This window comes from Tinamus guttatus, unplaced genomic scaffold (genome assembly GCF_059628265.1).
Source record: "Tinamus guttatus ecotype Peru unplaced genomic scaffold, ASM5962826v1 Tinamus_guttatus_pri_ptg000080l, whole genome shotgun sequence".
NCBI classification, from domain to species: domain Eukaryota; kingdom Metazoa; phylum Chordata; class Aves; order Tinamiformes; family Tinamidae; genus Tinamus; species Tinamus guttatus.
Window position 1 is genome coordinate 815853 of NW_028288614.1, and position 69093 is coordinate 884945.

General features: G+C 47.7%; 5 protein-coding genes across 5 annotated transcripts; 4 read left to right on the forward strand and 1 right to left on the reverse strand.

Annotated features, from left to right (window-relative positions):
- Positions 1 to 2794: 2794 nt before the first annotated feature.
- Positions 2795 to 10520, forward strand: SLC25A27 (solute carrier family 25 member 27). Its single transcript, XM_010215085.2, has 9 exons — positions 2795 to 2894; positions 4107 to 4280; positions 5024 to 5108; positions 6617 to 6739; positions 7876 to 7988; positions 8475 to 8559; positions 9571 to 9663; positions 10013 to 10115; positions 10445 to 10520. The coding sequence occupies exons 1-9, from the start codon at positions 2795 to 2797 to the stop codon at positions 10514 to 10516; spliced, it is 948 nt and encodes a 315-aa protein (XP_010213387.2). The 3' UTR covers positions 10517 to 10520.
- A 5423-nt stretch (positions 10521 to 15943) lies between these two features.
- TDRD6 (tudor domain containing 6) lies at positions 15944 to 27046 on the forward strand. The gene is made up of 5 exons (XM_088520125.1): positions 15944 to 22565; positions 23054 to 23172; positions 24373 to 24462; positions 25139 to 25196; positions 26976 to 27046. The coding sequence occupies exons 1-5, from the start codon at positions 15944 to 15946 to the stop codon at positions 27026 to 27028; spliced, it is 6942 nt and encodes a 2313-aa protein (XP_088376251.1). The 3' UTR covers positions 27029 to 27046.
- Positions 27047 to 29144: 2098 nt separating this feature from the next.
- PLA2G7 (phospholipase A2 group VII) lies at positions 29145 to 41293 on the reverse strand. The gene is made up of 11 exons (XM_088520121.1): positions 41239 to 41293; positions 36673 to 36797; positions 34428 to 34578; positions 33656 to 33749; positions 33286 to 33354; positions 32589 to 32736; positions 31149 to 31262; positions 30783 to 30874; positions 30221 to 30394; positions 29700 to 29848; positions 29145 to 29345 (listed from the first exon to the last, which is right to left on the reverse strand). Exons 1-11 carry the CDS (start codon positions 41291 to 41293, stop codon positions 29242 to 29244), a joined length of 1275 nt encoding a protein of 424 aa, XP_088376247.1. The 3' UTR covers positions 29145 to 29241.
- Positions 38011 to 38600, forward strand: IMP3 (IMP U3 small nucleolar ribonucleoprotein 3). The gene has a single exon (XM_010228698.2). The coding sequence runs from the start codon at positions 38020 to 38022 to the stop codon at positions 38575 to 38577; it is 558 nt and encodes a 185-aa protein (XP_010227000.2). The 5' UTR covers positions 38011 to 38019; the 3' UTR covers positions 38578 to 38600.
- Positions 41294 to 47295: 6002 nt separating the features above from the next.
- ANKRD66 (ankyrin repeat domain 66) lies at positions 47296 to 52497 on the forward strand. Its single transcript, XM_010228687.2, has 3 exons — positions 47296 to 47576; positions 48414 to 48642; positions 52317 to 52497. The coding sequence occupies exons 1-3, from the start codon at positions 47438 to 47440 to the stop codon at positions 52495 to 52497; spliced, it is 549 nt and encodes a 182-aa protein (XP_010226989.2). The 5' UTR covers positions 47296 to 47437.
- Positions 52498 to 69093: the final 16596 nt, after the last annotated feature.

The window sequence follows — 69093 nt, forward strand, 5'->3', positions numbered from 1 at the left end:
GTATGTTTTGAGCATGCAGGCTACAAGGTGGCTGAAAAACTGGCTGGATCATTGGCCTCAAAGATCAACAGTTTGAAGTCCAAGTGTTTCCTGGTTACTTTATTCCCTAGGGGCGAATGCTGGAGCCAGTGCAGTTTAACATCTTTGATGAGCATGATAGGATGAAACTTGGCAACGCCGGATGGCAGGGCTACCATTTAGAAGGACCTTGACAAGCTGAAGGAATAGTCTGATAGAAACCTCATGAAATTCTACAAAAACTCCTACACCTGGACTGGGATAACCGCACACATCAGTGCAGGCTGGGTGCTGACTAACTAGGTAGTAGTTCTGCAGAAAAGGACAGGGGAGTCCTGCTGGACAACAGTTTGAACAGGATTAAGCAGTGGGCCTTTGTGGTGATGAATACCAACTGCATCCTGGGCAGTATTAGGAGAAGCGTAGGCAGCAGGTTGAGGGAACTTACTGTACTTCAGCTTATGTCTCTTGTCCTATCTCTGGCCATGACTGAAAAGAATCTGTCCCCATTCACTTGACACATGGTATGCGTCAATATTCTTAAGATATTTGTATACACTGTCAAGATCTCCTCTCAGTCTTCTCCAGGCTAGATAGGCCCAGCTTTCTCAGCCTTTATGCTAAGAGTTGCTCCAGTCCCATAATCATCTTTGTTCCCTACACTGGAGTCTATCCAGTAGTTTCATGTCCCTTTTGTGCTGGGAGTCCAGCACCAGACACAGCACTCCAGCTGCGGCCTCACCAGGGCTGAGTGGAGCAGAAGGATCCCGTCCCTCCACCTGCTGGCAACACTCCTCCTGATGCAGGATCCCATTGGCTTTCTTAGCCACGAGGGTACATTGCTGCCTCATGGTTAACTTGTTGTCCACCACGACTCCTAGATCCTTTTCTGCAAATCTGCTTTCCAGCAGGTCAGCCCCATGCCTATACTGATGCTTTCGGTTATTCCTCCCTAGGTGCAGAACCTGTGAGGTTCCTCTTTTCCCCTCTCTCCAGCCTATCCACATCCCTCCGAATGGCAGCACTGGTGTGTCTGGTATATCAGCCACTCCTCTCAGTTTTATAGCTTCAGCAAAATTGCGGAGGGTGCACTCTGTCCCTTCGTGTACATTCATGAACAAATTGAACAGGATCGGACCCAGTACTGACTGCAAGAGACACCACTAGCTACAGGCGTCCACTTGACTCTGTGCCACTGATGACAACCATTTGAGTGCCTCCATTCAGCCAGTTCTCAATCCACCTCACTGCGCCCTCAAATAGCCCGCACTTCCTGAGCTTGCCTATGAGGATGTTACGGGAGACAGTGTCAAAAGCCTTGCTCAAGATGAGGTAGACGCAGCCATAGCTCTCCCCTCATCTACTCAGCCAGTCATTCCATCATAGACAGCTTTCAGAGTGGTTAAGGTTGATTTCCCCTTGGTGAGTCCATGCTGACTACTACTAATCACTCTCTTGTTCTCTACATGTCCTTCACAACAGCCAGGATGGGCTGTTCCATGACCTTTCCAGGGATGGAGGTGAGGCTGACCGGCCTGTAGTTGCCTGGCTCCTCCCTCTTTTGAAGACTAGTGTGACATTGGCTTTCTTCCACTCCTCAGGCACCTCTGCTGTTCTCCATGACCTTCCAAAAATGATGGGGAGTGGCTTAGCAAGAACATCCTCCAGCTCCTATAGCACTATTGGGTGCACTCCCATCAGGGCCCATGGATTTGGAGGTATAAAGTTTGCCTAAATGATCTCTAACGCAGTCCTCCTTGACCAAGGGAAAGTGTTCCTCTCTCCAGACTTTCTCTCTTGTCTTGAGGGTCTGGGATTCCTAAGGGCAAACGCTGCTGGTGACAAGATAAATTCATCTCACTTTACCATTTTATCTGTAATGCTGCCCTTCATTTGTTGAATCATTGTGACCTTAAATACACACCAAAATATTAGTCAGTCAACTAGGGAGTGGGGGTTTTATGGGCTGAGTTTCTGCGACCTAAAAATCCTCAAATCCTTAACATGAAGATTAGTAATTAATGGTTCATGATTAATTTAGTGGTTCCATTGAATCTTAATGTTAAATGAAAAGCTTCTCAAACAGCAAATGCTTTTTTAATTATGAGGACAAAGTCGTGCCTGAATTAATTCAAGAGAAATTAGGAATGGCACACAATTAATTTAGCTTCAGTATTAAACAATGAAGGACCTCAAACTTTTTACACATGGGGGTTTGCCCAAAAACTAGCTTCTGTCCTCAGGCTTGCATGCTTCGTGCTCAAGGTGTACTAGTCTGCACCTAATCCCCAGGAGACGAGAATTGTTACAAACATTAGCAAGCCATTTCTTCAGTCCAAAGTGTAGCCCTTGCCAATTTTGCCCCTGTTAAGACGTGTTTGGATTAATTCCAGAAGGTGACTACAATGCCTGTGCAGCAGTGGGACAGACATGGTAAGAGCTATGGCTCTGCTGCCAGAGCCAGAGAACACGAGTCCATCATGCGCCTTCACGGCTGCTTTCCTGGCAGGGCGTGCGGTTGGTCACAGACTACATTTCCCAGGAGCCTGCTGTGCAGGAGCCTCTTATGTCACTGAGCGAGGACCCTACTGCTCTTCAGGAGGCATTTGAGCTGCTGCAGTTGCTAGTGCTGGCGCAGTAGAAACATGACGTTCAGAAACGTGTCTCCTCAACAACCCAGAACCTAGTTGAGTTATTGAGTCAGCGTGGCCAGGGCTTCGTTTCTTTCAGGTCCTTTCAGGGTGGCTGGTTAGTCTTGTTTCATGTTACATGTTAAATGTCACCTGCAGAAGAGAAGAGCTTACCTCTTCCAGACAGATGGCCCCGAGCCAGCAAATTCGCTCTGTCAGCCTGTGCAGCGGCTGTGGCAGAACTAGGTACAAATCACCATCATTTTGTTAGAGGGAAGGGGTCAAAATTTACTTATGGGGGAAATGGGAACTTCAGTCACCCTATGATCCTTGATGTTTGCTTTGGCGTTTCTGCTCCAGAAAATTTCTTTGTTCCATTCCATTCACTGTACTTTTCCATAATTGAAGCAAGTATTTTACGCCACCTGGTTTATCTGTTACTGCAGCATGGCATTTTTAAATCTAGATCTTTGCCTCTGAGACTTAAGAGCTGCTGTCATAAAGCTAAACAGGCTGTGTCTAATTTAAGCTTTGTGTTTGCTTTGTTTCTGCAAAAAAAACTAAAGAGGACAATTTGTTACCTAAGTTAGTTGCAAGGTGCTGACTTCTTCAGGAATTTCCATGGTTAGCCAAAGAAAGAAATAATCTTGTGTTTCTGCTTCTAGTAGAAATGTCTGTTAAAAATGGAGTATAATATAAAGCTTGCTGCAATGCAGGAAGAGCCTTGGCATCTGCATGGTGCTGGTTTGTGATCAGTACCTTATTTGATATTTGATTTTTCCGCTGGTGCTGTGTAATTTCTGCAAGCAAACCTGTTGAATTGTTTTTATATTTGTGACTTTTCTATTTTCGATAATTACAATGTGTGACTAGGCTGTAATCTGCTGAGGCTTAATTGCAAACAGAATTAATTGCATTGCCTAGCACCTCTGAGTCCTGTGCACTCAAGCACCCTGTTGTGTCGTGTGTTGCACAAAAACGGAGACGAAGACAGTTCCTGCTCCTGGTACTCACAGCCTAAGACAGGCTGCAACAGCCTGGGAACTGCCATCACCCAGTGAGGCGCTGCTGGTCTGCCCACATCCTTAATGTGAAGTTTGGCTGATCTTTATTCCCCTGCTGCTGCGGGGAACAACTGGAACACAATCCCAAACCTCTTGTAAAGCAGGTGTATTGCACAACTGATTAACTTCTTTAGAAAGAAATAGGGAGAAAGAGCTGGCATTTGAAGGGGATATGTTTTTGTTACTTAGTGCTAAAAGCCACTTTTAGCAAAGCTGAACATAAATTGTCTTTTGTTCTCCACTAATGACCTATACCCTGGTGGAAGAGGTTCCTGCTGCCTGCTTGTCGCCTCCATGCTGTTCACTGTGTTGCAGGTATAATCCGGCCACCATGCAGTAGGTCTCTTCAGGTAGAGCCAAGTGTTCATGTTTGTCCCGTGCTGTCTCTCTTCAGTGACATTCCCCCTGGACCTCACGAAAACTCGGCTGCAGGTCCAAGGCGAAGCTGCCGTTGGTCGCAGCGGAGCCCCTTACCGCGGGATGCTGCGTACCGCAGCGGGCGTCGTGCACGAGGAAGGCTGGCTACAGCTCTGGCAAGGAGCCACCCCTGCTGTCTACAGGCACATAGGTGACTATCTGCTCATGTTGGGAAAAGTTAGCTGCTTTCTGAGGCCAAGCCTTGTGGCTTGATCTTGCTCTATCTCGTATGTCTCTATATCCACTTAGAAATATTTGACTGGCCCAATCCTCTCTCCTCCCTTGCCCAATCTTTCACAGCCTTATTTTGGCTTCAGGAAAAAATAAAATTTTCCTGTCATCTTCGCAGGAAGTTCTTCAGTGCGGACAGGCACTTGGCTTCCTCAGAACAATAACTGTCTTTTATTTGTGGGAAGTAGGGAGAGGCTGGGAAAAACATATAAGCTTGCAAGCAGTAGGATGAAGAAATGCATCAGCAGTTTGTTCAGAGGTAACAGCTTTCTGTGTTTTATTTGCAAATACAATGACAGAAGCAAACTCAAAAGCACTTGCAGGACATTTTGTTGCTGGGAGGCCAGCTAAGAAACCTAGTTTCATATAGTCAAAGTAGGGTCTGCTGAGCAGGCTGGCACAACCCATACTGCCTCTTTGTAGACCTATGGCTTAGCCAAGGAGATTCTCTGATAGTGAAAAGTTCTGGCATTTATTCCAGTCAGTGGCCCTGCACTGTGATCCAGGACTTTCATATCCGTTTTGATCATGCATATGAAACTCAGCAAGCAGCTGACCTAGGCAGAGGCTGTCAGGTTTTACAACTGATCTTTTGATGTTTCCGTGGCAGTGTGACATCCAGAAATGGCACCGAGACCTGTCCCCCACTTTTGTTTTCCACAGTGTACTCTGGAGTGCGGATGGTCGCGTATGAACATCTCCGTGACTCCGTGCTTGGCAGGGCTGAGGATGAAAGCTTTCCCTTCTGGTAATCCTGCATTTATGCTGTTGCCTGTTTGGGGATTTTCCTTATTGTAGCAGTTCTGCAAAATTGTCTAGAGAAGGATCTTTTCCTCATGGCTTGTCTGTCATGAAGTTAAATACAAGTTAAGTTAAATATAAAAAAATAGGAGTTTAAACTCTTTTTTTTTTTGGAGCAGTGTATTTTCATTCAGCTCAGAACAGAATTAAGAAATATTGAAATAAATTTCTCAGTGGCTTAACTAAGACCATGCTTACTCTGGTAAAGATGCCCTAATAAAGAGAAATATGCTGGAATAGCTGCTTGGGAAGATGCAACTTGTCCCTGGGCAGAATGTGTCTGGATCAGGGCTGATCCAGGCTGCAGCTTTGCCGTGATTCATAGTCTGCTCTTTTTTCCCTCTTGGGGTCTTCGGTGTAGTTTAGTCGTAGCTGGTCACACAGCTGTGTGTGACGGCTGCTAGAGAAGCTGGCAGCTATTGTACAAATCTATACGTTTCTGCTATTTTACTGCTTGTCATGCTGCTGAGGTAAAGGGAACAGGGGTGAGAAATATTGTCATTAAGCCTTTAGATTATGAGTGTGGAATGTAATGGGAATGGGAAAGCTTGTTTCTGGTGTCATATTGAGCTCCTAGCTTTCCTGGCTACTAAAGAAACAGATTGTGAAGGAAAAAAACACCACTTTGTTCATGTGTCTATGATAGATGTCAGTGTAAATTATCATCATCTTTCCTGAGGAGACAAATAATCCTATACAGAGCAAAAAGAAGATCTTTTCTCTGCTGATTCAATTCAGCAATACTTAAATCTCAGTCAGCTCTTTGTTGGACCCCTGTGGGACACGATGCAGATATTTCTGTAAACTCATTTGCAAAAATCAGTATTTTTTTTAGATTAATTTTTTGCTAAAATTTTGTTCATAGTTTTCTAATCATGTAGAGATTATTATATCATATCCAATGAAATATTTTATTCCAAAATGTATTCACTGATCTTAGAGGCAAAATGCAAATACTTTTAAGATGGGATTTATAAAATGTAATGTAGATAAAATGCTTCTCATGCACATTGCTACAGAAAGAGGAGCTAAGGATAATACTGAAATAAATAAATTGAAATACTGAAATAATCAGTAGCAGAAAATTAGCATGACTGATCTAGTAGCAATGTGGGAGATAAATTTTTGTATATTGGGAGCTAGTTCAGAGTTTCATATTACCCTTCTGTTACTATAATATGAAGAGCAACATCTCTTACTCATGTATCTTCCCATTTTGCCTTTAAATCTTAAGGAACTTAGTCCAGCCAGAAGAGGAACCAAAGCATTTTGTTAACATATAATTAACAACCTACAGCCACAGACAGCAAGTTAACTCTGGCTCTTAGTATAAAAACAAGCATTTAAGTTCCTTTCACCTGGGCAATGCTGTTGTTAGGTTCTTTAGATCAAGCACTGGGATTTGCTGAGGTTTTCAGTGTATTCTGGAGCATGTTTTCTTTCCCACTGCAACAGGAAAGCTGTAGTTGGGGGCATGTCTGCAGGTGCCATCGGTCAATTCTTTGCCAGCCCAGCTGACCTGGTGAAGGTCCAGATGCAGATGGAAGGAAGGAGAAGGTTAGAAGGAAAACCCCTGCGGTCAGTTCCTCTCTAAAGCAGCAGTTCTTCTGTTCATGATTTCTCTTTGGCTGTTGTGCATTTCCTTGTGGGGGGCACAGATTCAGACCACTGTAGCTGCAAAATGAATAAATGTAGTTTGTCCAGGTCATTTCTGCAGCACACCCTGTGAGCTTAGTTAGTCATGCCCCCGTTCAGCTGTTGTGGGAACAACAGTGATTTAATGTTGTATACAAAAAGCCTCCTGGACATCAAATGCTCACATGATTGACATTGATACTGTGTGATGTATGTGAAAAGGGAGTCAGGACTTCTGCCTCCCTTACTGTTGTGACATCTAATCCTCTTTTCAGCTTTTATACTGGTCTGAAAAGTATCACAGTAACAGCAAGGATCACAGTTCTATTAAACCACTTAGTCAGGAGTCAGTCGGTCATGTTTCTTGAGTGGAGGGAAGGAGAGGATGAGTGAAGTTTTCTCTTTCTTCCACCCCCTTTCCCTGGTTGATTTGATCTTTTTTGAGGAAACAGTTGTACGCCTGATGGCTCTAGGCAATGAAGAGGGTGTGGGATTTGAGACTATCTCCTCCTTACTCCCTTTGTACTTGCCTTTCTTCTTCTAACATAGCAGTTCTAGAGACCACAAACCTTCGCCGATCCTACATACACAACAGTTCTACTCCAGCACTTTTCTAGAGAATGGGAAGGACACTTTCCAAAGAAGGGAAACTGAAAGAAGGGATGGAGCAAAGGGCTTGCTCTCACACTGCTGCGCAGGAAGGGCCGTGCTCGCCTGCAAGCTGTGGAGCTGGGAACCTTTCCTGCAGATAACAAAGCACAGTGCTGTTAGCACCCTGCGCTGCTGGAATCATTTGGTTTCTCTTGTGTTTGTTACTGCAGGCCAGAGGGTCACCTATCATTAGTGATCAGATTGGTGCTCACCAGGGAAACTGGTGTGTTTGGAAAGATGTCTCAGGATGAAGGTCAGAGATTAAATGCATCTTGAAGACCAGATCCTCGTGGATACAAATGTTCGTTTTTGCTGACAATGTTGGTGTGCATCAGCTGGGGCTCTGGTTCAGCAAAGCCTTGGAATATGTAGAGCAAAGATTTCTCTACGGCTGAATCCTCTGCTCAGTACTTGAATATTGGTTTCAGATTTCGAGGAGTGCACCATGCATTTATGAAGATCCTGTCTGAAGGAGGCATACGGGGCCTTTGGGCTGGATGGGTGCCAAACGTTCACAGAGCTGCTCTGGTAAACGTGGGAGGTAAATTTAATAAGTTTTTCTGCCGTGCTTAAGTCTGCATCTAAACTTTCAGTACAGAGTTCAGCTGCTCACCTCATCTCAGTCTCTTGATTCTCTATGGTGGGCCACCTGGCTTGCCGTCCTGCAGAAATCAAGGTGCTAACACGAGCAGCAGGCCAGGACACTGCAGATCTGTCCCAGTTCTGCCACTAACTTCCAGGTCACCATCTTCTACTCAGGCTGCCAGACACTGTAACTCACGTCTGCTTTCAGCCACTCCTGACGCAATGCAGCCTCTATTACTGCCTAACATTCCCAACATATTTAATAGCCTTGCAATCCAAAGTGATGAGGTGCAAGCATCATTATTGTGTTGTTTCTGATTTGGGTGAATCAGTTGTTTTACAAAATCTTCCTTTTGCCAAGCCTCCATCTTACATCAGTAATGAACTGCACAAACGCCACCCATTTCTAACACTACTTTTTTCCTAACTATTTTCTTTACAGATCTGACCACTTATGATTCAGTGAAACACTTCTTACTTCTGAACACATCCCTTGTGGACAACAGTGTCACCCACAGTGTTGCCAGGTGCCTAACTCCTTTATCAATCACCCCTCTTTTTTACTACTGTTTCCAGCTTCACTGTCTAAATCTGAATGACTTATCTGTGCTAGCAGAAGCCTTTAGTCCTTGGCCATGCTATTGCTGACAAAATGTGCCTTTATAAGGATAGGTTTTTGTTTTTGTCTGAGAGGGCTTCATTGTACAAAAGACACAAAGGAGGCAGCCAGAGCTACAAAACTCTCCTTGCTACAAGCGATGTATTTCATGGCAGTCCTGTGCTAAAGAAGTGCATCCAGTGCAGTCACAGCCATGGCTATGGACTCATCATGCAGCAGTGTTAATTTCATAATAACAAAATGTTAATATATAACATAGTTAGAAAACTAGACTAGAAATACACCTCTGAGGAAGAGTTTGCTCTGATACTGTTTTCCCCTAAATAGGAGCCATTAGGAAAAAAGATACAGGAAATACCTGTAATTCCATAATTATTTCCATTAAAAAGCACCAAATTTTAACCAGATGAGTTTTAACCAAAATGTCCATGGCCTCTAAGTATGGAGTAGCAAAATCTTTGGCTACTTTAGACCCAGAACAAATAACAGCAGCGTTGCTTCATGAGAGCACATTAATGTTGGACACACTATACACAGATCCCTGCATTTCTTCTCCCTATTCCAGGAATGGTCTTCTTGGACTGTATATCCAGTGGGTATCATATGTGATCAGTTATGTACCGCATTTTTTCTCTTGCTTGTGCTTCTTCATACTATACGATCATGTTAAAGATCTGTTTTCAAGGCACTCCATACCTGTCTCAAAAATATTATATTGTTGCTAACATTTACACATCTTGAAGCTCTTCTGGCTGAGGATAATACCCCCTAAATCAAGTTTGCATTAAGTTGTATTATTCATGATTTTATAATTTTTTTAAATTATCTCTATTCTTAGAATAATGATGCTTAAACTGTAGTAATAAACTTTAGGGTTATCTTTTTTATTGTATCTTTAAGTATCTGTGGTTCTTAATAGTGCATGTTCTGGCCTGGTTGCTGCTGTTCTGGGAACTCCTGCTGACGTAGTGAAAACCAGGATAATGAACCAACCCAGGGACTGCCAGGGAAGGTAAGGACATTTCAGACACTGACTTTTCAGTAGAAAGGTTAAACCCTGAGCCCCATTGATTTGACTGGAAATTAATCCAAATGCTAAGTCTCTAACCTGTTCTTTTTTTTTTGATTATCATTTCATTATTTTAGTTTTGCATATCCAGGAGATTTCTGTTGTAATGATCAGCTAAGCTTGGTAAATTAAGTGGAATTCAGTTCTGATTAAACTTCAGTGACTTCAGTGAAATTACTTCTATGAATTTATCTGTCAAGAGATTATTTTTCCGGTGGGATGGGATTTTTAAGTGTGTATTTGTAGTCCCAACAACATTTTTTTTCTCCTTGCATGTTCTCCTCCATGCTAGAGGTCTGCTGTACACATCTTCCATGGACTGCTTGATTCAAACCGTACAGGGTGAAGGGTTTATGTCTCTATACAAAGGCTTTATACCAATCCTGATGCGAATGGTAAATACCTTTCAACTCGGTTTACAATTAGATAGTTGAACAGCATGACATTAAAATATAAAGAGCTCCTCCTGTGTTGGTATTTCCAAACTACTTGGGTTTCTCTCAGGATATTCTATTTAATTGCAGTTAGTGTATTTGAATGTAGTGGATGAAACAGCTCCTAGAGTGCCACTACCACCTAATATGAAGGTGGAATAGCAAAAACTAATATGAGATTGTGCTGGAGAATATGATTTTTAGGAACAGATAAGTCCAATTTAATATACTGTATTTATGCATTCGGCCCTTCTGTTTCAAGGTTCTAACTTCTGCAATTGCTTTTACAGGCACCTTGGTCACTGGTATTCTGGCTTACGTATGAGCAAGTCAGAAGGATCTGTGGAGTTAGTTCTTTCTAAAGTCTTGAAACCACATCCATATGCACAAAACAAAGAAGAACCAAAAAGCTTAATTCTCATATCACAAAGTCCCACCCTGCAGAGAACTAGCTCATTTTGGAGACTGGCAGTAGTGTGGCATGTATAGGTTGATGCTGCACATCCAGCCCTTACTGGTTAGGACTAGCCATAATCTAATGGCACTCTTTGCTTGGGAGACTGTTACCTGAAATTTAAGTTATCCACAGGATGAAATTATCACAAAAATAATATTTCAACCAGCAGCAAGCATAAGCAGCAGCATTCTGGAAGAATGAACACAGGAAAAAAAAAAAAGAACAAGGAAGTTATAATGCTGGTTTTATTTTTCATAATAGAGATGGTTCCTATAGTTAAGGGCAAGAGTAAGTTGAACAATGCAGCTTTGAACATCTTTTGTGGCTAAGCAGTGAGCACCAGTCCATAAAATCAATTGGGCATTTTTTTGTTAATATTACATTTGTATACATAGAGAACTACCTCTTCTCTAGTTTGATGTTTCAGCAAATCAAGCATGAAGTGCTAAATACTGAAACAATTAAAGCAGTTATCTGATTTCAAGTATGATTTGCTCCGTAACTGGAAAGACCAGCGTTCATCTGAATTCCCAAAGACTGTCTAAGTTCTTCATCCAAGCATTTGAATACTATTCTGTGCATATTCAAGAGTGAAATTCATTCCTGTACCCAGGAATGAAAAGCCTAGTTCACTTTAAATCTGGCTTAAGAAACTGGTAATACACAGGACAAAGCTGAACTACTTGTCTTCCGATGGTCTCGATGCACCACTTTTCAGTGGAAATAACCGCTCTGGCTGCCTATCTGAAATCTAAGTGGAAGCAAAGTGGTAATATTTTCTTTCTAAACATGTTTGAATGCACAAGTGTTTTTGTAAACCTAAAGCTCTCTGGATTTCATAGGCAACAGGGGCTAGCTACTTGTTGTTAGGCCTATCTCTGGCAATCGGGAGGCAAGAATGCAGTGTAATGGCAATGATAAGATAGTGAGCGGAGAACAAAACTGGTCTTGATCTAGCAATACCTTGTAATGACAGAGCTGTACAAGGCTTATCTGCCTAAGTAAAGACTTGACATTACTTCTAGACTAGTTTTACTAGAATCTGAACTAGAATCTTCAATCTGCCAATTTAGTATTAAATAGAGTTTGGGTGTCTCTTCTTGACTGCACTGATTCCCTTTGATTAGAGATACATCTGGTAGATAGATAGGTAGATCTGTTGGGGCTGCATGTGTTTTGGGTATTGTGGTGAAATGTGAATGTGATTCTAGTCTGGAAAAAAAAATGCTGTGTACAAATTCATCCCCTCATTACTAGAAGGTCAAAATGTATGATTTTTTTTTCCTGTTTGTCAGCTTGAGAAAGTAATCTAAGTTCTTTCCCTCTTGCACATTGTCAGCAGCAACTATAAACTGGCAGGCAAGCTGCTGCTTCAGTTACTGAAGCCTGAGTGGTCCTGCCTGCAAACCTGTTACTCAGATAGCCCTGACAATGGATATGTAGAAGTGCCTGATCTAAAAAAAAAAGGCAATTTAAAAAATCTTTTAGTGAAAAGCTGTTTTAGCTGCTGATTAAGCTCTTTTTTTGAGTATAAAACACTAAAGTGATTCATAACAGTGCCAATGTCTAGTATTTTTTATTCAAGAAATAAATAATTTGAATAGCAGATGCTGCCTCTTACTACATTAATTTTTAGTGTTTTATAATTTATTCCCATTTTTTCAAGCAGAAATATCTTCACAGAAAGGCCATATTTATTTGGACTAACTAGTTTTAATTTCAGGGACGAAGAATTCGCTCTAGGATGGCTCCTAAGATTCCTGCACCAGATTATCTGGTGAAATAAGAATGGCTTTTTGAAGTCCCTGGGTTTGCATCTTCCTCATGCCTGCGCTTACTTCAAAAGCCTGCCTGGAAAGAAGGGAAAAAATAAGGGAGAAATCAGAAAATTTCAGGGCATAGTAAAGGAAATGAATGAAAGTGACAGTCAAAGGAAACTGGAGGGGGTACCATGCAGAGCACCCGTGTACACTACTTCATAAAGACTTTTCCAAGCTTAAGATTGGTGCATCCCTGTGAGTAACAAGTCAGGGAAGGAGGGCAGGAGGCCTGCGTGGATGAGCAAGGAGCTCATGGCAAAAGTCAAACAGAAGAAGGCAGTATACTGAATGTGGAAATAAGGACAGGCCCCTTGGGAGGAATATGGAAATGTTGTCAGGGAATGCAGGGATGTGACAAGGAAGGCAAAGGCACTTTGGGAATTAAATCTGGAAAAGGATGTTAAAGATTACAAGAGCTTCTTCAAATATATCAGTGGCAGAAGGAAGATCAGGGAAAACGTGGGTCTGTTGTTCAACAGGTGCCCTGGTTACAAAAGACACAGAAAAAGCAGAGTTACTGATGCCTTCTTTGCTGCGGTGTTTACCAAGGACAGCCCTCTGGAATCCCAGACCCTAGAGACAAGAGAAGAAGCCTGGAGAGAGGAAGACTTGCCCTGGGTAGAGGAAGATTGGGTTAGAGAACACCTAGGTAAACTTGGTATCCACAAATCCATGGGCCCTGATGGGATGCACCCACGAGTGCTGCGTGAGCTGGAGGATGTTGTTGCTAAGCCGCTTCCATCATCTTCAAGAGGTCCTGGAGAACAGGGGAGGTGCTGGTAGACTAGAAGAAAGACCTGTCTTGAAAAATGGCAATAAGGAGGACCCAGGCAACTATAGGTCAGTCAGCCTCCTCTCCATCCCTGGGAGTGATGGAATAGCTCATCCTGGCTGTTGTCTGTAAGCATGTGGAGGACAAGAAAGTGCTCAGGGGTAGTCAGCATGGATTCACCAAGGGGAAATCATGCTCAACTAACCTGATAGCCTTCTATGATGGAATGACTGGCTGAGTAGATGAGGGGAGAGCGGTGGATGTCATCTATCTGGACTTCAGCAAGGCTTTTGACACCGTCCCTCACAACATCCTCCTGGGCAAGCTCTGGAAGTGTGGATTAGATCAGTGGATGGCAGAGCTCAGAGGGTGGTGATCAGCGGTGCAGAGTCTAGTTGGAGGCCTGTAGCTAGCGGGGTCCCCCAGGGGTCAGTCCTTGGTCCAGTCCTGTTCAATTTATTCATCCATGACCTGGATGAAGGCACAGAGTGCTCCCTCAGCAAGTTTGCTGATGATACCAAATTGGGAGGAGTAGCCGATACCCCAGAGGGCTGTGCTGCCATCCAGAGGGACCTGGACAGACTGGACAACTGGATGGTGAAAAACCCCATGCAATTCAACAAGGCCAAGTGCAAGGTCCTGCACCTGGGGAGGAATAACCCCAGACACCAGTACAGGCTGGGGACCGACCTTCTGGAGAGCAGCTCTGCAGAGAAAGACCTGGGTGACCTGGTGGACGACAAGTTGACCATGAGGCAGCAGTGTGCCCTCGTGGCCAAGAAGGCCAATGGGATCCTGGGGTGCATTAAGAAGAGCATCTCCAGCAGGTCGAGGGAGGTGATCCTGCCCCTCTACTCAGCCCTGGTGAGGCCACATCTGGAGTATTGTGTCCAGTTCTGGGCTCCACAGTACAAGGGGGACGTGGAGCTGCTGGAGAGAGTCCAGTTTGCAACTATCTTCTGTGTCCGCATGGTGTAAAAATGTAATGCGTGTGCGTGTTTCCCTGTGTTTTTCTGCACTCCTGCCAGGGCGATCGGAGCTGGTGAGGCTGCTCGTGGATCACGGGGCTCGGCCGTGCCTGAGGAGCGACGCGGGCTGGACGGCGGCTCACTTTGCCGCCGAGGCCGGGCGCCTGGCGGTGCTGCGGACCCTTCACGCCCTGCACGCGCCCATGGACGCGGCCGACCTCTTCGGTGATACCCCCAAGCGCCTTGCGGAGATCTACGGGCACAAGGACTGCCTCAGGTTCTTGGAAATGTGAGTAGCCAACATTGTTTCGGCATCTGCTGAAGCAGCTGAATGTCATAGAACCATAGAATCATTATGGTTGGAAAAGACCTTCAAGCACAGGGCCACAAGGATGATCAGGAGCCTGGAACATCTGCCCTACGAGGAGAGGCTGAGGGAGCTGGGCCTGTTCAGCCTGGAGAAGAGAAGGCTGAGAGGGGACCTGAGCAGTGTCTATAAGTACCTCAAGGGAGGCAGTGAGGAGGATGGTGCTGGCCTCTTTTCAGTGGTGGCCACTGACAGAACTAGAGGAAACAGCCACAAACTGAAGCACCAAAAGTTTCACAGTAACTTGAGGAAAAATTTCTTAACAGTGAGGGTGACAGCCCTGGGAACAGGCTGCCAGGAGTGGTTGTGGAATCTCCTTCTCTGGAGATCTTCTAAACCCACCTGGATGCAACCAGGCCACATGCTGTAGGTCACCCTGCGTGGTCAGGGGGGCTGGACTAGATGATCTCCAGAGGTCCCTTCCAACCTTAACTATTCTATGATTCTGTGACCTTCAAGGTGCTGCCCAGGGCTGTTCTGTCCATACTCGGGAGAGCACAACGCCCTGGTGTCCTTTGGTCAAGTGTCCCCTTTCCCATGCTGAGCGTAGCCAACCAGCCCAGGATCAGCAGAGGTGTCCTGGGACATGGGGAAGCCTTAAATGCAGACGGTGAAAAATGAAAGGCAGCCTGCAGCCTTCACAGCAGGTGCCGTGGCCTGTTCTGTGCTCCCAGGACAAGACAGACATGGAACGACTGTACAGAATCAGCGTAGGGCTATGAAAACAATACAAGGACTGCAGCACCCCCGCTATGAGGAAAAGCTGTGAGAGCTGGGCCTGTCCAGCCTGCAGAGAAGGCTCAGAGGGGATCTTAGCGGTGTACGCAGATATCCTAACGGCTGCTGTATTGAGGATGGGGCCTGACTCTTCCCAGCGACGGCCAGACACAGGAGTAGGAGGCAGCAACCGCCGCCCCTCGGCAACAACGCCGCGCCCCGCCCCGCCCTCACACCGCAGTAGCCAATAGCCGCCTCGTCCACCCCAATACCCCGCCCCCTGGCGCCCGCCCCAGCCAATCGCGGCTAACCCCAGCGCGGACGGCTCCCGCCCCTCGGTCCCCTGCCCGCCCAGGCGGCGTGGAGCGCAACTACCGCAGCAGGAGAGGTGAAACCTGGAGGGGGCTGGAGCGCCGGGGGCCCCGCGTATCCCAGCCTCGCCCGTGCGGCGCCTCCGCGTATTCCCAGCAGGAGGCTCCAACAAAAGCCTCCAGCCAAGCGGCCCGCAGCCCCCTTCTCCCTTCGCGACCCACGCCGTTTCCTTCTCCCCGCCACCCCCCCGCGGCGGTCAACATGGACGCGTCCGGCGCGGCCCGCTCCGCGCGCCCCACCCTTTAGCCGTTTAACGGTCCCTCGCGCGCGCGACGCGCTGCTGGCGGCCTCGTGGTGCGGAGGGCGGCTCGGCGCGATGAGCTCCGCGTCGGGGCTGCCCGCGCCCGGCGCCGCCGTCTCGCTGCGCGTGAGCGCCGCCGAGGCGCACCCGGAGGCGCCCGTCGTGCGCCTCTGGGCGCTGCTGGGCGAGCGGCGCGACGACTACGCGCGTCTGCGTCAGGACGTGCAGGCGGCGGCCGGGCCGCGGCTGGCGGCCGCGCCGGGCCCCGCAGCCTCCGGCGGGGCCGAGCTGCGCGCGGGCGAGCTGTGCCTCGTGGAGCTGGGCGGCCGCTGGCACCGCTGCCGCGTGCTGAACCGCCGCGAGCGCGACTACCGCGTCTTCCTGCTCGACGAGGGCCGCGCCGCCCCCGCCGCCGCCTACTACCTGGCGCGGGGCCCCGAGGAGCTCTTCCGCCTGCCGCCCGAGGTGCTGGACTGTGTCGTGGCCGATGTGGTGCTCGTCGGAGGCGGGGAGCTGCCGGGCGCCGCGTGTGCGGTGAGGGCTGCTGAGTTCCTCACCTGCCTGCATGGCAAGGAGGTGTCAGGCCTGGTGCGGGAGGTGATGGTGCCGCAGCTGCTCGTGGTGCTTGAGCTGCCCCAGCTCGCGGCCCAGATGCACCACCTGGGCCTGGCCAAGCTGGTTGCTTCCAGTTGGTTCTGCCTGCTGCTCAAGCGCTGTTTGGCCCACGTGTGCTTGCAGGGCCAGCTCAAGCCGCAGCCTGTGGCACAGCCGCTCGCAACGCCTGTGGTGCAGCAGCTCCCCCACATCTTCCCTTCGGGTCAGCCCGTGTCACCAGCCATGGATTACTTCTACCCTCAGCTTCAGTTGGGAGTGACCGAGCCAGTGCTAGTGACCCAGGTCTCCGACCCGCACCACATGTATTGCCAGTTGCGGAGCCTGTCGCAGGAGATCCATCGCCTTTCTGATACCATGCACCAGGTTTATGATGGAGCTGCTTGCGAGCAGGGAATACCGCCCAAACTGGGCTCACCCTGTGCTGCCCGTGGCATTAGCGGCCACTGGTACCGAGCCCTCCTGCTGGAGGTTGTTGCGAGGGAGCGGGACCAGCAAGTGGCCCAGGTGATCTTTGTGGATTATGGCAGGAAAGAGTTTGTGACAGCCGCTAACCTGCGCCATTTACCTGCTGAGTGTTTTCGCATGCCAGTAGTGACTTATCCCTGTGCCCTTCGGGGTATCTCGCACGGCGGTCATGGCTGGTCCCCATCGCAGATCAGCGAGCTGAAGGCCTTGTTGTTAGGCAAGCGGGTGAATGCTCACATTGAAACATTTAATTCCTTCGAGCACCTCTATTATGTGACCCTGTATGGTGAGGATGGCATGAACTTGAACAGTCTCTTTGGGGTGCAGGCTCGTTGTCTGGCGAGCAGCCTAAGGCAAATCAGGCAAACTGAGACTCGGGAGCAGATCGGAGTAGAGGGTGATGCGGGCTCATCGTTGGGAGCACCGTGTGCTGCTTTAATGCAGAGACATTTGGCATCTATTCCTATAGTTGGCGTGCATCTAAAGTCAGGCATGTTCTATGATGCTCAGATCTCCCATCTTCGAGATCCATCTGAGTTCTGGCTGCAGCTTCAGGAGCATCGCCAGCTCTTGAGCCAGCTTATGCAGAATATGTGGAATTTTTACTCGCAAGCCACAAACTTGGATAATGTTATGCAGGACTTGCAGCCTGGATCCTTTTGTGTCGCCAGGAAAGATGGTGCCTTTCACCGAGCCGTGATCACCAGGGTGCTGGGCAGTGCTCTAGAAATACATCTGGTGGACAGAGGCAGTGTGGAAACCATGGACTGTGGTGAAGTAAAGGAGCTGCTCCCCAAGTTCAGGGAGCTACCTGCGTTAGCTCTGAAGTGCTGTTTGGCAGGTGCCTCCCCTCTGTGGGGGGGCTGGAGTGAAGAATCTGTGTCTGCCTTCAGAAAGATTGTGCTGAACAAGGTGTTAAAGATCCGTGTTTTAGGCACACACAGTGACAAATATGTGGTTGAAATTCTTGATCAGTCTCAATTAGGAGAGAAAAGTGTAAGTAAAATCATGACCCAGGGAGGATATGCAAAATACCAGAGGTCTGAAATACCTGAGATGCCACAAAAATCATCTGATCAGGCTGCAAGGCAAGGTTCATTTTCAGGATGTGCTGGGGAGGAAAAGCAAATCAATACAGCAGAAAGACTCGGAGGAGAATCTGATCCAAAGAGAAATGATAGAGCATTAAATCCATGTATGACTGTGGTCAAAGGTGGTTCTGTTGCCCTTCACAGTTCAAAAACTAGTGAATCTGTTCCTCCTGAGAAAAACTGTGACGGTGTGCAAACCCCGCCTGCTTGTGTTGCACAGAATTACCTGGAGCTCAAGCCGGGTTCTTATGGAGGGCAATTGGAAGTTGGAAGTACAGTTAATGTAGTTGTATCGTATGTTGAAAGTCCTGGTTATTTTTGGTGTCAGTTAAGTAGAAATTGTCAAGACCTTAAGGCACTAATGACTGAAATTCAGGAGTACTGTAAGAATTCATCTCAGCCACACATCTGGCCAAATCCTGTATGTTTAGCCCAGTACTCAGAGGATGAAAAATGGTACAGAGCTCTAATTGTTAGTGAATTTACTTCTGCAAAACAAGTAGAAGTAATATATGTTGACTACGGCAACAGGGAGTTAGTCTCTAGAGCAAATCTCCGCTCAGTAAATGAAAAGTTTCTTAACTTAAAGGCTCAGGCTTTCAGGTGCAGCCTTTACAACTTAATCCAACCGAATGGTCTGGATCCTTTTGTTTGGGATGAAAAAGCAATTCTGGCATTTCAGGAGTTTATCGATGCCTCATCATGTCACTTGGAGCTCAAGTGTACAATATTTGCCTTGGCTTCTATAAAAAATAAAGAACTGTTTAATATTGTGGACTTAATGACACCTTTTCAGAGTGCTTGCCACTTCTTGATAGAAAAAGGTTTGGCTAGGCCTGTATCACCTCAGAAACCTCTGGCATCCTCTGTTCAGCTCCATTCTTACTATTATTCCATGCATGATATCAAAATTGGGAGCGAGGAAGACATTTATATTACTCATGTGGATGATCCATGGCAATTTTACTGCCAGCTTGCAAGGTGTACAGATGTCTTGGCAAAGCTTTCAGAAAACATCGGTCATCTGAGTAGAGTAGTGACTGCCTCAAAAACCTTGCAAAACCCTGGGAACTTGTGTCTTGCAAGGTACAGTGACAATCACTGGTACAGGGGAGTAGTTAACAAAACAAAACCCAATAGGGAAGTCTTCTTTGTGGATTTTGGGAACACAGAGCTGGTAAAGAAAGATGATCTGCTTCCTATACCCAGTGGTGCTTACGATGTCTTGCTTTTGCCAATGCAGGCCATTAAGTGTTCTTTATCTGATATATCTACTCTTCCAGAAGAAGCTACGTTGTGGTTTAAACAAGCTGTCCTAGAAAGGCGATTAAAAGCAGTAGTGGTAGCAAAAGAGTCTGATGGCAAACTGTTGATTGAGCTGTTTGATGGTAATACTCAAATTAATGCAAAATTGAAGGAGGGGGTAAGATTGGCAAGCAATGCAGAACTGTGTAGGCACATGGAAAATGAAGCTTCAGGTCCTAGAAATAGAGATGGGAAAGAGAGGAATGGAAGAGCAGAGTTGTCATCTTTGTGTTCAGGAAGGCTTCCTGAAAGAAAAAAAGGGAGCCCTGAAGCCCAAGGAGGAGAGGGGAGTAGAAAAATGCCCTTGAAACAAAAAGATAAAATCCTCCTCCAGACTGTTAAGAAGAGGGAACAAGCACCTGAATTAGTGGACTCTGAAAAGAATAGCAGTAATAAAGATGCTTTGTTGCTAAATAAAGTGGAGAAAAGAGACTGTTCTCCTATCAGGAAAGATAAACCATCATGTATTAAATCTGATCCTGAAAGCCTGTGTGTACCATTCAAAAACATATCTGATCTACCTCAGAAGAATATAGCACCAGCTCTTAAAGCGCTTGTATATGTTTCTCATGTGAACGATCCTTCAGATTTTTATGTTCAGTTGGTAAGTGATGAGTCTGAACTTAATGGTATTTCGGAAAGCTTAAATAGTAAGACAAGAGTGGAGAACCCTTGTGGGCAGCTCTTGCGAGCAGGAGACTTAATCAGTGCTGTTTATTCAGAAGATAGCTTATGGTATAGAGCTGTAGTAAAAGATAGGTCTTCTGATAATTCGATTAGTGTACAATATATTGATTATGGTAATACCTCAGTAATTAATGTTGGTCAAGTATGTAGACTCCCTGAAGACTCATCATCTATTCCAGCAATGGGTATTCACTGCTTCCTAGGTGGACTTAAAAATGAAAAACCTACAAATTGGTCAGAGAAAGCAAATCTTGACTTCTCCCGAAGAACAAGTGAAGTTCAGATAACATGTGAATTTGTAGATAAAGTTGAGGATAAATGGGAAGTTATTCTCAGTGACAATGAAGGTATAATAACAGTGGAGTTAGTTAATGAAAATATTCCAAGTGGGGAAGAATCTCATTCTACAGAAGTACTTGACAAAAGAGAAAATGGTGCTGAAATTGTGAATGTGTGTGAGCCTTTGCCTCCTAATGAGCAAAGTGAAATTTCCAGTGTAAGTGGTTCTGAATCATTTACCTGGAGGGTACCACAGGCAGGTCAAACTGTAAAAATTCGTGTCACGGTAGTAAAGGGTCCTGAGTACTTTTGGAGTCAGTGTGCTGATACAGAAAACATAAGATACATAGAAGAAAAAATAAAAGAAGCTGAAAATCTTGGACTAAACTCCATGGATGATTTCAGATCTTGTGTTAAAGCTGGTGATATTTGTATAGCAAAATGCAGTGAAGATGGGAAGCTCTATAGAGCGAAAGTCAGCAATATAAAAGGTGATAATTTAGTTGTTAGATCTGTGGATTATGGAACTGAGGAAACTGTTAACATGGAAATGGTCGGACGGATTCCAAGTGAATTGCTCAAAATACCTAATCAAGCATTTCCGTGCTGTCTGTCTGGATTTAATTCATCTGAGGGCTCCTGGCTTAGTGAAGCAGAAGTTAAGTTCTGTGATATGACTGTGGAACTGTTATTGGAAGCTAAAGTAATAGAAACTCGGGAAGATAAAGCTTCTGAAGTTCCTCTATCTGTTGTCCAGCTGGAAACTGGTGGGAAGAGTATTAATGAAGAGATGGAATGTTTTTGGAAGGCCAGTACAGGGAGTGGTGACACAACTTTCTTAAACCCTGAGACTTCTTCAAAGGAGAGTGTAGAGTCAAGTAATAATATGGATCTTTATCTTGAAAAAGAAACTATGGCTACTTGTAGAGTACTCCAGGAAGAAGGTGAAAGTGAGTGCGTCTTGGATACAACTTCTGTGTGTTCAAATAATGTAAAAGCAAGTGTGAAAGTGGAATGTGAAGAATGTTTTTCTGTGAAAGCTGCTGCTGAATATAAAACAGCTGAGCATCAAAACAGCTTTGATAAAGAGACTTCTGGGTTTGAACAAGAGAGTGATAAAGATGTGTCACTAGAACCAGCAGGATGTGGCTCTGTGTGTGTTTTGGAAAGTGATGTGAAAGCTGCAGAACAAGAGCTGTCGTCTCAGGTACCTCTTGTAGAGGATGCTGAGCTGAAAGCAGAACTGACAGGCGCTGCTTCGGCACTCAGTCCTCTGGAAAATAAACAAGAAGAGCTGCTAGGATGGCCCTTGCTCCAGATGCAGCCTTCCGTGGGGGATGAAACGGGGTCATTACTGGAACTGGAGCAATTACAGGTGGACTCCTCGTACGATGATCTGAAAGAGTTCATGTTGGAGCTAGGGTCGTTTTCAGTGTCGTCCTCACTTGGTGAAAAGACAAAGGAGGCTCTGGGGACGGACTCACCTGCAATGCGGACACCTCCAGGCAGGGAAGCAAAAGAGGAAAGGCTGGAACTGGAATCACTTGAAGTGCCACCCTCGAATGATGAGACAGGGGAATTGGCAACTGTGAAATCTTCAGAAATAACACCACCATCTCATGAGAGAGAAAATTTGGTGCCTCCGGTTAGCAATGGAGGGAAAACTTTAGAATTATTTCCATCCGGTGTACAGCTTTCTTTGGGAGATAAGACACAGGCACTGACATTGGATTTGCCTGTGGTTCACGAAGTGGAAGCTCTGCAAAATGATTGGATCGAAGTAGGTCCTACCCTGATGTTGCCACCTTTCGGTGGTGGAGCTGAGAAACAACTGGAACTAGAGACCCGTGACATCCAGTCAGTGCTCGGTGCTGAAATTAAACAGCTTCTCGAGTTGGTGCTGCCTGATGTGCAGCCTCCTCAGGAGGACGGAGATGAGGACTTGCTAGGGCTGGAACACACTGAGTTACAGACTTGTGCAAAGAGCAGAAGTCAGTTTTCGTTCCTTAAAACTGACCTGATGAATTGGAGACCTGTTTGCACTGCAAAATCATGTGACTGCAAAATGGAGAAATGCAAGGAAGGGCCAAAAAAGCAAGATGACAGTTCAGTGGAAGAATGGATGAAACGAGACTTGTCTGACTCTCTTAAAGAATGTGGAAGTGAATTTCTAAATGAACAGGCTTTCAAATGTAAGCCTGTGGGTGAAGAACTAAGAAAAAAGCAAAATGAAAATTTGGCTGTGTGCCATACAGGTAAAACTTTTTTTTTTTTCTTCTTTGAATAAATAACCAAAATGTAGTATACATTCAAACACCCCACCACCAAAGGGGAAAAATATATATATATATATATATATATATGTGTGTGTGTGTATATATATATATTTCCCCTCCTCATATACATATGTATATACATACATGTATATATATATATTCCCTAATACTTTGTTAGGGCTTCAGTTTAGCCTCAGCATTCATTGAAGGGTTGTGGGGTTGTGGACACTGGGATGTGTGTAGTGTCTCATGGGCAATGTGATGGCCTAATAGGAGATAACTTTACTTTGAGAATTTTACAGTTTTATAAATGGAAAATATTTCTAAACAAGAAATTCCTTTTCAGGAGTATTGAGGCTTAAAAAAAATAGTTTGGGAGAGGGAGTGGGAACAGCGTTTGAGGCAGTTAAGACTTTTATTTTATTTTCCCTACCCACTGTTTTCCTGATATGTCATCAATTTTGTAGAACACAGTGAATATACTTGTAATCTAAAGGGCTTCGCCGTCGGTTCCAAGTGCATGGTGTGGACGTCTCTGAAGTGGTGCGAGGCTCGCATTTTGGAGGTATCTGAAAAAGGTACCAGGGTAAGTATGACTTGAATGCTCTTTGTGCATTCGTAAGAACTGGTTCTTTTTCTGTCTACCTTCAAACTTGAATTATTTTGCAGAAGTTAGCTGCAGAAATGAAAATATTTAGTATTGAAAATGCTGATTCTGGACCTCCAGACTACATAGAAACTGTTGCCTCATACTGTGTGGATACTGTTTGTCACCACTTCATTCATGTCTTGCTCCCTTAAGATGAGTGGAAGAAACCAGAGAGAAACCTCTGTTTTAAGGTGTATTCTTTCCTTGCCACCACTATGTAGTGCTGTTATTTCTGCATTGCAAGTCAGTGTTCTCCTGTGCAGCTTTTTTTTTACTGTTAAAGGTCCATGACATTTGGCATCATTTTACTGACACTTTAAAAAATAGTCTTAGAGCAATAGAAATTTAAGAAGAAACTTACAGTGTAACGTATATTTTCCCCCAAAAAATGTGTATTATTTATATCTTTATTGAATGAACAGCTCTGTAAATCCAAGGTGACTGGAGGGAGTTAACTTTAATGCTAATAAAATGAACTGCCTTTTTCTACTGCTGTTTACTAAGATATGGAATAAATAGGCAAATGAGAAATAAAACTCTCTCCCAGCATCTACAAATTTTATATATAAAAGACATATGTATATCACTTTAGATTTGTAGCCTTAAATTGCCACTTAAAATAATCATGTCATAGAAGGAACATTTTGAAGATGAGTGCCTCAGATCAGAAGCCAACTTTGGGGCTAGTAGAGGTCTTTGAGCAACTAAATCTAGCCCTGGCTACGGTCAATAGATGAGTGTTGGTGCTAACGCTCACGTTAGGCATCAAATAATCATGTGAACAAGGTTTCTGACGGCTCGGATCTTTTAGGTGTTTTCTAGCCCTTGTCTGCTTTAGTGCTTGGGTTAGGATCCTTTTGGTCTAGAGAGAGCCTTGTGCTGGGTGCTTTAGCAGAGACTGCATGTGAAATATTTAAATTTGGGTCTATGGATCAGCTTTAGTAGGGATACTCAGCTTTGCTAACAGTTATTCTTACACGTTTATTCTTCCTTGGAATACCTGAGTTAAAAGCTCTCTCTAACTTAGGGAATCCTCAGTTGTATTTTGTCCACCACTGTGTCTTGCAGAACATGCATTTACAGTGTGCTTTTGGGATTCACAGTTGTGCTAGATGTGAGCCTGCTTTATCTATACAGGTTTTGAATCTTTCCAATGGCAGCGAGGAGATTGTGGATCCTGAGAATGTGTGGAATGGTATTCCTGACTGGGCTTGCAGATCATCTGAGGTATGGTGGGGTAGTAGCTAAGAAATAGGGGAAAGAAAAGGGGAAATGAAAAAGCAGGCTATTTAAAATGAAGGTTATTCTGAATTCAGCAGCCTGAGAATAAATAGGAATACTTTGCCTTTCTAAGAGGTCATGTTGGCTTTTGTTCTTCAAAAGCCTTGTGTAAATCAATAAATCTGTCAGCCATCAGGACTAAGAACACTGAGTTCAGTCTAGGGATATTTCAGTGAACAGTGCTTGAATAAAGAAATTCAGAGTAATGCTGAGGTCCATGAATTCTCATAAATGATGCTAGCAGAGTATATAATTGGTCTGTTTTTAAAAATATTTCATAATTATTTAGCAATAAAAGTCCTTTGAACAGTGGACGTTTTGAACAGTATTGTTCATGAAACACAAACCAATGAAGAATTCCTGTCTATATCTAAAACTCAGCTGAACAGCCATGTTACTTAAGATGATAGCAGAATGAATTTTCAGGTCGTTATTCCTGCGTACCTCTTGCATGGAAGCAAAAACGGGAAAAGGCACCTGGAGTGAGCTACAGCAGGAAAACGGTGCTGAATCCAGCAGTGCTGATGTTACAAGTTAGTCTGGTATTTAGAGGAATGCATCAACAGAAAACAATTTCGGCAATTGTGCCTGCACTTCCTAACAGAATTCCCCCTTTGTTTAGGCAGTTACGAATGCAACAGATAACTTGGAGTCCTTAGTAGAGGAATCAAAACTTCAAGGTAAGACTACCTTAAATCTACCAAAGGGTACTCAGTTCTAGATGCATTTTATCTTTCTGGTATTTTTTTGTTTTAGAAAATTAATTAAAAATGCCTGTTTTTTGTGGGGATTTTTTTGTTGTTGTTGTTTTTTTTTTTTTTTTTCAATCTAATACTCTAATTGCTGTACCTGTAATTTTTAGTGATTTGTTTATACACTGTCACAGCATAACAATGGCAATGAAAAGTGCTGCAGTGTTCTGAGTGGAAGTCAAATGAGCATATATTTATTGAGTGTTTTGCATTGAGCCCTCTGGACAAGCTGAAGAGAGAAGGTCAGAGTAGAGATTCTCGTGGGGGTTTGGGCATGGTTTTTCTTCTCCCTGGTGACCAACTGCTGGGCAGAAATGATAAGGATTGCAGTTCGGAGTTGAATGCCCAAATCCTTTAGTGGATCGTGGTCCCTGGCTCTGCGTGAAATAACTCACCTTAATTATTGCAAAGATTGGGAGTAGTGTGTGTAAATCTTCAATGAAACTTTGGAGTGTTAATGAGGAACCCAAGTATCCTGTGTCCAAGCAAAGTTTGTAGAGGCTTTTTGGCTACGCACTTGCTATTCACAGGATGTGAACCATGAAATGGTTGAGGTTGGAAGGGAACTCTGGAGATCACTTAGTCCAACCCACTACCCCAAGCAGGGTCAGCTAGACGAGGTTGCTCAGAGCCATGTCCAGTCAGATTTTAACTTTGTTCAAGACTGGAGATTCCACCACTTCAGGGCAGCTGTTCCAGTGTTTGAGCAGTGTTTGCCTGACAGAAACTGAGTAATAATAGCAGCATTTTCATTTTCAATGACTGAATTGGTAACTATGTACAGCTGTGTTAAACACAGTCAGTTTATGGATAACAAAATAAAGCCTGCAACTGTTAACTTTTTTTTTCTTGACAGGTAAGATCATAGACGTTGATTTAAAATGTTAAAATGGAGATCATCTGAATCTTCCCTATACTGTTCCAAGGGAACAACTCTGCAAGAAATATATGCAACTTACAAGTACACAGCAAATACCTAGTGGTTAATACACATAGTAGGTAGCCTGCTAACATGTTAGTCCCTGATAAATGTTAATGTGTTTGCTACTCTGATGTAAAAACTGCTGAGACTGCTGGCCAAGCACCAGTTCCACCAGTGAGGTGGAGAAGTATATGCCTTTGTTCCCCCTTAATGCAGGGTGGTTCTTGCTGTTTCTGTTTTCAAATGTATATTTTGTGGCTTTTATACCACTTCAGTATTCTTTAAGTTGCTAACTGTGGCTGTCTAAATTCAACCTCTGTTCTTACATACTCCACTTTTTTTAACCTAATGCACCCTCTCAGCAAGTTTTTCTTAGTAAATGGTAGTTGGAAGTTATATACCCACATTGTATAGAACTGAATTTTGCTGAGCATCTGGGCTACTGACTGTAAACAGTTTAATAGAAGATACTTAGTGCACAGAATGCAAAAAAAAATGCACTAACACTAAGCCTGTTGAAGGATGGAATGGCTTAACTCAAAAATAGTGTCTGGGCACAGTGCTCACTTAATCTGCTGGGCAATTTGATTATTTCAACTGTCCTGCAGTTGGTTTTCATTATACAAGAACTTTTCAGAAATCCAGTCTTTGATATAATGATGAAGATTAGGATGAAGATAAGCCTGAAGTTTTGTAGAGCAATATAGAACTGCTTTTAGATATTAATGCATTTGTATATGCTTCTAGAAACACTTTGATGGGTGGAATCTCTTTATCCTTTCTAGAAAAGCAAACTGGCTGCAGTTCAGATTTAGCTGAAGATCCTTGTGTCCTCTAGTGTTCCTGAAATTGAGTGACACGTCCACCACTATGCTGAACAAGTACCTCTGTACACAAACCCTCCTATAAAAAAAAAAAAAGTTTTCTTAAGAAAACAGTAACATTCTGAATGTTTCTTTTATGTAATTGAACAAATGCCTGTCAAAATGCCTGTCAAAAAATAGTGCTTGTTTGATGGATCATTTTGTTATCGGGTCAGCATCTTAACAAAGCTGTCTTGTCCTTACTTAAATGTGAATGTGCAGCCTCTGACTGGTATTTCTTACAGAATGTTTTTGTGTACTGACTTGTATTGAGCTATTAGTGGGCTTTCCTTGAGCAAAGGTTTCTTGTGAGCTATGATATAGGCTCCTGTGTTGCACACTACTGCTTACTGATGTTCACTTTCTGAAAAGTTGTGTTGTGTTTAATAGAGATTTTCTTTTTAAGAAAAGCTAAGGGTATTTTTTTTTGTCCCTTTGGGAGGGGGGAAAAACGTTATTTTGGTTTGAAGTCTTAAACTTGGTGCTCTCCTTAAGCAATGGAAGGAGCTAGAATAAAGCTTGTGCTGAGATATACTGTCCATTTTTGTTAATGAATCTTCCCCTTTCTGTATGTCTGTGTCCACGTGCTATGTGCTCACAGAGTGTCTTCAGGTGTACTGCAGTTAGCTGTAGCTGTGCATATCTTGCAGTTACTAGTTCTGCTTTGACTCTGAACGGCCCTTTAAAGTAGTGTCACTGTGCTGGCCCCTTTGAAACACCCCACACTTGTGTTTCTAATGACAGGTTCTTAATGGTGCTAACTAAAACCTTTCTTGTAAATGTGAAGCAGGACTAGTAAAACAGTTCTGCTGCATGCATAGTGTGGTAGGGATCCCTTAAAAGATGTGCAACTCTTCATACCTTTTGTTCTCTTCATCCTCAGAGATGGAAAAGGGATTTTGGTAGGATAATGCTGTTTCCTGCTATATACTGCTATATATATATATACTACAGGTTCTTCTGCAACAACTGCAGTCTTAATTCTGGTCTCTCATATGGAAGTCTTCCTTAGTATCACAGATGTCAACTGCTACTGATTATTCCATAAGAAATGCTTGCAAATTTTGGTTTTCTTAGTAGAGACAAGAATTTTAATTAAGAAATTCTGAAAAAAAAACAGACCTTATATGTTCCCACAGTCTCATGTAAGGATCACAGATTATATTAAATATTTCATTACATCAACATAGGGTTAATGTTGCTTGTTCCAGTTCTAATTTTGTCTATAAACTTACTTTGAAGCAAATGGGCTGCAGTTAGATGTAGTCTCCCTTTCGTAAGGCTTATGCATTTAGTAGTCATTCCTCATCCTGGTGCCTTCAAAGAATCTCATTCCAAGAAACAGATCCCTGTTTTGGCTATTAGCCAAACCAACTCCTCCTGTTTCACATATACAGACAGCAATGCTAGTACCTTAACAAGTGAACATCAGGATGATGAAGAAATTTGACTGGGATGTCACATACCCCTTTCAATAGGAACAGAAAAAGTGTGGAGTGTCTCTTCCCTACCACCTACTATCGTATCGCTGACAGTAGATTAACAAGGAGTGCTCTGTGTAAGGCTCTAGCTCTGTGTAAAGAGAATTATGGTAGTTACAACAGGACTGGCCATTTCGGCAGCTTTTGGAAGGGAAAGACTGAATGTAGCAATAAACACAGAACTTGAAAATGGAGGTGGAATAAGTTCATGTGAAAAGTCCTTTCTCCCTCATCATCTTAAACTATGGTCTCTGGCTTTCAGAATTACTTTTATGATGGGAGTTTTAAAGAACTACTTCCACAAGTAGCTTCCTAGCTACAAGGAGTAAAAACTTCTTCCTAGATGAAGTTGTTGCCAGAGCATATCTAAAATAATTTGGGTAGTTTGAAGAGTCTTTTGCTTGTTACTGAACTGCAAAAAAAAAAAGACTTATCTAGATGTACATTGACTTGAACCTTGGCTTTAGGTTAAGCATCAAGGAATTCAACTGTCTTTATGAACTTGGTTTTAATTCAAAATCTGAGTGTTTTAAGTTTAAGTTACTTTTTTACATTTTGACAGTGTAGCCTGATGCATGTGTGTGTGTTGTTTTGCTTTCCACTCCTCAAAAGCTGTATAAGTGACCACCGCTATCCTATATCTCAGTAATATCTGGCCAGCATTAGTGTTGTGATGTTCGTGGCATTTACAAATGTCTTTGCATTAGTTATTCAGGTTGAGCTGGAGACAAATCAATGTTGGTGCCAGGAATAACATTGGGTCCTATGCCATCCACAAGAGAATCCCACTTACTGAAGTCTCTATTCAGACCTGTAAAATAGGGGAGGAAAAAAAAAAGAGTTAAGTAGTCCATTTTTTTTAATAAGGGTACACCTAAATCAGATTATAGGATTTTTTTAAGCTTTTTCAAATCATCTTTGTGAAAGAAACAGCTCAGCAACTTATGGAAACTAATGTTATGTGGGGAAACTGACATTCATGTTCTTATGCATTAAATATTAAAACTAATATGTTCTTCTTCTACATAAACAATCTTTACAAACTTAGGGTGGTGGTTCTTAAACTCTTTTACAGTGCTCATTTTCAATCTTGTTCTAAACAGAGTGATTTTATATAAACTTTCACAATAAGCAAGTATTGAGTCACTCCATACTTCTAACTTACCCAAGTGTTTTTGCAGGAAGGCTAATGAAGCCTGATTGCTAATATCAATAGCTTCGTTTGGATCTATTTCTCCTTTTAGTTTGAAAAATCTTCCAATGAGTTCTCCGCTCACAAAGGTAAAGTCAGGAAAGCTCTGATGTACTGACCCTCTGCAAATAGAAAAGGTTTAACAGCCTCATAAGAATAGAGTCTCCACTAACTTTGCAATGCATGTAATTTTTTTTTCTTCAAAGACAGTCAAGCACCTATACTGTCAGGCAGATAAAATAGAGCAGGTTAATCTTACGAAGACTAGTATGCACGACTAGCAGTAAACTCCGTCCTAACCTCAGAAGGGAGGCAAGTTTGGTATGTGCTCCTGTAAGCCACTAGAACTGCAGCAGTGATAGAAGAATAGGCTTGACAAAAGTTCAAGATGATTGAATTGCCTCTGTTGTGAGGACAGGTGAATCATAGGGGAGTCTGTTTCCTGTGAGCTGTGTATTTTAACCAGGAGATAAGAATGGATTCCTGATACTTACTTGATAGTGATCATTTTCTTGTTTGTATCATTGGAACCAACCTTCTTCATCTTCAAGATATTATCAGCCCACTGGAATTTTTCAGAGTTGATAAAAAGCAGGGGTTGTTGAACACTGTTTTGGTAAATGTCATCACCTACTGGAAGCATCCAAGCATCCAGAGCAATGCCACACCTGCCAAAAAAAAATCTGGCTATTGTCGCAGAGGTCGAAAGCTTCATAGAAAAGCTTGGAATTGCAGAAAACTTGGGGAAAAGAAATGGTGTATCTAGGACACTGAAATTATGCAAAATAAATCCTAAACATTTAGAAATGATTAGAAGGGAGAGCATCATTTCCTGTGTTGGTCTTCACTACCAGATGCAGGGTCCCACAGTATCATGATAAAACATGACGGAGCTACGTTCTAGTTCCCAGGCTTCAAAGAAGCATGAGTTGAGACAATGGTACATAATAAACAAGAGCTAATTTGTAGTTGAGGGATCTTAGGTAAGGCCCTTTTCCCTTCCGCCCCCAACTTCTCAAGTGCCAAATGACCCTTGCCTTTGTTTTACATACTTACCTGAATCTAATTTCTTTGCTGAGACTCTCTATAACTGTAGCACCACCAAAAGAGTGTCCCATCACAGCTATCCTGCTAGTATCAACAGAATCCTGTCAAAAAAATCCAGATGCTATAAGAGACTTTCTTTTCCAATCTTTTATTTGTGGAATATTTTTTTTAAGACAGCAGACCCTACCAAATTTGGGAGACTGTAATTCTAGCTCATAGCAATCTACCTATCCAGCTTGAGGTGACCTGAAAATATGTTTATAAATCTAAAGTGTGATCTTAAGAACAGTATACAGGAATCAGGTTAGAAATGTATTCTGGAAAACCAGAAACATTATTAGACTTAAAAAAATGAAATCACTGCCTTCCACTCACCTTTAGGAGGTTCCAGTCAAAGTCTGAATTAAGAACATTCGTTACTTCTTCTCCTGAATTAATTTCAAGAATTACATTGAGGGCTTTGATACATTCTTGTGTTCTCTGTTGCACCTGGGAGAGGGAGAAGATAGGAGAGAGAGGTGGAATAACCAGGCAACTGCTAAGGCTACAGGTCCTTTGGACACAAGATTAGCCTCATCAGGCTATGGATGTGGCAAGTACTATACTGAAGTGTAGCCTTGATCTGTATAAAGGAACTCGATCTTTGATAAACAGCAAAACTGACTTTTGGTGGTTGAAGATTTTAGGCTGATGTTCTACACAAGGAAGAATTTATATCCATGGTGTACACCAAAGACCTACAACTCCTTCATCCAGTCACTGACAGGTTGTGGGGATGTACAAAGGCATAAATCACACAGTGTGTAATTTAAAGGTGACTTGCAGCTCCCCCTTGTGCTCACTTCGATGAGCAAGTATCATTACATAACGAGCAAATGTCATTATATAACATTGCAAATGTTATTCACAAGTCCAAACTTCATGTATTCAGGCCTAGAAGTAGGATGTTGCACACACACAGGGAAAGTCACTTTTACTGGTGTCTGTATGGCCTAGTGAAGTGAAACTCCCCCTGGCTTTTGCTGGGCTGGAATTTGATGGAAAAATACTCCTTCATTTCAGAGGACAAGTCTATGGAAGAGCTTGTCGGTATAGCCATATCTTATCTAGTATGGAAGCTGCATATAATCAGCAAGTCTGCATTTGTTTACATTGCTATGAACTGGGTTAAAGTGCATTGGCGACGATGATGCGATCATTCCCCTCCGAGCAGAAATGATTCACCCTGCAGTGACCCAACAGTAAACAAAACCAAAGCTAAAGCAAGCCCGAGGCCACACAAACATTTGGATTCAGCTCCATATAATTTAAAGAAGAACACATGTCACACAAAGACCAGCCAGAGCTGACTAAGCATGACACTACAACCCCACAGGAAAGCTGCACTAAGGAAGCCGCTTATGCTATGGAGAAAGCTGTTGTTGGCTTTCACATTTTCAGGACTACAGGGCTTCTGTGCATTTTTATATACCCACTGGGTCACGTTAAAGAAGTATTTGCCTTCAATACAGAGTTCTATGGAAGACCCTCTCTGCCCTAATATTGCAATATTCTCAAGAACGAGCTACGTCATTCACCCAAAATCCACTTCTGTATTTGGCAAACACCCCCTTCCATGAGCAAAAAGAGTAACTCTGTACTCAGGGCTTTTGCCATTACAACTTCAGCAATTAAAAATCATACCCAGCAATGCTTTTGACCCACAGCCATGCTGACTTACAAACATAGCCAAAAGCAGAGAGTGTCCTGGCTTTCATCTCTCCTAAATATAGGCTGTTCCGGCCTCAATCCTAGAGACAGATCTGTGCTGAGTACCTGTTTGTGGCGCAAAGAACGTTCTTCCTCTCCAGACTTCAGTTTCCTGTAGTAGATCCACTCCTTCTCCACGTTTGATGTAGACTTTTCCTGTGACTCAGAAACAGACCTTCTTTTACAGTAATATGTTGCTGAAGCTGATTCATCTCTGTAATGCAGAAAAAAAGGCTATTTCTGAGGATAAAGTCGTTCCAAGTTTTATACTCATCTCAAGAAATGCAAGCTCCCAGTAAACTGGGTGCTACTGCAGTTAAAAGTGAAGTAAAAAAGAGATTCTAAATAAGGAATTAACTTCACTTGAAGTCCCACAACCTTTTTATCCTCCAAGTTCTAATAATAAAGAAAAATACAATGCTTTAAGAATGATAAATGATACCTACAACGAATCTTTTCAGTGAGGGACCTCAAATTCATTTCCCTTTGTTTAGCTGAGTTGAGATACAGAAGTACAGGGAGTTTGAAGGATACATTAGTTTGGGATTTTTTCTTAAAGACTCTACAAGAAGAAACATCTTTCTACCTCTTTTTAATTAAGACCATTGCTGAGAAAAATCAACCCTCTTTAATCAAACCACGTACTTTTTAAACATAAGATCTCGGACTCTGCTGACAGTTTCTAACAAGATGAAATCACAGCAGTCGAACAGTATGAAAAGGTTTGTTTCAATTAAAACTCAAAAGCATGCAGGATACATACCTGTGTTCCACAGCAGCAACTATAAAGCCTTGCGAAGCCATCTCAATGCAAATAGCAGAATAGATGGTCCTGCAATCAAAACCACTCTCTGTTTATTCACATGTAACGTAATTATTTTTACACGGCTCCTTAAACACTAAGCCACATATGTGCTAGCTGTATTTCAGTAACCAGTAAACTAAAACCTCTACTTCCATTTACTAGCACTGACTGCAGGGGAGGAATTCTGATAGTGAGCAGCCTGCTCTCAACAGATTCAGTTTCAACTATATGGGGATCCAACCCCCTTTGCTGAAAATCTGTTCAGTACCATTCTTAGAAGCTGTTATCTTCATAACAAAACCATTTTGTCAACAAACTGCAGAGTTACCGAAAAGCTCCAAGTCCATGGGAAAAAACAAGCAGTGGGTATTTTTCTCCAGATTTGAAAGCAGCATTTGATTTTGCAGGACAGGTCACTGAACCTAGATTAAAAAAAAAAAAACAAACAAAAAAACACAAAGCACATCATTATTATCTACATGAGAAAAAAGGCATTGTTTCTTTGGGAGAGATGCCAAGAGTTTCTCTTACACACCAGTGACCACTGAGCTCAGAGAAGTCATCTGAGGAATAAGTTATCAAACCTTAAAATGCAAAAGGCATATGGGGATCTTATTCTATAAATATTTTTTACTTTGCAGAAGACACTTCCCTTCTTCTCCTCATCCAGTCCTAGCACAAGGCTTATACAGCTTTCAAGCCCCAAGAAAACAGATTTTCAGGGATTTTAGAGAATCAAGTCTGTAAGTTTGTTGACATTCAGAGTTTAAAATCTACCTGACCTCTGTGCATTTGCAAATCTCTCTGTGGGATTTAAATCCCACCACAGTGTATCCTGCCCTCACCCACACTCCGACTACAGCACATCTCCCACACCCCAATATTTAGAGCAGTCAGGGGCTACGAGTCTGCCTGAGGAGCTGAGTCATGTTCAGTATTGAGCCTTGCCACACACACCCTTCCCAAACACACAGAGTTATTCAGGAGAAACTACCTTGTAGTCCTGCAGCAATAACACACAGCTCACACAGCAATGAGGGCACTAACCTGCCCACACCTCACAGCCTCTGGCTAGTCAATAAAATCATAACCAGGCATACCAACATAGTACTGGAAAAGCCTTTCTCCCACAATTCGGTACATATTGAGGAAGTCGGAAAGTCCATGATAATATTCTTTATCTGGAATCCATGGTGCCTCTTCATTTTCTGTGGCATCACACGATGGATAATACAGGCGCAAGAAACTTCCCTGGGATTAAAAACATTTTTTTAAAAATATACTGCAGAGAAAAAGGAAGACAAAACATCTATGATGAAGCTCCCATTGCTTTCTTTGCATAAGGGGGGTCATGGAGGAGCGTGGGCTCTCCTGAAGCCCTTACTGAGTGAATTCAGCATGCTAAACAGGAGGAAAAAAAAAAAAAAAACACTTCTGTAACTCCCTAGAGTTTAGTTTGCCACCGGGTTAGCACGACAGATTTTACTAGGAGATGAGTTTCTGGAAGTGTGGTCTGGTACACAAGATGTGGGCAGTCAGAGGCATGTTCTCAACTCCCATGGACATGGCATAAGTTCATGGTCAGAGTGTTCCTCTCTAAACTAAGCAACAGGATTTTTCTCTTCTCAGTAAAGCACTTTGACAGTTGTCCAGTGAAGCAACAAAATCCACTCTTTTCCCTCCAGCCCGTTCTTGTCAAGATGCTTACAGGTCTGTAGTGATCCATCCCTCTAAATACCGTTTTACTACCAGTGGTTTACCTGTCTCCATTTCCTATTAGATTTCCATCTCCTCTTTCTGTCCATATTCCAAGTTGTCTTGTAGGCCAAGCAACCTTTCCACAGTCAAGTGGACTCTCCATTCTCCCTTGCCAATATTTTTTCTGCACGGATCACAACAATGTACCAATGTGCAGAGCATGAAGGAGATCTCCCAGCACATCATGTGCATGTAATTTGCATTCTTACTTCCTGGTTCACAAGGGCATTTGAAACACACTATTATAATTCACTTTCCGGCTCTGTTTTTTGGTTGGTTGGTTTGGTTTGGGGTTTTTTGTTTCTTTTTTTTTGTTTTGTTTTCTGTTTAAGAAAAATAATTCTAAAACTGCAGACAAGGCAAGAAAGTCAAAAAGAGCAACGCTTAAACTTGGGAATAAAGTCAGGTTCCTCGAATACTAGTCTAATATACAAGCTTGTTTAATGAACTTTGTTGCCATTAACAAACTTACATTAATGCTTGACACAAAGGCCTTTAAGGAAGAAAGCATAACCTTTATCCACACTGGTAATTACATTACCTTGATCCCAGAATAGTTTCTGTGAATTTCTCTAGATAACTAGCTGTTTACAGAAAGGAAAATACATTCATCACACATCCCTTACAGAACAATAATCACATGGATTCCTTATCTAATGAAGACCCATGGCCTGATTTCAGAGAGAGACTAAACATTTACTTGTGCTCATACGAAGTAAGCACAGCAGGCAGATAAAACATATGATTAACTACTGCAAACCATGACAAATTCCACTATACCTAGCTGGCCTGAAGAGTGAAACGACAGTGCAAATGCACCAGTGCTATCATAGGAAAATGAAGAAGCAAGAGAATTTGAGATGGAAACGGCTCGGTGTGGCTCGGTAGCTACCTATTACATTTCCCCCCATCTTCGTCTTGTGGTGCCTCCCCATGATGGCACTAACCAGTAGCAGAATTAACATCCTGGTCTTTACAGATAGCAACAATTTCCCTAAGGCACCTTACATTTTACCCTGCAGTTGAAACATTACATATTTCCTTTACTCAACCTGGACAAGTCCTGATAGGAACATGGTGATGAGAACAGCTACAACCATGGAAACTGGGTGCAGGGTCTTCCTGGGAGCCAAATAAGGCAGGAAGCTCTGCAGTAAATGTGAGGAACCCCCTGGGTCCCAAGAGGACATGGTTTCTCTGTAGTATCTTGCCTAGGGAAAGCAGTAGGCAGGGATATTAGGGGAGGAAGGAAGGAACTTTCGTGCTACATCTACGTGTGTAAATTTAGCCAATCCAGGGAATGCTCTTGGGCATCAGAATTGGATAAATGGAACTGTTAAGGAGTCAGAGCGGTTCATGGCCTGTCTCTGCCACGGGTCGGGTCCTGGAGACAGGTTGTTTCCTGGACTGTGTCCCGAGCACATCCTGCTTTGGGACGGAGCGCAGAGAGCCTGCTCAGCTGCGTGGGCACATATCACACACTGCAAACAAACCAGGCCTCCTGCTTAATTCATCTGTAAAACTACAGACATTTCTCAGTCCAACGCTATAGCTTAAATCAAAGGGAGGAAGAACTGTCTGCTTTACCTCAGCTGCGTTTTCCGTCATCAGGTCTGTACATCCGACCGAGTGCGGTCCTTTTCCTTCAGGGATCCTATAAAACTTCTCGGTGTTGTTGCTCCCCATTTCTTTTGGCACCTTAACTGACATACCTGGGGAAAGACACAAATTGAGAGGCTTCAGTGGCCTTTCCAACATTTGCGATCAAATCAGCTGCACTGAAAAATAATGCAGTGCCCTAAAGGTCCGGAATAGGAAAGTCAGAGGTTTATGGGAAACAGATCTGGAAGCGTGAGTCATCCAGTCTGACTTGTTTTTTGAAAGAATTTCCTTAGTCCTGAGGATCAGGCAGCACTCTGCCCTTGAAAAGGTACCAAACCCAAAGGCTTTTGGCCTCTATAGACCGGAAAAAAACAACACAAAACGAACTCAAGCCATTACACGCAACCCACTTCAATCCTCTCAAGAGCTTCATTTTGAGGTTTTTTTCAGTCCCAAACGATCCTCCAGCATTAGCAAGGCCTGTCCTGCCACAACACAACGGTGCAAGGAGCGATGTTTTCTGATCCTTTAGGCGCGCATGGACCCCGGCTATCACAGGATTGTGTCGGCCAAGGATGGAGCGGTGGCACCGGGGAGATTGTGTCGCCATGGTGCTCGCGTCTCCCACGCAAACAGGGAAGCAGGAGCCCGAGGCTGCAGCTTTTCCTTCCCTCCCGGCCAGACCAAAGCTGCTCCTCACATGAACGGCACGGGGAAGGTTTTCGCAACTCTTTGGTAAACAAACCCGGTATAAGCAGCTGGTGCAGAAGAATCTCGTGCAGAAAATTAAAATATATATATATCTTAATTCTGCAGCCGTTTTTTTCCAAAGAGGCACGAGGAAACGCAGACTCGGATGCCGGGGAAGAGAAGGAGCAGCAGGAGAGCAAAAGCAGAGCGTGAGGGATGGGGGCCCCATCCAGGGCTTGATCCTAAAAACCCGCTGTGGGTTTTTAGTGCCAGATCCCCCCGTGAGCGCCCAGCTCGGGGCACTGCTGCGTCCCCCACCAACCCCCAGGACCTTGTCCAGGGGGCCAGCAGGGTCCCTTGGCTGCAGCCCGACCTGGTCCAGCCGCCCTGCACCCCCCCTCCCTCCCCCCTTTAAAATACATATAAATATACACGAATAAAGGCCCCGTTAGGTGGCACGGGGCGCCCCCCGAGCACGGCGGTACCCACCGGCGGCAGCGGCAGCGACATCCCGCTCCCCGGGCCGCCCCGCGGCCCCCGCGCGCTGCCGGGGCGGGCGGGCCCGGGGCGGCCGCCGCGCTCCGCTCCTCCTCCGGAAGAGGCGCGTCCCGGCGCGCGGGGCAGCGCCGCGGGGCCGCCAAGATGGTGCGGAAGCTCAAGTACCACGAGCAGAAGCTGCTGAAGCGGCTGGAGCTGGTGAGCTGGGAGGCGGCGGGCGGCAGCCTGGCCGAGGTGCGCGCGCTGCGGCGCTACCGCGTGGCGCGGCGCGAGGACTACGCGCGGTACAAGGCGCTGAGCCGCGACGTGCGCGCCCTGGCGCGCCGCCTGCGCGACCTGGGCCCCGCGAGCGGCGCGTTCCGCGCGCGCGCCGCGTCCGCGCTGCTCGCCAAGCTGCACGCCATGGGGCTGCTGGGCTCGCGGCGCTCGCTCGCGCTCTGCGAGCGCGTCTCGGCCGCCGCCTTCTGCCGCCGCCGCCTGCCCTGCTTGCTGCTCAAGCTGCGCATGGCGCAGAACCTGCGCGACGCCGTCACCTTCGTGGAGCAGGGCCACGTGCGCGTGGGGCCCGACGTGGTCACCGACCCCGCGCTGCTCGTCACGCGCGCCATGGAGGACTTCATCACCTGGACCGACACCTCGCGCCTCCGCCGCAAGGTGCTCGACTACAACCAGGAGCGCGACGACTTCGACCTGGACGCCTAGAGCCCGTCGCTCCGCCGGGCCTGCACCACTGCACCACGGAATGGGACGCTGCTTGTGTGGTGCTCTCCATCCCATCTCGAGCTGTTCTCCATCCTGTTCTGAGCGCTCTCTGTGCCATCCCGAGCCGCTCCGCAGGCTTTTTCGCGCAAGAGACTCTCCGCTGCCTCCCAGAAATAAACCAGGATGAACTCTCCCCACATTGCGTGTCTGTTGTCCGTTCCTCCCTCCTCATGCGACCTTTCCTCTCCGCTCTCCGTAGCAAAGTGGCTGCTGTCTGGCACTGGCCCTGCAGTTGCCAAGTTCCAGGGAGTCCCCTCCGATCAGCCCGTGCCTTCCCCGCTCCCGTGCGGCCGCGCGCGGCTCCGGATTGCCTTGGGCATGCCTCGTGCGGTCACGGAGCTCCACGCTCGGCTTTCCGAGGCAGCCGCACAGACGGCTAATCTGCCTTGGACGAGGAGGGGCCATGCGCGTCCACGGGTTTCGGCAGGTTCTCCAAAGGCGGCTGCCCTGGGAGTCGAAGCAGGTAATACCAGAATATCTCCCTGAAGCTCGGCGCAGGGCTGTCAATTCGCCGGCCGCGTGCAGCGCCGCGGGATGTCCGGAGGGCCTTAGCGGTGCTGTGATGCTGGGGTAAAGCTCATCTCCGTCACAGCAGCGCGAGAGCGCAGAGCGGCCTACGCAGAGATGAGGGGTGGAGAGAGCCCAAGGCGGACGTGTGCTTACCAGCGCCAGCCTTGATGTCCCTCTCAGCTGTGACTTTTGCACCTTACCTTGCAAGATGTGCTCAGAAAGACACATTTAATAGCAAAACTGTAACAACTCCATTAAATACTTTAAATCCCCATATGGAACCTGAAAGGAGAACCTGGAGGGAATGTGCTCATTTTTAGTTAAGGCAGGTATCATCGCGCTCCCGAAGTCGTCTGCCCTCACACGTTAGAAGGGGGTTGCTGAAAGTTGTGAAATGTCTAAAATGGTGTTTCTGCAAACCGGAGTGATCACTTTGAGCTACCCGGCTTCCTAATGTTCCCATCCCACAAATAAAGTGGACATCCTCCCACAGCATGAAGGCGACTGGGGTGGATGCTTTTAAGTGGCTGCTAAGAATAGAAAGGGAAAGAAGTTTGAAATTTGGATGGCTGCTTGGAGTAGCTGTTTTACTTTTCTTTTACTTACGCTTGCCATGGTATTTGGCAACTTTGCTGTTTCTTTTCTAAGCACCACCTTTCCTGACACCACTTCACCCCATCTCTAGCTACCACTTCCTCATCTAGCTGGTATGCGGAAAGTAGCCAGGGTGCCCGCTCTTCAGAATGATTATTCTTGTGGTTTGTAGGAAAGCATAAATAGGAAAATGTTTGGGGTCTAAACAGCGACTGGGGGGTAAAGAAGGGAGCTGAGCTAAATGAATACTTCCTTTGGGTGGCACAAATATGCTAGAAAGTGGTGTAATATGTGTGGGCTTCCTATGTGTGTCAGGAAAGATCATTATCTGTTGCCCACTGGGGATTTTGGTGTGTGTCTGTCTGTCTTTCCTAAGCAGCGCTTTTGGAAAGCTCGGCTGCTTCGCTGCGTGACGGTGCTGCTGCATCTCAGGAGGCCTGGCCGGTCTCCAGGCTCATCCGGGAGGTGTTTTGGTGGGGAGGAACTGGAACTGTGCCGGCCTTGGCCACAAACAGAATTGAAAGAAGATACAAACGTTATTCGCCTGCAGAGTTGTAAGAGCAGCCACGCTCTCAGTGTGCTCGTGCGGATGTTTTGGCACCGTTTGCAGAGCAGGGTCTCAGTGAAGCTGCTGGGTAGTGTTAAGATTAGGAATGAAAGCTGGCATGGTCATAACTGCGTGTCCACCCTTCTGCATTTAGCTTGTAAGCCAAATAAAAATCAGTACTTGAGTGGAGTCTAAGGCTGCTGGGAATGTTATTCCCCTCTGGAAAAAGAGCAGAAAAGTAAAAATGCTTTTACATTGTTTAAAAAAAGTGTGTATCTTACAATGTGCTTTCTCCAAAAATTTCTAGTGATTTCTCTATCTCCTGTTGAATCTTTCGTTCTTTTTTTTCTTTTGAGGAGGGTAATTTTGTAGTTATAGGTTATTACAGAGGTAGAAGGATATAAAAATAAAGGTTTATATACTTGTATAGATATAGATGTTTCCCCTATAAGTGCTTTCCTTGCCTCTAACCACAGCTACCAAAGGAATTGGTCAAATTAGGAGAGGAGTTTCGAAAGCTCCAACAGTCTGTTTTGGGTCCAAAAGGGTGGATTGCAGCTCCCACCAGAGCCAGGGGTCTGGGTGAATTAGTGCATTTTTTCTAACGAGGGGCGCTGAAGTCAATTCTGTTCCTAATTCAGTAATTCGGCAAGTATTTTGGCAGTTTCTCCTGTAAGCAGCTAAATGTTAACATTCTTACTACCCAAAAGCTATTAAGCAGAGCATTAATTTTAGAAAAAATATATATAAATAGCATGGCAAAAGAGATGGGGGAAAAACACCTCCCCCTTTTTCCCTTGGGTTATTATTCAAACTACTCCTATTTATACTTTCTTTTTTGTAATAAAACATCATATTTAACACCCTGAAAAAATCCTTTCCTGAGGGAAATGCTTTACTTATGTTGGGATAATGAAAAAAAGTAGAAATTGAAAAAAAAAAAATCATACCTGTTGCAAGACTTTTCATAAACACCTTTCCAGCTTTCATCCAAAATGATGTCATCTTTTCTCGGGAGATTTAGAGAGCGTGTAAGTGAGGGGTGGCTACAGCGGCGCGCTCGTCGTGCTTCGCTTTCTGGGGGGATTTAAGCAGCCCCCAGTGACACACGGCATTGCCCAAGAGCTGCGGTGTTGCATCGCGCTACTGCGCAGCCGCTAAGCTGCTGCTGCCTCGGTCTGGCACATGCATCCCCCCGAGAAACGGGAAAAAGGGGAAAATCGGCCCGCAAAGGTGGAGGGCTGACAGAGGGAGGAAAACAAGGCTGTTTTGGAGGATGCGGTAATGCTTCTTGCTGCCCGAACTCTCCCTCGGCGACCAGGGAGCTGCGGGCACCAGGAGCTGGCGGCCCCGGGTACCCACTCAGAGGTGTTTTGGGAGCTGGAGCCTCATCCAGGGGCTGGATGGGGAGAACCCTACAGCCGGGTAAATTAATTGGAGGAAAGGCTGCCTAATGGCTTTCCCTGTTAAAACCGTGCTGTGGGATGATAGTATCTGACACTGCTGCTCTCTGATCTGCTGGCTCAGAAAAAAAAATCTTATGTGCTTTAAAAAAAGTACATTAAAGGTATTTTTTTTTAAAAAAGCTATGCTTTCATACATATATGTATCTGTGTTGCAAAGAAGTCTGCTCTCCTGCTGGTTATACAGTAGAGGAGATATAACTGAGGTGGAAGTTGAGCTGTTAAATTTAGTGGCTTCATGCAAGGCAGAGCCCTGCCTGCTCCCACAGGAAGGCTGAGCAAGAGCACGGGGAACGGGCAGGGAAAAGCCGGAAAGCAGCTCGGACGGCCCCGCCGGGCTCTTAAATAGAAACAAAGGCCTGCTTTTTTTTTTTTTTTTCTTTTTGTTTTCTTTTTTTTCTGATTCCAAGGACAAGTTCCAAAGCCAATATAAATCAACACCAACTTCCATGAGAATCTGCCTTTGTGTTTCTCTCTGCCAAATCCTGCAGGCTTCTTGTCTCCAGAGCCGCCCTGGGTTATAACAGCAAGAGTTTTCCACAAATAAGAAAGGCAGGACCGAGTTCTAAGCAATCTCTGTGACTAGTTTTGCTGCCTGCTTATTTCCAGGGCCTCTTGAAGTATGTTCCCTATTCCATTATTGCCAAGCTCTGCAATATCTCTGAGTGCAGGGCAAGTTACTGGTCTAGAAAGATGACATTGGCATCCAGGCTGGCTGCCCTGGTGGGATCTCTGGAGAGGCACAAAACTCTACTTCTGGCTCCTCTGATTTGCTGCACGAGCAAATTAATGCTGCTGCCTTACAAAGAGTGAAAGCAAGAGTGAAAGTCAACTTTTTTTTTCTTTTTTTTTTTTTTTTAACCAGTGCAAAATTAAAACATCCTGTGCACATTGTAATGGAGATTGTATCTCTTGAGGGAGGAAGCAAGTGCAGAGCTGAGCTACGTGATGTGCCTTAAAACAACTCGCATGTGAACACAACTTGTGAGAATTTTCTTGCTCTCAATTTAAAGCAAGTAGTCAGTGGCAAGGGAGATTTTATCAGTGCCTGTTCTTTTCTGTTGTTTTTGTTTTCTTGTTTTTATTTGCTTATTTCTGACGCTGGTCTGTACTTTATTTGAAGCCTGCCAAAGAGGAAGGACTGAGTCAGCAGGGTTGCCAGGCTGGAGAATGCGAAAGTGGGAATGGGAAAGGAAGCGTCCCTCAAGTTTGGCTTGAAGACTTTAGTATTGCAGGCTCCAGCTAGCAGAGGTGCTGTCTGAAATGCAAATGTGTGGTTCTTCAGGCACTTTTTGCAGAAAATAATGTTTTAAAGGTTACTTCAGCTTGGCATCTTCAAAGTGCCAGGCACGGGTTAGTGAAGAGATGATGCCTGCCCAAATAATTCTATTGGCAACATCCCTGTGGTCACAGATGCGCTGCAGGCTGGGGAAGTACCTTATATCCCTGTTTGGAAGATGAGGAACTGAGAATTAGGAGCGACTTGGGTGAAGTGGGACAATTCTTAGCCCTTCACTTGTGCTAGTCCAACTCAAAGGTGGCCCTGCTGCGGGGCATGACGTGCCACCAAACTGAGGTGCCACCATCCTCCTTTTGAGCCCTGAGTCGGGGGACCCGATCAACGTGCTCCTCTGAGAGATTTGGCACTGGAGATGGGCTCTACGAGGGAATTCTCACTGCTGGGGGAAGGGATCGCCCACTAATCTCTACTGTGTATTTAGAAAACAACTCAGCGCTCACAGGGCCTGGAAAAGAAAAGCCCTAGTGTTATGACGGCTTCCATCTGGGACAGCGGGTTCTGGTCCCCGTTCTGAGGAACGCTAGGCATGCAGGCCACGCTCCTCAAGCTCATTTTGGCTTGGTGCTTGCTGCTTCAGACCTCACATTGGCTGTGAGCACTGGAAGGTTTTTCTGCTGCAGCATAAGGGACGTGGGTGACATTGGTCCAAAGGAGCAGGTCTGGGCTTCAGAGGAAGCAGGAGGCACTTTAGGTGCTTGTCAAGGGGTGTGGAAACTGCCTGGTACGGAGCATGATGGGCACCAAACGTTTAGGGGATTTCCAAATGTGGTTAAACTTTCCGATGCATAGGGTTGAAGTAACACATCTAGCATTTCCTGGGGGCAAGGATGTGCTGCTATGTGATTTCTTTTTTTTTTTTTAAGACTTCTTCTCCTGATGTTACCAGGGAAGCCTAGAATTAATTCCATCAACAAGCCGAAAATGTGCCACTGCAGCATGTGCACCCCTGTAAACCTAGGCCCGAGTCACATGCCTGGACTCTCACAGATCCAAGAACTAAATCCAACTGACCAAGCGAACTTGCTCCATGAGGAAAGTCCCTGCTGTCTTCTATACACATATCCCTCCACCAGCAGAACGGTCCCCTCCACACATACACATACACACTAATATTAGGTGATTCTGAATAGAAAAAATGTCTAGCTTCTACCACGTGGAGAAAAACGGAGACCAACCAATAATCACAAGCAAATAAGGGCAGTTTTGCACCTACAGCAGCAAGTCACAAGAGTTTCTCAGCTGCTGTAAATCATGATTCTACATGAAATTATTGCCGTTCATTTTTACCCAGGATAATCTCCCTTTCCTCTGGAGACTTGACACCTACTGTTCCACGAATGACTCAAATGCTTTGTCACAGGGGTAAAGTACAGGCTGATTCTGGAAGTGGGTTCATCTGATTAATAGGTGACTATGCATTACACTCAGTATCTCTGAGGTCACTGTGCTTAAGGGGGACCAACGTCCTGATAGCACTGTCTCTGCCAGCAACCAAGATGATGGTTTCGGTGTAGACATCCTGCCTTGTCTTGAGTGAGAAGGCTCTCATGCTGGTTCTCCAGCCAAAGCCCCCTGTACTATCACGTGCTGTTTCTTGTGGAGTTATGGAATGATTTAGGTTGGAAAGAACCTCTGGAAGTCATCAATCCAACTGCTGCTCAAAGCGGGGCTGATATCAAACTCAGCCCCTTGTCTGAGTTTTGAGTAGCTTAATATGGAGATTCCACAACTCTGTCCCAGGGTTTAACTGACTTTTTTGGGATACACGCACATGCATGCACACATATATTTATATATATATATTTTTTTTAGTCTCAGTTTCTCTTGCTGCAACCTGTGTGTGCTGCTTCCCGTCCTTTCACTGTGCACCTCTGAGGAGGGTCTGGCTGTCATGACTTTCCCCCAGGAAAGTTTTATTAATCTTCCCCCCCCACACTCCATGCACACAGCAGTGCAGGGACGCGTTGCCTTCTCCCTCCTGCTGTGGCCCTGCCGTCCCAGAGGGACACCAGGGCCTGGAAAAGAGCAAATCCTTGGCAGGGTGCGAGATGCCCTTTGGGAAAGGCTGCGGCGGCAGCGGCTGCAAGCGGGGAAGGAGAGCTCCAGCAAGCCAAGCAACAGGCCGTGCAGAAAGTCACCTCCCGGGCTCCTTAAAATCCTCCTGACCACCCCTGCGCTCTTCCCAGCTGCTTCCCAGGGCTTCTCCCCGCTGTTCCAGCGCCCGCCACCACAACGTACCTTGTGCGCAGTGTCCCGGGCCCCTCCGCAGCAGCCGCCGCCGCCGGTGCTCCCGTGGGCAGACCGCTCTCCCAAGGGGAGGGACCAAACTTTGCCTCAGTTTTCACGCCAGGCCGCCTTCCAGGGAGAGCCCTTTCCCGGGATTTCGGCCAGGTGCTTCAGGCGGCGGAGCTGCCGAGCGTGGGAGCCGAGAGGCCGTGCTCGGCTCCCCTGTGGCGAACGGCCCGGCGCTGCGCCCGTGCGCGAGCCCTGCGCGCCACAACCGCCGCTCGTCACCCGCACGCCTCCGTGCCGTCCGCGAGCTCGGAAAAACAACCCCACAGCCAGCAACAACAGCAAAAGATAGTTTTTCAGAGGGAGCAGCACGTTGCTCCAGCCCATGAAACAGCTGTGCGAGCTTTGAGCAAAGGGAGGGGGGTAACATTCAGCCTGGCCTAAGTTGACTGGGAAACCGTGCCCTGGAGAGCTGTTGGGCTCATGGGGTGGGATCATTCAGTTGCTCCCTCTCCTCTGGAAAGCTCAGTTGTATTTTTGAACTTTGAATTTTGCTGGCACTTCCTCAGAAAACAATTAAGGATGTTGCGTGAAAGCCTCTAAGTTTTATTATTTACTTTTGATCCAGTGAAGGGCTGGATACATTAAAGTGTATCATCACTTGTGAAAAATCATTTTCCAGGGTAAGTTTAATGCTGATGAAAGGCCTTGGAGGATAATGCTGAGGAGCTGTTTAATCAAGGAACAGGTTCTTCAAGGTTAGTGAGGAAGAAATGGTGGAGATGGTACAAGTGGTTAAATTAACCAAAGCCAAGGTTGCTTTTGTAAACCAGAAAGGAACAGCAAAGTCTGTTTTTTCTTTTAATATGGTTTTAATATGTCTCTGGTTCTGCATGCAAATTACATGATTTGAAGGAACTGCAAGGACATCATAGGTGTCAAATGAAATTGTTTATTAATTAATCTGCAACATGCCAGCTCTAGCTGAAAATGCCCAGTGCAGCTCGGGCAGAAGTTTGGTGACATTTGAACCAGAGAAATAAGTGAGGGTAACTCTGGACTCACAGACTTTTTGAAGAAATACAGCTAAGTACAGCTATACCAGCAGCCATCCCTGCGTGTCAGTGAAAGAGAGAGAGAGGAGAAAGTCTTCTATGGGACGTGGGATGCGCTCCTGGCAACCTTGAAGAAGGTGGGATGGCACCTAAAAATAGCACCTAGATTTGGGGCACATAAATCCACTTGATGTGCTATTCAAAGCCACTTTGCTGGAATGGTTTTCCCTGTTTGTGCCCGGTCTCAGTCAAAGTACTGTGTCTTTCTCTTGGGGATGGTCGACGCAGACCAGCCATTAAGGGCACTCGCGAATGCGGGCTGTGATTCCCTCTGTCTCCTCCTGCTCTTGCACAAAGCAGGCTGGAGATGGGGTTGGATGTTAATTCCCATTTATTTGGCCAGAATAGAGGTTTCCATTCTCAGGCTGCTCAATGGTAGGAAAGCATCGTGATCCCTGCAAATGGGTTAAATTGCCTGGCAGCAAAGCAGCTGGAAGCCTCCTCCAACACAAGTATTTTCAGTCAATCTGCAGTCTTGCGGGGGCTTAAAATCTACTTGCATTTCTTGATCAGAATCTGTTGTTTGGGACTGGGAAGTGCCAAGCAGAGCCATGGGAAAGAGCTTTTTTAAGCCCTATGGCATAGCATGGTGTTATTAGTATTTTTTTTAAATAAAACAATAGCAATAATAGATCTGTAACATCCACGAGGGAGGAGCTGGTCTCCATGGCAAGTGAGTAACAACAAAGCAAAGGCGAATGTTTGGTCTAGGCTGACTGTTCTTTAGCAACATCCTTGAGAAGTGCAAGTGGTTTTGTCTAAGAGCCCTTTGTATAAGTGCACTTTGCTCCAGATTTCTGTGTTTATAAAGTACATATCGCTATTAGTCTGTGATCACTGGTTTCAAGATTAATTAATATTTTTTCTCATCTTCTATCACTCTTTTTTCTATTTTTGTATAAATCCTGTCTTTCATCCTGTGCTTCATTTTTAATCCAGGCAGTGTGTGATGCTTCTTAAGAAGAGAGGAGCTGATACATTGAGGAACATCCTCTAGATGAAGTTGCACTCATAGCAGGTAGTTTCCGAAAGGTGCAGCATGACAGAGCTTCACCAAGCTGTTGCCTTGGGGGATTACGACCTAGTGGAGGAGATTCTGAAGAAAGGGCACTGCGATCCGAATTGCAAAGATGTCGACTGGAATGACAGGACCCCCCTGCACTGGGCTGCTGTTATAGGTAAGGGCATCCCATGCTCTGCTACCTCTGAAAACCATTGCAGTGATGTCTCGAAATGCAGTGCCAACTATATACAGTCTGCAGTGCAGACTATAGTTATGTCTGGTCTTGACGACTGCTAATTTACGTGCTGATTAAAATTCCTATCTATCCTTTGTCCTTGGTGAGAAATAAGGAGAAAAAAAAAATCATTTTCAATGGGAATTTTACTTGCAAAATAACTAGTGGCGTTACATCCAAAGTGATCTTTTCTTTGCTACTTTTTGTGAAAAATGTAAATTTTCACAATATTCAAATGTAGGGTGTCTGCTTCTCCCTCTGTACGATAGAAAATAGAAATAACTGAGTTTTGGTTTTTAAGCAATTTTACAAGTTATAGAATCTTGAAGCTGTATGAAAAACAATTTCAGTGCATCTCATATTCATGTCATATAAAACAAACTTTTAGTATGGATGCTCACAAGTTTTCCAATTGATATATTTTTTAAATTTATTTTACATTGGTCTAAAAACTTAATTGAAACAATGAAATAGTTCGCTCTTGAGTAACTGATATGTGCTGTTCAGAAAGCATCAGAAAACTTTGACTTTATTGCTTCTTTTTTTGTTAAATGGTTCAAGAAAAAGTCTGCTTTGAAAAATCAACGTTTTTTGAGGAAACATATTTACTTACTTGATAAGGAAAACTGCCAAGTCGTGGGTACAGTCTAACCCGTTCTACAAAACTTGGGGGTTTTATAGGCCTGAGCAAAAGTTTGCAACTATCTTCTGTGTCCGCATGGTGTAAAAATGTAATGCATGTGCATGTTTCCCTGTGTTTTTCTGCACTCCTGCCAGGGCGATCGGAGCTGGTGAGGCTGCTCGTGGATCACGGGGCTCGGCTGTGCCTGAGGAGCGACGCGGGCTGGACGGCGGCTCACTTTGCCGCCGAGGCCGGGCGCCTGGCGGTGCTGCGGACCCTTCACGCCCTGCACGCGCCCATGGACGCGGCCGACCTCTTCGGTGATACCCCCAAGCGCCTTGCGGAGATCTACGGGCACAAGGACTGCCTCAGGTTCTTGGAAATGTGAGTAGCCAACATTGTTTCGGCATCTGCTGAAGCAGCTGAATGTCATAGAACCACAGAATCATTATGGTTGGAAAAGACCTTCAAGCACAGGGCCACAAGGATGATCAGGGGCCTGGAACATCTGCCCTACGAGGAGAGGCTGAGGGAGCTGGGCCTGTTCAGCCTGGAGAAGAGAAGGCTGAGAGGGGATCTGAGCAGTGTATATAAGTACCTCAAGGGAGGGAGTGCAGAGGATGGGGCTGGCCTCTTTTCAGTGGTGACCACTGACAGAACTAGAGGAAATGGCCGCAAACTGAAGCACCAAAAGTTCCACAGGAACTTAAGGAAAAACTTTTTAACAGTGAGGGTGACAGAGCACTGGCACAGGCTGCCCAGAGAGGTTGTGGAGTCTCCTTCTCTGGAGATCTCCCAAACCCGCTTGGACGCAGTCCTGTGCCACGTGCTCTAGGTGACCCTGCGTGTGCAGGGGGTTGGACTAGATGATCTCTAGAGGTCCCTTCCAACCCTAAGCATTCTATGATTCTATGATTCTATGATCACCAAGTCCAGCTGTAAACCCATCACCACCATGTCTATTAAACCATGTCCCTAAGTGCCTCATCTACACTGCCAGGGACAGTGACCCAACTGCTACCCTGGGCAGCCTGTGCCATCGCTTGACCAAAGCACTGGATGCTGTAGCAGTTGGAATTAAACTGCATGGAAATGTGGACCTTCTTCCCACTTAAGACCTAGCAAAGCTGTTGAGTGTGAGATATGCAAAATACAGGTCCTCACTATGGACATTTGCACAGCAGGAAGCCAATGGGGAAATAGTCCTGTATTCCACTGTTTTATGTGGTTTGCGCTGGCAGGTCTTAAAAAAATGCTACAATTTCCTGAGCTTTTGAAAAGTATACCATTTAATCTATTAACAGGCTTTGCAACGTTGTTAAAAGTTATTGCTTCCAAATTCTGAAAACTCCTTAATGTCTTAGCCTATATAGTCATCATTGTTTTTTTTCTGACTGTTTTTTCCTTAACTTACTTTCCATAGCAATATTTATAGCTTCTAACTTTTACCCATTACTATGAATTTTCCTTTTTTTCCTATTGTTCATGTTTAGCTTTATTATTATATATTTTTAGTATGTATTAGGCATTCATTTTTTAAGATCTATTGTCACTTCTCTATATGTAACTAGTAAATTGCTTTTGAAGGACTCCCCATTATTATTCCTGCTTTCCAAATGGAGTGTTTTCTCCTCACTAAGCTGGCTCACACTCTCCATTTTTGCAGGATTGGCGGAGTAGATCTCAAGCCTCTCATTTGCCTTATATAACTTCACTTAGCATAACAAATAGGTCTTTCTTTTGATTAGCTGGACTCCTAACTCTTTTATGAGACTCTACAGCGTGCCCAGCATGGTACTCCTGGCAAGAAATCACATTCCTCTTTCCCTGGATTAAGCTGCAGTCCTCCTGTGGGTCACCAACTTCCAGACTCCAGGAATGGCCAAGATTGAGGGTTTTCCTTCACTTTCTATGACTTTCCAATGTCATTGTGTTCCTGAATTGGAATCTTTCTCCTTTCTGCAATATTTTCAAGACCGTTTGAGCACCATGTAAGTGGATGCTTTTTGTATGTACGTTTTATCCATCTCTAAGTCTTCAGTTTGCCTTGAACATTGCAGGGAAGCCTCACACACAGTTTAGCAGTGCAGATTAGACTTGGCATTTAGAGTGATCTTTCCAAATCACTTCTGTTTCTCTCTCCTGTCGGTCTTGGTGCTGCCTCTGACCTTATCTGTGTTATTGAGGAGCACAGACTAAGAGCAGCAAAGTTCAACATCAGGCATGGTGGCCATGCAAACGTGTGAGAAGGCCAGTGCCTAATTGGAATTGCCTTTCAGAAATCAGTGTTTCCACACACCCTGTAAACCTGTCTGTGCAAGGCTGTATGGACCATGTAAACACAAGGAATACTTTGTTATGGATCATCACTGTCAGTTTTGGGTATTTGCCTGTAGTGCATAAAGGCATGAAGAGAGAAAAAAAAATAAGATAACAGCCTAAGTGTCTGTGCCAAATGCAGGGTTGGGATGCATAATCTAAGGAGGAATATAAGCATCTAAATCAGTCTTAAATCCCAGTCCACCCCCTCCCTTTCTTCCACTAGATTCTTCTGGTGTCCAAATTCAGGAGGTGCCTCCAGACACGGTGCTCACTGGGTACCCTTGAGTCAGAGGCTTGTGCAGGTTCAGATTTGCCATTTCTGGCCACCAGCAGTCTGTTGCAATCTGGAATGGAAAAGCATAAATGCTTAAAATTTAGGTCTTAAATTCTCTCTTTAATGCTCTGAAAAGGCCTCATACCTTTAGCCATTATTAGTAATATAAAACTTGATGGTATAAGTGGTTCACCTAGAAGTGGGAGTTTAGAAGTCTCCACAAGCAGAAGACCTTTGAACTTGCAGAATGTGTGTCCTGAAAAACGTGTGCACTGTTGCCAGAAGACCCTGAGTCCTCAGGGAATTACCCCACGGATCCCCCAGCCCTGGCTGGAGAGCCCAGGCTCCCTGTACGATGACTCCAGGCCGCTGGGTTTTCTGCTTGCAGATGTGGCCCAAGTGATTGCTGGGTGCTGAGCATTGTTTTTATTAGTCATGTAAATGCAAGAACTCTTCAGCTACAGTGTATCACCAGTGCTCACCAAGATTTTCATGAACATGCAAAAAATTGTAAACACGCTTCAAAGCAGAGCTACTTCTGAATAGCAAAACCGTTGTTTGCATCCCTTTTTTTTTCACCAGAATAGCTTCACTTTGGATGCTGGACCCAGCATCAAGGCAGCATAAACCTACTACCCTTTTCTGTCTTCATCCCTCCTGCAAAGTGTTGGTGCAGCAAAGAGGTGGCTGGGATATGGAGAGGAAATTGCAGTTTCTCACCCCTGGGAACTGATGCAGAGAGGTCACACGTCCCCAACAGTTTTGGGAAGTCGTGTCGGCTGCAGACGTGAATGCATCACTTTGCAAGCAGCATAGTTAACAACATATAGTAGGAAAAATATTTTAAAAGCTCCACTTAACAAAACTAAAATTATGATTGGTAGTATATTTATTTTTTCTTCAGTACTCAAAGCAGTTTATTCATTTTGCTTCTGGTAAAAGTGTTCTTTTCACTTGCCTTGGTTGTTTGCAATGATAAAGTATCATATGACAAATACGACGATAATTCACTGATAATTCAAGGCTACACGGAAAAAAAAAACAGAGTGAAGTATCTTTATTTTGAGGGTGACAGCTTGTTCAGTGTCATTTGATAACAATCTTGGTGCCTGTTATCGTTCAATGAAAAGTTCATGCATATTGCAAAAATAGAACTTGCACAAAAGTTGTGCCTCTGACAGTGGGAGCGTGCATCTTACTTTAGACCTTTACCAAAGGCTTCTCATCTCAGCGCAAGCCTGAGTGAGTTGTTTGGGGTGATAAATGCTCGGGGAGTTTGTGGTGAGGCTCCTTGCTTTCTCAAGTATTGCTGGCAGCAGGAACTGCTTTGCATTGACCTTATTGACACCCATCTGTTGACCACGATGACCTCGTCTGTTCATAAGGACAAACGGGCTCATGAGACCTCCTGTAACTGTGCTGTGCTCTGTATTTTAAGCTATGTGCTTGCTTTCTTCCCCAGAGCAGAGGTGGAGAGCAGAAACTATCGCTGGACGGCCTCGATGAAAGGAATCCACTTGGACCAGAGGGATGAAGACTGGGAGCTCAAGAAAGAAGAGCTTGAGAGAAACTTGCTGTGTGCCCAGGAGAGCTATACACCCTGTGCTCAAAAGAAACATAGGAAAAAGAGAGGAAAGCAGTAGCTGGGTGCCTGGTGCCACTGAGAACTTGCAATGTGGATTAAAGACACAGGCAAAGCCAGGAAGCCACTGCAGGGTGAAATAGGGATGCAAGAAGGCAGATGGCCACAAGAAGATGCCTTTACAGCCTACTGCATATACTGTCATTCATAGAGAGTAGGTAAAAGTGCTGCACTCCATCTATATGTCTCTATCTCAAATATAAGAAAGCTGCAGATAATATTTAAATATACTAATATTCGGACCCACTGAACATAATATAAATATATAAGTCTACAGAAATTGCAGCAGATTCTCTGAATGCATGAGAGGGAAACGTTTTTAGTTTCTGTTGGTCAGGAAGTTGCTGGGACTGTGGTTCTGCTGACTGGTGATCTCCATGTCTTTGTGTGTTTGCTTCAGGACCTGAGTGAAGAAGCAGGGCTCAACGGGGCCTCATAGTGCTGAATGGTGCCTCTCCCTTTTGTGTGTGTGGGCATCTAGTTCCCTCTTCTGGTTTGAAGGGAGACTGACTTTGATCCTTTACTGGATACATCTGTCTAACAGCCTGTGATTTTTGGTCCAGAGAAAAGGGAAAATATACTTCCCTGCTACTGCTTTCAGACATCTGTGACTGCTGAGATAGAGCACTGCCTTGTTTTCAGTAATGTCCCTCACCTTTTTATGCCTGTGTTCATAGGAATGCTGTGAACAAGACCTGAGCTATCTTGCTGCTTGTCAAAGCTTTTTAAGGTTAGCACATCTTTTAACTGTTTCCCTTTTCAATTATTAGAAATACTTTGACTATGGCTTATTTGATTCAAACCAGTTTTCCAGACCAAGACAGCCTTTGACAACCATTCCTATTGACTTCTGTCTGTCCTGACATCTTCTTTATGTCTGCTTTCTTCCCTCCTCCCCTCTACTAACCAAACCTGATGCTTGCGAATTGCCTTGGTTGCAGATACGCTCCACACCCAGACAGAACACTCGGGTATTTAAATCACAACCAAAGCCTCTGATTCCCCTCCCTCTCCTAGATTTCCAGGGATCTACTATACAGCGGTGTCTGCTGTCACTTGAGACGCTCTCAGGAACCCAAGCTTACTCTGCATGTCTCCAGAATATCCTGTTATACCTCCTTACCCTGTGCAGGTGCCTTGGATACCCTGAGACTTCTCAGATGACACTAGATGCCTGTGCTGAGGCAAACGAGCCAAGCTCATACCTATGCCTTTTGCCATTTGTACTCCCATTGCACAGCAATGCTGCTGGGTTTCACAGAGGTGGAAAAAGATGCCTTGACACTCAACCTGTTTTGCTGGGACTGCATTTTTCTGCATATGCAGCATATAATTTTTGGTTCCCGATTATTGTGTTATTTGAGTCCTAGAAGGGTGATATTACACAGGACATGGGGAAAGAGTATGATCTTCTTGCAGAAAAGACTGAGGCTGTCATGTTAAAGGATCAGTTGCATGAGCAATCACAGGGACAGAAGGGAGGTGTGGTAGAGCTTGTCCTAGAAGTGCCCCTGATCTGGAGAAGTGTGTGCAGGTGGCATGGTTAAGATCACAATTCCTCTCCTGGGAATATGGATGCTGTTGGGAGTGCCTCTTACTGTGTAAGAGGGAGGTAGTGGAGCTCAACATCTGCCCTGAAAAGTGCAATTGCAGCTAAAGGGAAACAGCTAGTTTGGGAGACAATACCTATGCTCTCAGTGTCTAATTTTGGTGAGATGACTCACATCCTTTCTTTCCTTCTAACAGGATAACAGGACTGTAATGTTTTCCTTTCCTGAAGTAGGGAAGGCCAGAAAAGAGTGAAAGCTAATGGCTGCAAAACACTTACTTTTACTTTCTTACTAACCTCTTCCCCTTTCGTTTTCGTGGAGATGGAGAGGAAGAGGAAAGGGGCTGTACTTTTGCCTATGGAAAAGGCAACCCATAAAGCAGAAAGCTTACTATTTTTTTCTCTTTCACTTGAACTTTTCAAACTAGCATCACGGGCCCCCTCACATTCTCTGAGCAGAAACTATTCCTCTGGGTCAATTTCTATTAGAGAAATTAATGATGCCTACGCTCTGTTGTCCTACAAGACAACCATAACTCCTTTATCTGGAGAAAAGAAGGTCTGAGATGCTTTTTGCTAGTAGAGGTTGGCTTCTGCAACATTAAGACTTGTCTGAATAAAGGCAGCAGAGAGAAACCCCATAGTTTCTCATAGGGTTATTCCATGTCTGGCAAGGCCGGTGCTGCACCAGAGATGACTCCCTGGAGAACATCTTGGACGTGTGTGAAAGGTGCCTTCAGGATGACTCTGCTGCGGGCTCCACGCCTGGCAGCTCCTGGAGGAGCTATTCTTCAAAGAAGAAAATGCAGATGTGGCACTGGGCCTGAGCTGGCTGAAGAAACAAGTATTTCAGGTTCCTCTCTATTTATAGCAGAATTATTTCATAGTCAGATAATTTGCATATGCCAGATGAAGCTGGGCTTTATTCCATACTTCATTTTACACATGCACACAAACGACATTTAAAAGTGTTTTACAGAGGTAGAACCCATGAGGTGAGCAGTTACATGGACTAGGGAAATTACATTGCTTTGCATGACATATGAAAGAGAGAAAGGATCGATAAAGCCAGAGGAGGATGTGGCTTCATCATCTTATCTGTCTGCTGTTAGGGCATTTTTATATTTCTGTTTGTAAGTCAATAACTACCTATAGTAAATAATATGCTCAACACATTCACCCATCAGTTATAAAGAAAAACATAATAATTATACAGCTCACAATATTTTACACTACAAAGCTACAGTAGAAATATTTGTAACATAAAATAGATACAAATATACTGCTTAGCCGTATAAGTAGCTTTCATCAGCCAATATTGAAGCATTTGAAAAGCATTGTGAGGGGATTGTGGTGTCTTTACTCCCATTTTATAGCTAGCCCATACTGATACCAATTTGAATTTGGTATCATGACTTCTGCCCCAGTTTTCTGTTATCTCTTACGCAGTGGGTGTCAAGGAATGTGATATCCTCACTTGCTCTTTCTGATTAAGAGTCAGACATGAAAAGATTAAACTGCAGCGGAAAGGTCATAGGGAAGGTGACACAAGCTCTGGGTTGCTATTGGTTGCTATGTCATGCTGTCCCCACGAGACCTGTTCTAAAACTGTTTTTTGAAGAATAGAGGAAAAAAGTAATGTGCAGCTAGAGAAGATGGAGGCATCAGATGAGGAAAGGAGCACTGCAGGGAGAAGCTGGAGAATGTTTTATTTTCAGGAGGCCAAGAGATCATTGTGAGGACAATATGGAATGGTGTTTTTACAGTGTCTTCTACTCCAAGAGCAGCTGTTCTTGCAGAACCATGACATCGCCTTTCTCTTGCAGGCCTGGTGCTCCCTCCTCTTCCCTTAAAAGTGCTGGGGAAGGCCAGGTCCAGCTCGGATCAAATCCGGACCGTTCTGGTGCTGACACTCATAACATTTCCGCCCCTGGGGTTGCTCCATCTCCAGGCCTGGGGGGCGGCCTTCAGCCCCTGGCTCTGGGCGGTCACCAGCAGAGACATCGTGTTGTGGAGTCCCCTAGTGTCCTGTGGGGAGAAAGAGCCTGTTAGGTACTTGCTGGGGCTCTGGAAGATACCAGGGGACCGCCTCTGTGGGACCACACAGCCCAAGCTGATGGCACGGCCTCTGCAGCAGAGCAGAAGTTAAGGAAACACAAATCCCCCAGGGGCATTAATCTTTCAGAGGACAGTCTTAGGCCATAGGAGAGAGCCACATAAACGAGACAGAGTCAGGAGGAGGAAAGGAGCTCTCCAGGGGTACAGCTAGAGGATGTTTTACGTGGAGGAGGTCATGGGATAATTGGGAAGGCAGCACTGCAAGGTGTTTTCCCAAGGGCCTCCTGCTGCAGCCCTAGCTGTTCCTGGGGAAAGGGATAGTCACCCTCCCTCCTGCTGGGCTCCTGCTCCCTGCTCCTACCTTCAAAGCGCGTTTGCATGGACATGTCCGGCTGGGAGAAGCACCGCACCATCCTGCCGCTGTCACGGGTAACGTTTGCCAGGGCAGGGGCAGAGGCACATCTTGGGGATGGCCTGGTGACGCTGCTGCTCCTCCTGCCCTGGGGCTGCTCCCTCTGCAAGGCTGAGGAGCTGCCTTCAGCTGCTGGCTCTTTGCTGTTGCTGTCAGAGCCTTCGTGTTGAGGAGTCCCTGGGTGTCCTGTGGGGAGAAGGAGCCTCTTGGGTATTTGTTGTGGCACTGGAAGATACCAGGGGACTGTGTCTGTGGGAGCACCCACAGCACCTCTCTGCATGTCCACAAAGGCCTTCTGAGAGCTAATGCAAACCTGTCTCCCAACAGCCCTACCCTCTGCCAGGCATCCGTCCATCCTCCTACCTGTGGAGCACTTGGTGTCCACGGGCGACTCCTCGGAGGAGACACTGAAGGGCAGCGAAGTGATGTCCTCTTCCAAAATCTCTTTGGAATTCTCTATGAGGAAGGTGACGAGCGCTGTCACCTGCATACATAAAACCATAACTTTCAGAGATGTGTCTCTCCCCTTGCAGGTAGTGCTGATGAGGGGCGCCCCAATGCTGCAGAGGGGCAGAGGGACGTGCGGGGTGGCCCAGAGCCACCCCCAAGCTGGGAGCGAGGGGATGAATTCTACAGACCTTCCTCTTGCTCTCCATGCCCTCTGCCATCGGGAACATGCCATCCCCACCGAGGCTCAGCAAGCTGGGCCCCACGCAGGTGGCCAGGCTGGTGGCCCCCATCCTGCTGGTCTCCACGTGCTCGCTGATGTGATGGAGCACAGCGAGCAAGCGCTGGAGCAGCAGGAGGTTTGCTCCCGGCAGGCGGCCAGCCACCCTAGGGAACACACACCAAAAGTCACCTCACTCATGCAGGGAGCAGTGCCCGCTCCTGCTGCCCCACAGCAAGCTTGACCTGCAGCCCCACATGGTGGCATTGGCCACACATCTTACACTTTCAGCTGGTTGATCTTGTCCTGGTGGCTGGGCTTCTCCATCGCTTGAATCCACTCCTCGTAGAGCTCTTCCTGGAGGAGCTTGGAGGGGATGCTGCGGAGGAAGTCCTGCAAGGCCAAGGCACGTGGATGAGGCTCTCCACGCTGATGCCAGTGAGCAGAGAAGGAGCCTGCGCGTGACTTGAGCTCCCGAGCGGGCAGCTTGCTTGGAGCTCCCTGCTGCCAAAGGGGCTGCTGAGCACCGAGAGCACGAGGCACTGCGCCTGTGCATGATGCCAAGTGCACTGGCGTTGATGCAGGAGCAGGAGGCAGCTCCGAGCCCAGCCTTTGGCCCTGCCCTGCGCCTCCATAGTCCGCAGGGAGGAGAGGAGGATACTGAGGAGGAGCTTGAGGGAGGGAGTATTCCCAGGGCATGAGGGGAATCAGGGGAAGGGAGAACTCCCTGGGTAACACAAAAGCCCAGCTGTGGCCAGCCTGAAGCACCGAGTTTGGCTCCAGCAGGGATGGGGCTGTTGGTGCAACCCAGGTCGGGGGGAGGCTCTGAGGGGGCCCCTGCAGATGAGCCCTGTGCTCGGAGAGCTCCACGTGAGCGCAGTTCACCTTGAGCACCATGGCCAGCAGGTGCACAGGTCTGCTGCGCAGATCAGTGTCCTGGCCATGGTTGAGGACCTCGTGCAGCTCCTGGCGCTCCTTGTGGCTGCCCGCGATCCTGAAAATCCCCTCTGTTTCTGGCCCTTTCTCGCCAAGGATGTCCAGGATATCCTGCAGGGAGAGACGGACATGGTTCCTGGGAGGCTTTGCGAGGCTGAGTCTCTCCTTCTGGCAGCCCCATGGTGTTTCCTGCTGCAGCCCCTTCTTGGTGCCTTGCAGGGGAAGGGAGGAGCAGGAGGCCTCTGTGGCCAGGCTTGCTTACCTGGAGCGGCTGGGCCAGGCCACCATGGGCCCCACAGACGGCTGCCAGGGGCTGGCCAAAGAGGGGCAGTGAGGGGCCCGCGGGCAGCGGCCCTGAGGTGTCCCCGTGGGCAGAGGTTCCTGGCTCTGCTGCAAGGAAAAGGCAAGCCAAGCTCAGAGGAGAGGACCCCCCGCAGAGGAGGCCCTTGGTGAGCGTGCGGCACCCTGTGCTGCCGGGTCTCGTGCAGCCTGTGCAGAGGCGCTGCACAGGTTGTGCACGGCGGGAGGAAAGCAGCAGCGCGGCAGGAGGCAGCTGCTCAGCCGCTTCCTGACACTCACCAGCCACGGGGCCAAGCGCCTCTTCCCTCTCGGGGGGCTCCAAGCAGGGGAATAGCTTGGAGCTAGCCTGCGATCAACGGGAGAAGGTTATGGAGCCGCCTCTCAGCATCCAGGGCCACGAGGGAGCTGCCCAGTGATGCCAGGATGGCTGGGAGGCTCCCGGGAAGCAGAGGTGGCCCCAGGCTGCAGAGGGGAGGCTGCAGGTGCGGGAGTGACGCTGCCCGTCTGTGCGTGGGGCTGGGGCCAAGGCTGCTGCTGCAGCCAGCACCCCCGAAGCGCCGCTGCAGCCAGAGCCCCGGTGCGGGTGGCGGGTGCTGCTTGGGCGGCAGCAGCCCCCGCGCCGCCGGCAGGGATGTGGCCGTGGCGCGGGCAGCGCCTGCCCGTCCGTGCTCTGCCTGGCACCAGGGATGTGCCGCCCTTGCAGGGCCCCGGGAGCCACCCCGTGGTGCGCAGAGCCCTCGCGTGCACGCGCAGCGCGGCAGGGCCAGGGCAGCCCCGCTCACCTCTCCCGAGAGCAGCCTCTGCAGCTTGTCAGCCGTCAGCGGCGGCTTCTGTGCGAGAGAGCAGAGAGGTGCCGTGAGCAGCTGCGCAGAGGGGCTCTGGGGAGCCGCGGTGCTGCTGGACGAGCGCGTAGCGCCAGGACACTTACAGGGCCCGAGAAGCCAACGATGTCAGTGAGGAGCCGCAGGGAGCGCAGCCGGGTGAGCCTGGCTCCCAGCGCTCCCGGGCTCTGCCTGTGCACAGGGAAAGGGAGGGAAGAGCAGGCTCAGGACCAGGCCACACGCTCCCCACACGCGCGCGGCCCCTTTCCCGTGTCTGTCTCACCGGAGCAGGGCGTCCAGGCAGAACTGCTTCTCCCCCTGCGACCTGCAGCACCAGGGAGAGGCAGCGTGAGCCATGCGGGGAGCAGGACAAGGCTCACGCGCAGCCCTGGAATGCGGGGCCAAACTCACCCGAACGTCACCACGCAGCTCCCCGCGGGCCAGGCCAGGACGACGGAGCGGCTGCAGCGCAGGCCCGAGATCTCGTCGTCCCGCGCAGGCCCGTCTGTGGCCGCCTCCTCTCCGCAGAGCACCCAGAGCTCGTGGAGCCGCACGCGGTGCCTCAGGTGGAAGAGGGAGCCGAATCTGCAGGGGACAGAGCAGGAGGTGTCCCACATGCCGGGCATGTGGCGCACAGGGGTCACACACGGGGTGGCCCAGCTGTGCCCACCCGGGGCACAACTGTGGGTGGCAGCAGCGCGATGGGGACGGCGGCCCTGCACCCTGGGGCAGCGCTGAGCACGGGGGCAGTGATGGCGGCGGGTGCTGGGCGAGGGCTGCGCAGCAGGAGGGCAGAGCAGGGCCCTGTGCCCTTGTGCGCACAGCGGCCTGGCGCAGAGCAGCTCTGTGCGCGCACGGCTGCCACGGGAGCCCGCGAGGAGATGAGCCGGGGTGGGTGGGTGCTGCGGGGCCAGGGCCGGGGAGGAAGGAGGGCTGCGGGTCTGCTCTTACTTGAGGGTGGCGATGGCGACGGCGTTGGCGAAGAGCAGGAGGTAGCGGTCACGTGTATTCTGGTGCCGCGTCACCTCCGCTTGCAGGGCAAGAAGCAACTGGGGGCTCCTAATGGAGACAAAGGACCCCAGCGGGGGCCGCGAGGCCGCCCTGCCCCTGAGGCCGCGACGGGCGGCGGGAGCCGCGGGGTCGGGCGCCCCGGGCAGTGCCCACGTGCTGGCAGCAGGGCCAGCATTGCCGCGGGCCCCAAAACAACTGGCCTGTCCCATGGCGACAGGACAGGCCGGCGGGTGCGCTGCAGCGATGTTCTGCGCCGCGCAGTACCCCGCACTGAGCTGACTTCTCAGAGGCTGCCTTGGACGTGTGTCCCTGCTCCTAGCAGTGATGCCGAGCTCGGAGACACCTCTGTCCGCGCTGCCTCGCACCAGCCCAGTGCCGTGCTGGGGCACACGCACCGCTTTATCTGCCCGGGGCTCTGTGATGCCACTGGGGCACCCTGTGATGCGCTGCCAAGACGGGGCCGCGCGCGTGGCCGCGCTATAAAGGGGCGGCCGTGGGCAAGGCGAGTGATGGCACCCGCACCTACCCCCTGCAGGGCTGCGTGCTCAGCCAGGACTGGTGCCGCACTGCAGCATGTCCTGGCAGCCCTTGCCAGCTCAGAGTGTCTGGGGTGAATTCCGCCCAGAGTGCGTGAAATAAAGTGACTTCTTTGGTGGTACACAAAACCGGAAAAAACAACAAACAAAAAAACACAGTTCAGGTTTCTGTGTTGGCTCTGTGGCACCGTGCCTGCTGCCCATCCTGAAGCTCTTCCTTAGAGGACATTTCCCACATTAGTTTCCAAATCACAGAACCCCAGGGAGGTTCAGGTCCAGAGGGATCTCTGGAGACCATCCCATGCAACTGCCCTTCTCACTCAGTCCCTTTCAGTATGGAGAGGATGCTACCAAGTGTCCGCATAGTCCGCCCTTCTCCAGGCTTAGAGAGAGTGCTCCAGGCCGCAGAAAATCTTGGTTAGTGTCTGCTGCGCCTGCCTCAGGTTATCTACCTGCTTCCTGTGGCAGAGGTGCCACAGCTGCACACAGGGCCTTAGCTGAGCAAGTACATCATGTTTTAAAGAATATTGTGTTTGCATTGCAGTTGTCCTACACTACATGTATAGAGTTGCTTGTTGACACCATTTTATAATGCAGATAACTTGGATAATTTTTCTGGGCAGATGTAGGGGACATTTTTTGGGAACGATTTTAGACTATTGTGTGTTTTCTGATATACAGCAGGAGGGGCAGGGGAGCAGGGCGGCTTCCTGTTGATCTGCCGCAATGATCTCTGTCTGTGGGATTTTTGTGATGAAGGGGAAGGTAAGACTGGGAGAAAAGAATCACTCTTGACTCTCACTGCGGAGTGAACAATGTTTATTGCACGTTCATATATGTAAATGTTTATTGCACTGATCCAAGGTGATAGGGACACCGGGCTCAGCAGCGGGCTGGTTAGTGGAGCCCCTGCCCAGCCGCTGAGCTCTCCGGTGTCCCACAGCAGCTTCTCCTGGCTCAGCAGCTCTATCCAGTTCAACTGAATCAAGGCCAGGAGGAGCCGGGGAGGCGTCTGCGAGCTTGGGCCTCCCCCGAGTCTCCGTGCCCTGAGCACAGCCCTGAGCTCAGCTGTTCCGCCACTTCTGAGGCCACCTCCTTTGGCTACTGGTCCTGGCCGCACTTCCCGAGGTGGGCAAGGATGTTGTTGTTGGAGACAGTGCTCTATCCTGGTGGTGCCTACCTGCCTGCCTGGAAGGATGTCTGGCGAGGGGAGGGTTTTTGCGGGCAGAGGAGAGGCCCAGGGAGAGGCGCTGGTGTCCTGCACCTCTCCCTGATGTTGGGGTCCTCGAATCCCCCAGTGCGATGCACAGATGTTTATTGCACCGCACTGAGGGGACAGGGGACCAAAAGGCCCAGCGGGAGGCAATGGTGTCCTGCGCCTGTCCCCAGTGATGGTGGCCTCACGCCCTCCATGCTGGTGGCACAGATGTTTCTTGCACGGCCCCAGCGGGACAGGGGCGCCGGGTCAGCGGGCGCTGCTCAGCGCAGCCTCTGAGCAGGGGCTGCGCTTCACAGCGTCCCGCGGGTGACACTGGTGGCCCAGCGGCCCCTGCACCGTTGCCTCTTCCCGAGCACGGCCACACATCGCTGGAGCCCCCTGCCCAGCGCCTGCCAGCCCCCGAATGTGCAGCTGGGGCTCAGCAGGGAGCCCAGTGCCGCTCGCCAGCCAGGGCCGACTGTCAGTGGGGTGGGAGACTGCGCGTCCCCAGCCCAGAGCTCCACGTTGTCCCAGCGCTGTAGCCCTGGGGCGCCCAAGGGCTCCTCGCTCCTGGAGCTGAAGGTGGATTCGGATGGGGACGGAGACCGTGCTGGGCCAGGCTTGGCCAGCAGGATGGGTGCCCAGGGGTGCTGCAGGATTGACTTGCATGCCACATTCGGGGGTCAGTCCAGCTTGGCTTGCAAGCCCACATGGTGGCACTGGCCACACATGTTACTCTTTCAGCTGGTTGATCTTGTCCTGCTGGCTGGGCTTCTGCATCGCTTCCATCCACTCCTCATAGAGCTCTTCCTGGAGGAGCTTGGAGGGGATGCTGCGCAGGAAGTCCTGCAAGGCCAAGGCACGTGGATGAGGCTCTCCACGCTGATGCCAGTGAGCAGAGAAGGAGCCTGCGCGTGACTTGAGCTTCCGAGCGGGCAGCTTGCTTGGAGCTCCCTGCTCCCAAAGGGGCTGCTCAAGAGCACGGGGGGCTGCACCTGTGCATGATGCCAAGTGCACTGGCGTTGGTGCAGGAGCAGGAGGCAGCTCCGAGCCCAGCCTTTGGCCCTGCCCTGCGCCTCCATAGTCCGCAGGGAGGAGAGGAGGATACTGAGGAGGAGCTGGAGGGAGGGAGTATTCCCAGGGCATGAGGGGAATCAGGGGAAGGGAGAACTCCCTGGAGAACACAAAAGCCCAGCTGTGGCCAGCCTGAAGCACCGAGTTTGGCTCCAGCAGGGATGGGGCTGTTGGTGCAACCCAGGTCGGGGGGAGGCTCTGAGGGGGTCCCTGCAGATGAGCCCTGTGCTCGCAGAGCTCCACGTGAGCTGCCTTTGTGCCACAATGGCTTACTGTGCAGCCCCAGAGGCTGCACAGAAGGGTCACCAGTGGGAGGATCCTGGACACATGGAAGGGACACATGTGTCACATGCCCAGGTGGGACTCAACTTGTTGTATCCTTGCACCCCTTAAATGTGCTAGAACTAGATTCCTATCTCAGCTGCACTAACCTTGAGAAAGTACGGTACGGGTGCAGTCAGACCTGGCTGACCAAACGGAATATGCCTGCCTGGCCCTGATGGGAATCGGGTCGGTGTGTAGTTTCACGTGCTGGCTCTGCTACCAGCAAGTCTGGCAGCGAGTGCCTCCTCACCACATCCTCTGCAGGGCTTCTCCCTACGGAGCCTTGCCAGGATTTAGGGTCCAAGGCAACCTGGTTCTTCCTTTGTGTCTTGCAGAAATTATTGCCATGCTTGCCCCTAAGGTCCCTGTGAATCCCCTAAGCCTTTATCTAGTTAAGTGTGCATGAAGGCTGGCCCATAGATGGGAAAGCAAACATTAAAAATTTTAAAGCGTTTGTTGCTGCATGAGGCTTTGCTTCAGAGGATCATATTGAAGCTGGTATCATGACTTCTGCCCCAGGTTTTCTATCATCTTATCCACTGGGTGTCAAGGAATGTGATATTTTGGCTTGGTCCTTCTCCTTTTGTGTCAGAAATGAAAATATTAAGCTGTGGTGCAAAGGTCCTAGGGAAGGTGACACAAGCTCTGGGTTGCTACTGGATTGCTCTGTTCCATGCCCTCCTGTCCCCATCCCGCTTGGTCAAAAAGTTTGAGGCCTGTTCTAAAAGTGCTTTTTGTAGAGTAGAGGAAAAAAAATAATAACGTGGAGCTAGGGAAGATGGAGGCATCAGAAGAGGAAAGCGGCACCCCAGGGAGCAACTGGAGAATATTTTATTTTCAGGAGGCCACGTGATAACTGTGAGGACAATATTGAATGGTGTTTCTCCAGTGTCTTCTACTCCAGCAGCAGCTGTTCTTGCAGAATTGGGAAACTGCCGTCACTTTTACAGGCCGCGTGCTCCCTCCTCTTCCCTTAAAAGGGGTGGCGAAGGCCAGGTCCAGCTTGGAGCAAATCCGGACCAGCCTGATTCTGGTGTTGGTAACATTTCTGCCCCTGGGGTTGCTCCATCTCCGGGGCTGGGAGGCCGCCTTCAGCCACAGACTCTTGGTGTTCGCCAGTAAAGACCTCGTGCTGGGGAGTCCCCAGGTGTCCTGTGGGGAGAAAGAGCCTCTTAGGTAGTTGTTGGGGCACTGCAAGATACCAGGGGACCGTCTCTAGCAGGAAACAACACAGCCCAAGCTGATGCTATAGTAGTGCCTCTGCAGCAGAGCAGAAGTAAAGGAAACACAAATCCTTCAAGGACAATGTCCTGTGGGAGAACAGTCCTAGGTCATAGGAAGAACCCAGGTAAAGAAGATGGAGGCATCAGGTGGGGAAAAGAGCTTTCGAGGGGGTAGGTGGAGGATGTTTTTTGTGGAGGAGGTCATGGGATAATTGTTTAAGGCAACATGTTTAATGCAACATGTTTAAGGCAATTGTTTAATGGCATAGTCACCCTTCCTCCTGCTCCCTGCTCCTACCTTCAAAGCAGTTTTGCTGGGAGAAAGCAGTCCGGCTGGGAGAAGCATCGAACCATCCTGCCGCTGTCACGGGTAACGTTTGCCAGGGCAGGGGCAGAGGCACATCTTGGGGATGGCCTGGTGACGCTGCTGCTCCTCCTGCCCTGGGGCTGCTCCCTCTGCAAGGCTGGGGAGCTGCCTTCAGCTGCTGGCTCTTTGCTGTCGCTGTCAGAGCCTTCGTGTTGAGGAGTCCCTGGGTGTTCTGTGGGGAGAAGGAGCCTCTTGGGTATTTGTTGTGGCACTGGAAGATACCAGGGGACTGTGTCTGTGGGAGCACCCACAGCACCTCTCTGCATGTCCACAAAGGCCTTCTGAGAGCTAATGCAAACCTGTCTCCCAACAGCCCTACCCTGTGCCAGGCATCAGTCCATCCTCCTACCTGTGGAGCCCTTGGTGTCCACGGGGGACTCCTCGGCCAAGACACTGAAGGGCAGTGAGGTGACGTCCTCCTCCAGAATCTCTTGGCAGTTCTCAGTGAGGAAGGTGACGAGTGCTGCCACCTGCAGACACAATACCATGGTTTTCAGAGATGTGCCTGTCCCCTTGCAGGTAGTGCCAATGAGGGGCGCCCCGATGCTCAGAGGTGCTGCTTTGCTGAGCTTTTGCAAGGCTAGGGGGACATGTGGGGTGGCCCAGAGCTGCCCCCAAGCTGGCAGTGAGAGGCTGAATTCTACAGACCTTCCTCTTGCTCTCCATGCGCTCTGCCGTTGGGAACACGCTGTCCCCGCAGAGGCTCAGCAAGCTGGGCCCCACGCAGGTGGCCAGGCTGGTGGCCCCCATCCTGCTGGTCTCCACATGCTCGCTGATGTGATGGAGCACAGTGAGCAAGCACTGGAGCAGCAGGAGGTTTGCTCCCGGCAGGCAGCCAGCCACCCTAGGGAACACACACCAAAAGTCACCTCACTCATGCAGGGAGCAGTGGCTGCTCCTGCTGCCCCACAGCAAGCTTGACCTGCAGCCCCACATGGTGGCATTGGCCACACATCTTACTCTTTCAGCTGGTTGATCTTGTCCTGTTGGCTGGGCTTCTCCATCGCTTGAATCCACTCCTCGTAGAGGTCTTCCTGGAGGAGTTTGGAGGGGATGCTGTGCAGGAAGTCCTGCAAGGCCAAGGCACGTGGATGAGGCTCTCCACGCTGATGCCAGTGAGCAGAGAAGGAGCCTGCGCGTGACTTGAGCTCCCGAGCGGGCAGCTTGCTTGGAGCTCCCTGCTGCCAAAGGGGCTGCTGAGCACCGAGAGCACGGGGGGCTGCGCCTGTGCATGATGCCAAGTGCACTGGAGTTGATGCAGGAGCAGGAGGCAGCCCTGAGCCCAGCCTTTGGCCCTGCCCTGCACCTCCATACTCCGCAGGGAGGAGAGGAGGATGCTGAGGAGGAGCTGGAGGAGCTGGAGGAAGAGATTTTCCCCATGCATGAGGGGAATCAGGGGAAGGGAGAACCTGCTGGAGAAGATAAATGCCCAGCTGGGGCGGCCTGAAGCACCGAGTTTGGCTCCAGCAGGGATGGGGCTGTTGGTGCAACCCAGGTCGGGGGGAGGCTCTGAGGGGGCCCCTGCAGATGAGCCCTGTGCTCGCAGAGCTCCGCGTGAGCGCAGTTCACCTTGAGCACCATGGCCAGCAGGTGCACAGGTCTGCTGCGCAGATCAGCGTCCTGGCCACGGCTGAGGACCTCGTGCAGCTCCTGGCGCTCCTTGTGGCTGCCCGCGATCCTGAAAATCCCCTCTGTTTCTGGCCCTTTCTCGCCAAGGATGTCCAGGATATCCTGCAGGGAGAGACGGACATGGTTCCTGGGAGGCTTTGCGAGGCTGAGTCTCTCCTTCTGGCAGCCCCATGGTGTTTCCTGCTGCAGCCCCTTCTTGGTGCCTCGCAGGGGAAGGGAGGAGCAGGAGGCCTCTGTGGCCAGGCTTGCTTACCTGGAGCGGCTGGGCCAGGCCACCATGGGCCCCACAGACGGCTGCCAGGGGCTGGCCAAAGAGGGGCAGTGAGGGGCCCGCGGGCAGCGGCCCTGAGGTGTCCCCGTGGGCAGAGGTTCCTGGCTCTGCTGCAAGGAAAAGGCAAGCCAAGCTCAGAGGAGAGGACCCCCCGCAGAGGAGGCCCTTGGTGAGCGTGCGGCACCCTGTGCTGCCGGGTCTCGTGCAGCCTGTGCACAGGCGCTGCACAGGTTGTGCACGGCGGGAGGAAAGCAGCAGCGCGGCAGGAGGCAGCTGCTCAGCCGCTTCCTGACACTCACCAGCCACGGGGCCAAGCGCCTCTTCCCTCTCGGGGGGCTCCAAGCAGGGGAATAGCTTGGAGCTAGCCTGCGATCAACGGGAGAAGGTTATGGAGCCGCCTCTCAGCATCCAGGGCCACGAGGGAGCTGCCCAGTGATGCCAGGATGGCTGGGAGGCTCCTGGGAAGCGGAGGTGGCCCCAGGCTGCAGAGGGGAGGCTGCAGGTGCGGGAGCGACGCTGTCTCTGTGTGCGTGGGGCTGGGGCCAAGGCTGCTGCTGCAGCCAGCACCCCCGAAGCGCCGCTGCAGCCAGAGCCCCGGTGCGGGTGGCGGGTGCTGCTTGGGCAGCAGCAGCCCCCGCGCCGCGGTAGGGATGTGGCCATGGCGCGGGCAGCGCCTGCCCGTCGTGCTAGTCCCTGGTCTAGTCTTCTGATGATCTCTGTAGCTCTACTCTGGATTCTTTCCAGTAGTTCCACATCCCTCTTGCGCTAGGGAACCCAGAAATGGACACAACACTGCACATGTGGCCTCACCTGGGCTGAGTGGAGGGGGAGGATCACATCCTGTAACCTGCTGGCAACACTCGCCCTAATGCAGCCCAGGAGACCATGGCCACAGGGGCGCGCTGCTGAGTCATGATCATGTTGTTGTCTACCAGGACGCCCAGGTCCTTCTCTGCAGAGCTGCTCTCCAGAAGGGCAACCCCTCTCTGTCCTGGTTCGTGGGGTTATTCATTGCTAGGTGCTCCCTCTCCAGCCATTTGAGGACCTCCAGGGATGGGGCCTGGCTCTTTATCCCACTGCAGAGCCCTGGCAGCTCCTCAGCTGCACACAGATGCAGGGGAGACTCTCCCTGTGATCCAGACTCTCCCTGGAGGAGCCGGACCATGACAGAGCTGCCTGGCATCGTGTAGTGTTACAGCCCTGGGGAAGATAGACATCACTGCTGCCAGAAGCGGTGCCATTAGCAGGGCTTCATGTGGCTCCATGTCAGTGGGCCTTGCCTGCCTGGCAAAGGCGAAAGGTTTTGTGCGCAGAGGAGAGGCCCAGGGAGGCCCTGAGCAAACTGGCTGCCTCCAGCTCCTGCGGTCCGATCATCTGCAGCCTTTTACCACAGATAAAGGAAGGAGGCTGTGAAGAAGCCGCCTGTGAATGGACCTTCCATTCCCCATGGTCATTACAGCCTCCAGAAATTCAGCTTTCTCTAGAGGCCACTCCCAAGTATCCATCATGTTAGATTATTGCCTAAAATAATCATACGTCATCTGTTGCTACACCCAAATAGCATTATTGACAATTTTTCATTAAAACAGGATGGGTTTTGGTTGATTTGGGGATGCAATTGAGGGGGCAAACATTGTACATGAAAGGTGCTATATGAATATATGTATTGCATTATTATAACATGAGGTGGCTGCAAAAAAAAAAGTTCTCTGTAACCCCATATATGCCTATGTAGAATGAATGATCTTTAGAAATCCCCCTAATTTCTCAGGTAATTTTTAAGATAAAAAAAAATTAAAAACAAGTGTTTTTCAGGAAACGGATTTGGCTTCAAGTTTTTGTTCTTTTCTCACACACACCACCACACATATACAAATAATGGTCATTGTGCTGTGTTTTGACTTTCTTTGGTTGTCTCTGGAAATAACTTGTACATGATGAACTTTGATATATGCTTCTCCAAGTCTTATGTGTAGAGCTTTGGCATGTGGCTAGGAGCCGCGTGCACAGTCAGAGAGTGCAAAAATGAAACTGGGGAAATTCAAATGACGGCTGCACATCTGGGATCTCTAAGGATCAGGGTAGCAGGCATGCAGGCTAAGGTCAAAATTCCCAATAAGACCTGAATACAAATCATGATATTCATATGTTCAGAATCTTGCTTCGCCAAAATGAAATGCAGGATTGTAAAAGTACACATACTTTATGATGGAGTTCCTTA

Excerpts from the sequence above, each read along its gene's own strand:
- ANKRD66 (XM_010228687.2), top strand. The coding sequence starts at position 47,438 with ATGACAGAGCTTCACCAAGCTGTTGCCTTGGGGGATTACGACCTAGTG. Across the intron at positions 47,577-48,413 it reads GCACTGGGCTGCTGTTATAG|GGCGATCGGAGCTGGTGAGG; the intron begins GTAAGGGCATCC and ends CACTCCTGCCAG. Across the intron at positions 48,643-52,316 it reads TGCCTCAGGTTCTTGGAAAT|AGCAGAGGTGGAGAGCAGAA; the intron begins GTGAGTAGCCAA and ends TTTCTTCCCCAG.
- SLC25A27 (XM_010215085.2), top strand. The coding sequence starts at position 2,795 with ATGTCACCTGCAGAAGAGAAGAGCTTACCTCTTCCAGACAGATGGCCC. Across the intron at positions 4,281-5,023 it reads TGCTGTCTACAGGCACATAG|TGTACTCTGGAGTGCGGATG; the intron begins GTGACTATCTGC and ends TGTTTTCCACAG. Across the intron at positions 10,116-10,444 it reads TACCAATCCTGATGCGAATG|GCACCTTGGTCACTGGTATT; the intron begins GTAAATACCTTT and ends TTGCTTTTACAG.
- TDRD6 (XM_088520125.1), top strand. The coding sequence starts at position 15,944 with ATGAGCTCCGCGTCGGGGCTGCCCGCGCCCGGCGCCGCCGTCTCGCTG. Across the intron at positions 22,566-23,053 it reads TTTGGCTGTGTGCCATACAG|AACACAGTGAATATACTTGT; the intron begins GTAAAACTTTTT and ends TCAATTTTGTAG. Across the intron at positions 23,173-24,372 it reads TATCTGAAAAAGGTACCAGG|GTTTTGAATCTTTCCAATGG; the intron begins GTAAGTATGACT and ends TTATCTATACAG.
- IMP3 (XM_010228698.2), top strand. The coding sequence starts at position 38,020 with ATGGTGCGGAAGCTCAAGTACCACGAGCAGAAGCTGCTGAAGCGGCTG.
- PLA2G7 (XM_088520121.1), bottom strand. The coding sequence starts at position 41,293 with ATGACATCATTTTGGATGAAAGCTGGAAAGGTGTTTATGAAAAGTCTT. Across the intron at positions 34,579-36,672 it reads TGACGGAAAACGCAGCTGAG|GGAAGTTTCTTGCGCCTGTA; the intron begins GTAAAGCAGACA and ends TTTTAATCCCAG. Across the intron at positions 32,737-33,285 it reads GTTGCTGCTGTGGAACACAG|AGATGAATCAGCTTCAGCAA; the intron begins GTATGTATCCTG and ends TCTGCATTACAG.